Source organism: Nyctereutes procyonoides, unplaced genomic scaffold (assembly GCF_905146905.1).
Source record: "Nyctereutes procyonoides isolate TBG_1078 unplaced genomic scaffold, NYPRO_anot_genome, whole genome shotgun sequence".
Taxonomy (NCBI): Eukaryota; Metazoa; Chordata; class Mammalia; order Carnivora; family Canidae; genus Nyctereutes; species Nyctereutes procyonoides.
The window spans coordinates 47,393,199-47,459,564 of NW_026575120.1; the positions used below are offsets into that span (position 1 = coordinate 47,393,199).

At 40.0% G+C, this 66,366-nt stretch overlaps 1 protein-coding gene and 1 pseudogene across 1 annotated transcript; one reads left to right on the forward strand and one right to left on the reverse strand.

Annotated features, from left to right (window-relative positions):
• Positions 1-28,864: 28,864 nt before the first annotated feature.
• On the forward strand, positions 28,865-40,011 carry LOC129515790 (DNA (cytosine-5)-methyltransferase 1-like; annotated as a pseudogene).
• Positions 40,012-62,831: 22,820 nt separating this feature from the next.
• On the reverse strand, positions 62,832-64,366 carry LOC129515791 (DNA (cytosine-5)-methyltransferase 1-like; the record flags this gene model as incomplete). Its single annotated transcript, XM_055334802.1, is given in 1 exon segment — positions 62,832-64,366. A coding segment is annotated over 1 exon segment (1,512 nt), but the record flags the coding sequence as incomplete, so codon positions are not given.
• Between the last annotated feature and the right edge of the window lie 2,000 nt (positions 64,367-66,366).

The following is a 66,366-nucleotide window of genomic DNA, read 5'->3' on the forward strand; positions in this document are numbered from 1 at the left end:
TGAAAAATCGATGCAAGAAATGTTTATTAAAAGACATTTTGCTCTGTGTTTAAATATGCTTGTTAGTTGATGAAATTGAGAGTAATTTTTACAGAATAAATAAAATGGCCTAGAGAGTTTTTCAATTTTTTCAGTCTCCCCGAGGCATTTTTCTCCCAGGGTAATCATAGACTAAATTCTTATATAGTAGTTATATGTCATAGCTCAAAAGAAGACTCCAGTATCTTCAAATTTGATAATTCAGGGCAATATAACAAATTAAAGAGAATTGTGAAATTTTATCAAGAACAAGTAAAGAGCACAGAACTTTCCTTTGCCAGCCAAACTAGCTTCCACATGAATAATTAATTGTATGTTTTGAAAATATTATCAGAGAAAGACTATATTTTAACATATTTGGAGTTACTGGGTAAGGCTAATAACTACCGTGGTAGTAAAACTCTTTGGGTTGATCCTTGGATAGTCGTTTCCCAGCTAAAACAACATTGTCGTTTCTCCAACAAGAAGAGTTAAAACAAAACAAAGCAAGCACAAATGAAAAAAAACAACAACAACAACAACAAAAAACTACAAAACTGAGGACCTCTAGTGAATCTTCAGAAGTAGATGATCCCCAGGAAGAGACATCTTGGCAAAGATCTGGGATAAGCCAATGACCAAACAGGCACACTGCTCCTGCCTGAGACCACCAAAATAAGACCACCTGGATGCCAGAAGCCATTAACTGCAGTATGTTTATTTGAAAATTTTGCTCTTTACCCTCTACACTATTTCCTTTCCTCCTATTGGTATAAAGTTCTAATTTGTTAGTAGACACCTTTCTCCCTAAATCATGGTCTTCCCGGGACTCTTACCATTGATAATCACCAGATTATATAATGTCATTGTCATGCCAGATGGTTAAAAAAAGATTATTCTAAAAAGTATGTGAAAGTATTTTTAAAAAGGTCAAAATACATAAGATCACTATCCATTGAATGGACAGGGTTCAGTTTGTGTTGATAGTTTATCCTTTAGCTTAAGCTAAAAATCCACCAGAAGTGGGGACTATTAAAATAAAAATATGTGATTTTTATTATATATCGTATTATATATCATATAGCAATCCAGTGATTGCTAAACTGTGTGTGTTTGTGTGTTTGGAGTGGGTGGTAGTTGTGGTGAGAGGTGAGAACTTATATAGGAACTGTAACTTGCAGAACAGACTGACATAATAGATAAATCTACCAAGCAAAAACAAGATATACATCACACACTCTGCAATTAGACCCCTTTACTATCAGCTTGATCAGACCCATATGTTCCAGGAAATAAAAGAATAATACAGGAAAATGTTCCTCTATCTCTACATGGACTCATGGGTTCTAATGAGATCAATAACCATTCCTGTACTACCTATTTGATATATCCCAATCAATCCTTATCCCTGCAAAGACAAGCTTATGGCTAACCTCAGGTTAACAAATACTAAAATTATCTTTCCTTAACTTCTGTGAAAAGCTCCAATCACTGTTGTGGATATTATTCCTTGCTACAAATTAAATAAGCCTACATTTTTTAAAAGCCATGACTATATTCTTGGTAATCTTTACTTGGTGGCTTTTAACATTTGTTAACAAAGGTAAAATTCTATACAATCATAGAATAGTTGTGAAACAGACATTGGATAGTCTCCAACATTGCAGTTTCAGAGTTTGGCCACTTAATGGCCACAAAATTCTGTACTACCTTATTTAAATATTTTCCTCTTTATTGCTTTTAATTAAGTCCTGAACCTGGTGAGTGGTGAAAAAATTAGATGATTTTAAAGAATGACTAAAAGGAAAATATTTGCGAGAAAATATTTTCTTCATTCCCACACCTGTTAAAAAGTTTCAGCAACCACACACATAAATGAAAATTTGTTTATAAAACAAGTCTTACTTTATTTTTCTCAACCTGTATGACTGTCTTTATAGCATCTATTTTTTTAAGAAGCAAATCCAATATCCACATGATCAATTATTCTATCCCCTACAATAAAGCAAGGGTTAAAAGGTGTAGTAAAGAGTGCTTTAAAGAAAAAAAAACAAACAACAAAAACCTCAATATATTCTTTTAAACTTCCAGAAAACTCTTATTTCTCTGACACTACTTAAATGCTGATTTCCTAATACTTCCTGATACCCCCAGGTATTTATTGTCTTTGAATCATGCTTAGGAAAAATCGGATAAATTACGAGCTTCAGACTAACCAAAGTAGAGCAATTATATGAATTATCTGATATTGAAAATGTGTGTAATTTAGGCTATTATGATCATACATAAAATGATAAAAAACTACCTTTTCCCTCTTAGGAAAGTGTGTAACAAGTTTAAAAGAAAGGTTAGGCAGCAATTATGAATTATAGTTAGGAACAGAATAAATTGCTGTCCTGGCTTCTTGCATTATTACTATGATTACTTTATTTTAAAAAAGTATTCTTACCAAAATTTCTAAGTGTATTTTATCAAATACAACTAATGAACTAGAGAGAGTTAATGGTCAAGCTCTATTTCAAAATATTTAAAATATAAGCTTTGACCTTAAACAACATATTTTAGGAAGTTTGGGAAGGCATAGGTGAAGTTATATGGATTAACATGTTTAACAAAAAGGATTAATGTTTTTCAACCTTTAGGTTCCATCTGATACAACACAAAATCTATTTAGTTCTATGAATAATCATGTTATCCACTTCATTTCCCCAAAATAAATAAGTTGAGAGTGGAAAAGTGTGAAAATGCCCCATTTGCAAGTAAATTCTTATTTCGATTTTGAGCTCATTGGTCCATTTGATGCAAGAAAATTAGATCAAAATAAAATTTCCATAAGCATTGCCCATTAGTATACATACCATCACATAGCACAATGAGAGCTCAGTGAATGTTTGCCCCTACTTGAAACTGTTACACTTGTTAATTTTTGGTGGATTTTTGTGTGTGATTGATATGGTAAGGGGAAAAATACCCTTGTTTTGAGAATTCATCGTGTCACATTAAATTTCCCAAGTTGCTTTCTTTCTTAGAGTGAAGCTAAATGTGGGTACCTCCACCTAAAACATGGGGTCCTAGGCTTCTGGTCTGTACCATGAATGATCTGACTTGCCCGCAGCACTGTGGTTTAGTACTTGCTAAAGTATAAGACTCTAAGACATGAGCAAAACCACACATCTGCCATGTTGGTGCCAACCTGCCGGCTCCCAGCTGCCAACAAACCAAGACTGCTTTTCTTTTGTTCTGCCTTCCAAATCTTGCATAGTGCCTCTCTGTGGAAGACTGTAACCAGAACCCAGCAGGGAAAAGAATCTGGAAAATGCAGGGACAGCTAAGTAGGATAAGAATGCTTCTGAAATTCAACAAATGTATGCAATAAGTCCACCCCCTTAGATAGTTAGTCCTCCATTCATACTCAATTCATATTTAAACTTCCAAGCTCCTCAGTGGCAACATTATAGTTTGCCTAATGTGGTGCTAGAAAGATGTGTTTATTATAAACTCAAAAATGAGAGACCAAAACTTCTTAAAAGTCTGTACTTTCCTGTGATGTAAGACGTCTACCAGCCCAACTGTCATTCCCATTTGATATCATGTAACACAAGGATCACAAACACCAATTTATCACGTCTAAAAAATTAGTAGAAAGGTGATGAGCTTCTGCAACTTGTCACATGGATGTAGTTGGTATTTCTAAGTTCTTTCTTTCAATACCAATTACTTGTTTCCTTTGCCCTCAGCTGGAGCTTCATCCAGGCATCGTTTTTAACTTCAGACATTGAATGAAACCTCATTGAAATTTTGGCTCTTTGATGATCTCACTGATTTTCCTGATTTGCTGAATTACTGCTATAGAGGTGTTATAGTCTTTCATTAATTTATAGTACTGGACAGGGGGCAGTACCAGAGAATCACCTGAATTCTAGATTTTCTTCTGTCAACCCCATTTTGGAGCAGCAATTCCATCCTTCCTTGATAAACAGGATCTGTCAACTGTGATCCCCATTTATTGCTGATTGCTAAGCCATATGTGAAAACGGGGCAGCCTCAACTTGCAATTCTCAACAACTTTTGTCGTGCTTCCTGGTAGAAACATACCTTCTTTGGTATCTATAAAGTGGCAGTGTCCAAGGTATGAGGGAGAGGAAGTGTGATATAATAGAGAGTTTGAGGGATCCCTGGGTGGCGCAGTGGTTTGGCGCCTGCCTTTGGCCCAGGGCGCGATCCTGGAGACCAAGGATCGAATCCCACGTCGGGCTCCCGGTGCATGGAGCCTGCTTCTCCCTCTGCCTGTGTCTCTGCCTCTCTCTCTCTCTATATATATATATGACTATCATAGATAAATAATATAAAAAAAAACAGAGAGTTTGAGGGTATATGCTGATGTTCCCACAGTTGTTCAGCATCATCCCTCCTTTCTGCCTTCTTCACCACACCTGGCCAAGCTGAAAACAAAGCCAAGGTGCTCCCTCCTTAGATGCACTGGTGGGACAAGCAAACCACATGAGCTCTTGCCAATGTGTGGGAATCGTCACCAGCAGCATTCATCCCATCCAGTCTCTTCCTTTGTCTTCCAGGCCATTTTTGGACCTCTTTTGAAGACCTAGAGCAAAGACAAGTAAGAGTAATGAAGTCAGGCATCTTTATTTTGGTTCTGAACTCAAGGGGGGGGGGATGAGCAATGGTCACTATTAAAATAATTGTTCTTTTTTTCTGCAGATTTTCTTTCTCAGAATATCAATTAGATTCATCTGTGTAACAAACCATCAAACCATATCATAAGCCACTAGTTTAAAGCATTTATTTAGATGATGATTCTGCAAGAGGAAACTTGAACTGGGACAGGCTAGCCAGTTCTTTGCTCATCGTGATAGCTCTTTCTGAGGAATTAAACTCTATCTCAGCATAAAGTGACCTATTTATTTCCAGTATTGCATTTTGCTTTAAAATTGATCTAATATTAATGTAGGTACATCAGTTTTCTTTGATCACTGTTTACATATTTTTCCATCCTTTCACTTTATAATTTCTGCATTTTCATCTTTCAGACGTATCTCTTATAAGCAGGTACAAATTGTACATTTTTCATTTAGGCCATCAGGTATTTTCCTTTCTTAAGAATATTTTTCAGTCTTATTGAAGTGTAACTGATAAAAACCATATATGTCTAAGTTGTACAATGTGATGGTTTGATGTGCATTTACATTGTGAAATGATTTCTATAATCAAGCTAATTAACATCTATTACCTCACAAGGTACCATTTTTTGTGTGTGGTAAGAATGCTTAAAAACTACTCTCTTAGCAAATTTAAGGTATGCAGTGCTGTAATATTAACTATAGACACCATGCTATATATTAGATACCCCAGAACTTATTCATCTTATGTCTGAGAGTCTGTATTAACAACCGACTTCTGTCCAATTCTAATAGGTCCCAACCCCTGGTAACCTCCATTCTCTCCTCAGATTTTCTGAGTTCTAATTTTTATGACTGAATAATGTCCGATTGTATAAATAGATAGGTATTTATCTAGAATGAAATATTAGTCAAGAATTTTCATTCACATTGCCCATTTATTTACTTATTGGGCTTTGATTATATGATACCATCATGTTATGCCTATTTGTCTTCAGTATTTTATTGTTCATTTTCCTTCTTGTTTGTTGGTTGAGATACATTCATCATTCCATTTTTTTCCTGTTGCTATGCTAGTTTTTTGATGTTTTACTCTTCTATTGGCGTTCGCCTAGACATTTTATTCTCTTTTCACTTATTTAATTATATATATAATATATATATATATTATATATATACACATACTTTTAAACACCACACTGTAATTTTCTGTTTATTTTTTTAATATTTTATTTTTAAATAATCTATATACCCAACATGGTTCTTGAATTTGCAATCCCAAAATCAACAGTCATATACTCAGAGTATCAACTGAGTCAGCCAAGTGCCCCTATAATTTTCTATTTAGACAGTGATGCCTGACCATATATTTTAGATTCTCTCTGCTTTTACAGCTAGATGTATTAAATCTTCCACCTGTATCCTCACTTTCCCATCCTCTCTTCTATAGCTTTTCTTCTTGTCTTTCTGTGCTTCATTGCTGAGAATTCTCTTCTCTATTTACCAGTTCACTAATGTTCTCTGCAGCCAAATCTCATTTCCTATTATGTTTCTCTCCTAAGTCTTTAATTTTAGAAACTAAATTTTCAGTGTAGAATTTTTAGTTGTTTCTTTTTCAAAACTGGGGTATCAAGTTTGTTATGTTTTGTTGGTTGTTTTTTGTTTTTATATTTTTGTTTTATTCTTTGAGTTCTTTGCTAAAATGCTTAAGCTTGTCTGTTATCTCCACAGTAAGCATAGTTATTTTACAACGTGTATCTGTTAATTCTATCTGGAATATCTGTGGACCTATTTGATTCTTCTGGGAACCTATTTTAATTACTGTAGTCAACATTTAATTTGTTTTGTATAAAGCTTGTGTTTTTTATGTTTTCAATTACCCTGTTCATAGTAGTATAATCGGGACTCTCCCATTCCACTGTCTTATGTAGGACATTTCTCTCTCTCTTTTTTCTTTGGCTGATAGGGAAAACTATCAGAACTGTGAATCTCATGGACTTAAGGCCACTTCCTTAATTATTTTATTATAAAAGTTCCTAAAACTTCTCATCACAAGAAAAAAATACTCAAAAATGAATTACCTTAAGAAACAAAATAAACAAACAGCAAGGAAAAAAGAGAGAAAAACCAAGAAACAGACTCCTAACTATAGAGAACAAACTGATGGTTACCAGTGAAGAGGCGGGTGGGGGGAAGGGTGAAAGAAGGGATGGGGATTAAGGAGGCACCTGTCATGAGGAGGACTGGAGTGATGTATGGAATTGCTGAATCACTATATTGCACTCTTAAAATTAATATAAAATTATGTTAATTGTTCTGGAATTTTTTAATGTATGCATGTATTTATTTATTTATTTAAGAGACATAGGCAGAGGGAAAAGCAGGGTCCTTGTGGGGAGCCTGATGTGGGACTCAATCCCAGGATCCCAGGATCATGACCTTGAGTCTGGGTGGCTCAACCACTGAGCCACCCAGGTGTCCCTATACTGGAATTAAAATAAAATATAAAAAATGGATTCTCTGATCATAGGCAGTGCTGAGTGAAACTTCATGATGATGAATAAGGTATTTAATAAATACATGGATGGTGGTATTGGCAGGATTAATAGAAGTAGAAAATACGTTACATATTAAGAAGAAGTGTCTGTTTTACTGTGGATAGATTACAGCTCCTGCCATGATGGGAGGATTCCAATGTACTCAATCTTAATTTGCCACCAGTTGGCTCTTCTTTCCCTCCAGAGAATTATGCCATATCAGGGAATCAACAGTAATTTCTGTTGTTGACACATTGGATATGTGGTACTAGTGTTAGCCAAATCAACCTTGGTAAGACAAACACTGTGTAATCGTTTTATCACTGCTACCCTGGCCCTTTTGTGAAAACCAGGCCAGTTGGGAAAGGAGATCAGCTAACCTCCATTGAATGGGTCATTTTTGTCTATCTGATTGCTGAGACCTTGAGATGTAGAAGATGCACTTTGATGATCAATCTCATGGCAATTAAACTTTTTAGCCTCAGTTCTTATCCTGGGCATCAGCCATACATCTTGTGCTCATTCCTCCACTGTTATTCCTGACAAGTCTGTGACCATCAGCTAAGCGGTTAGCCAATATATGAGTGGAGCTCCAAAATTTTAGTTCTCTTTTCTCATCAGCAGAGTAGACAAACAGATTTATTGTTCAATCCTTTTCAGTGAGAGTATTTCCTTACTCACTGGCATTCAGAGATATACTTTTGAGGGGCTGTGTGATCAATCAGTGTAGTTTCAGGTTGAGTCAGCATGTTACATAAAATGGTAATAAATAAAGCCCCAAGTATTCAATTTCTCGTTTAACTGGTCATAGACAATTCCACATAAATCCATCGATTTGGGTTCAGATAAGAGTGGTCATAGAAGAATAGTAGATAAGTGCTATGGGAGTCTGAACCATTGTTTATGAGGTTTTTATGCCTTTAGAAAGGATTTAGGCATGATATTTTATATTACCCTCATACATAACCTTATGCCTTCATAGATCAGATAATAACATGTCTTTTCTGATAGGCAGGTCAGACCACAAGGTTGCTTAGTGACTAAAGGTCAAACATTTTGCATCTACCAGTGCCCGCCATTAAGCCAGAGTCTCTTGTCAAAGGAGAATCGTTTTTTTTTTAATTTTTTAAATTTATTTATGATAGTCACACACACACACACACACACACACACACAGAGAGAGAGAGAGAGGCAGAGACACAGGCAGAGGGAGAAGCAGGCTCCATGCACCGGGAGCCCGACGTGGGATTCGATCCTGGGTCTCCAGGATTGCGCCCTGGGCCAAAGGCAGGCGCCAAACTGCTGCGCCACCCATGGATCCCCAGGAGAATCTTTATTGGTAGAAGAGAGCATGATTTCCCCCAAACTGCCGTGTTTGCGTTATCAGATTTTGCCAGAGGCTTCACATGACATCTGTATCTGCCATAGCAGACACTGGAAGCATCACTGATCTGGTTCACAGAGCTCAGGTGACTCACTAGTTTGCAATGTCCTCGACTTGCTCTTATTCTTAACCCATGGAAATTGGCAGCCTTCTGGGTTATTTGGTAAACGTGTCAAATTAGTAAACTATGTTGTCATGTAACTTTCACAATTCAGAGAGCTGCTAAATAGAATAAGACAGTCATTATTTCCTGATCATCAGATCTAATCAGGACCTGACCAATAGGACAAAATAGTTTCATGTCCAAATTGACATCAAGGTGCTCAAGGTTAATCTATGACATGATGAAGATGATATAACACTGAGGTGAGACTGAGAACTTTTATTCCTACCAAGTGAAAGAAAACTACATCTTTCCTGCTTCATATAAACAACAATGCATTTTTCAGTTAGATACTAGCTTTATCTCAGATACCAGAGGTTGTGTTAATTTGCACCTGCAAAGATAAGACATCAATGTAATTGGAGTCCTCACCTGGTTACGTGACCTTGCACTGTCATTCTTAAGATATATTTGCCTTATGCAAAGGCTAATGGGAAAGCTAAGTAAAGGTGTAATAGAAATCATATTGTTTTTTCAAGTCTTTGACTATCGTTTTAAAATTGAAATTTCCTGAGAAATGTGGCTTTCAACCCACCTGACTATTTTGATAGAAGGAGGAAGTTCCACTGGTTCTGTCTGAACCTTTAAATCATAACTGTATGTTCGGTGGGTTGTAGAGCTGATATTGTAATTCCTCAAGCCACTAAGTATTTCTATGATAAATATGTGTTCAGGACTCACTTGTGCCAAAACTCTATTTATTACTTTTCATAAGCTTCCATTTCAGTGTAGACCATAGGGGTACTTTGTCTTCCCAGAGATTAGGATAAAGTCAGGCATGTTTCTGTCGTACAATCTCCTGCCTCAAGAATTCTTATGCTCTTACTAATGCAAGTCTGCTGGCACTGAGTTCTTTCAGCTTTTGTTTGAAAAATCTTTATTTTGCCTTAATTTTAGGTTGACTGTTTCCTTCTCGCAGCAGTTGAAAGTCTTTCTCTTTTGTTCTGGCTTTCATAGATTGTGATGAGAAATCTGCTCTAATTTCTCACCTTGGTTCCTCTGCTTTTAGTGTTAATTTTTCTTTTGCTTCTTCAAGACTTTTTCTCTATCGTTTTCAGTAATTTGACCCATGTATCTTGGTGTATTTTTGAATTTTATTATTATTTTTTCTTAAATCCTGCTTGGAATTCTCTAAAAATTTGGAATATATACTTTGTTATCCTATTAATTTTGGTGAATTCTTGACCATCATCCTATCCTATTTTTTATGGATCATTCTTTTCCTTTTAAGATTACAATTCCATGTATGTTAGACCTCTTGATTAACTTGGGTTCTGTGTGTGTGTGTGTGTGTTAATTTTCTCTCTTTATGAACCTGAAAGCTCAGTTTTTTCCCCTTAGCTGTGATTATTTATTTGATAATCTCATTGAAGGCATTCATGATTTATATTGCAATATTTATTTCTAATATTTCCTGTTCCTTTTTGTTTTTTGTTTCCATTGCCCTATGGAATTTCCCATCTGTCCATTCATTTATGTGTGTTTCCCACTATGTTTAAAAATATTTAGCATAGTGACTTTACATTACCTATTGAAATCTACATTTGGGTCATTTCTACAGCTGGTTCTATTGACTACTTTGTCTCTTGCTAATGCTCCCAACCTCACTTCACCTAACTCTATTTTGTGACACATAATTTTTTATTGAATGCCAAATATCATATGTAAAAAATAGTAGGAAATAAGGTAATCAGCATTTATGTCTAGAAAATATGGATACAGGACACCTGGGTGGTGCAGCTGGTTAAGTGACACCTTTGGTTTCAGCTTAGGTCATCATCTCAGGGTTGTGGGATCAAGTCCCATTGTCTGGCTCTGCACTCAGCATGGAGTCTGCTTGAGATTCTCTCTCTTTCCCCTCTGCCCCTCAAGCTTGTGCTCTCGCTCTCTCTCTCTCTCTCTCTCTCTCAAAACAATAAATAAATCATAAAAAAGAAAATAGGCATCCACTTTTGTCAGACTAATGGTGTGATGAGACAATCTACTAAATAGGTGGGTTGGGTTTAGGTTTTGTTGTTTCTGTCCTATATATTCTTTCATTATTGGTTCATTGTTTTCTTGTCCTTAGTGAACTTAGGGTGTTAGAGTTTTTCCTACTATTCCTACTCAGCCTTCAAATTTTAGCAGTCCCGGTATGCTGGCCCCTTAGAGACAGTTTCTTGCAAGTACATGTCTCTCCTCCAGCAGTAGATGGCTATACTGTATTACTTAGTGCTAAGCTTATAGTAGAGGCAGGAGGGTTTCTTGTCCAAATTCCATCATAGGCAGGGCACTTCTTATCAGAGTCCAAGGATGAGATCTCAGCATTCATGCCTCTCCCTCATCTGTCCAATTGATCACAAATTCTGCTTTTTATCTGCTGCAGATTTTAGGCAAGAGTCTCCTCCTCTTCCCAGGATTTTAGCAGAGCTTTTCTTTATACTGTTGTAGGATCTTGGGTCGATAAGTTTCTGTTTGTTTGTTTGTTTTGGTTTTGGTTTTGGTTTTCTTTGCTTGTGTTGGTTTTGCTTCTACCTTTCCAAAATGGTCCCTGGGGGAAGGGAGAAGGCTTGTCTACCTGTCTGCAAATGACAAGTAGGTTTTGCTTTTAATACTCAACCAACAGTGTTCCTGGGGTTGAGAGAGTTTGCTGTGGGCCTCTGTTGTCCCAGTCTTTTAAGTCAGCAAATGATACAGAACCATGAAGAAGAAATTTCTGTGAGTGTGGAATCCTTCTTATTTATAGGTGAAATTCTAAACTAATATGCTCACCACACTCAGTCTAATCTTAGCTTATATCTTCTTATACATTTTCATAGCAACCACCTCTTCTTCTCCTTCTCCAAAGGTAGAAGTTTTTCCCCCTCTTCTTCAAGGGACTGGTCACTCTGGTTTTTATGGTTATATTATGAGCTCCAGCTATCTGAGGAGTTAAAGGAACACTAAACTTGTGCAGGTTGTGTGTTTTTTTTTTTTTCTCTAGATGTTAGGATGCCATGACTTTGCTTTCTACTACCATAGTACTTTCCACGCAGGAAAGGAGAGGCTAATAAAATCATTTGAAAAGTTTGAGAAGTGAAAAAATACGGAAGCTCAGAGATTGTAAGGAAGTCACTCTCCGTGATCTTAACTGTGATTGTACTAAAGCAGTGCAATCTCACGAGGGCATCCAAAATCCATACGCAGAATCCCAACTCAGCAAGTTGCTGACACCCATGCAGCTGCTTGCAGTTGTCACTTGAGGATAATCTCTTCTACTTTCCTAAAGCCAGAGTTTCTTGGCAGTATCCGTTCACAATCTTCCCAGCAAGACAGACTTGCAAGTGAAGTTTTCAGGATTGATGGATTGGTGCCTTGCACACAGCAGAGTTGAAATATGCTGAGTATCAACAAATAATATCAGACACATCTCAACCCATTAAATTGTCATTTCTAGAATAAGCAAATGATTAAATATCTGAATATGTATTTACACAATTGATCTTTGAGTAAATGTTACATGTTTTATAATCCCTAAATTATATTTAGAGTGTACTGCAATGGCCCTGCAAATATCACAGGATATATATACCATTTTTATTTTATTTTAAAAGTGCCAAAAGAAAACGCCAAATGAAACTCAAGCTAATCAATTGTTAAAACTACCCTTTGCTTGGCAGGAGTCATATTAGTATATAGAATTCCATAACTTATTAGCTGAGAAACCTATGCATTTTAAATAAAATAATTATATAGATTACAAAATGCTCTATGTAAACAAACATTTTTCACTAGATTCTGGGGGTAAAATATTTTAAGTTTATAGAAAGCTTTTTTTTTTTTTCTTCAGAGCCAATGCTATGAAGTCCAATATATCCTTCACATCAATGTTCCCTAAGTTTTAAAAATGCAATACAAAATGAATTAATTACTGAAGAATGCAACAACATAGATGTAAAAAACAAAACAAAACAAAACAAAAACATTAAACTGAGTAAAAGAAGCCAGACAGAAAGGAAGTACGCTATGATTCTATTCATGCTAAATGCAAGAAAAGCCTGACATCATCTACTTTGAGGAAACACAGGTGAGCGCTGCCTAGGCCCGGGGCTGTGGGAGGATCTTCCAGGAAGGGGCAGGAGGGAAGTTTGGAACTGATGGGAACATCCTGGATCTTGACTTGGGAGGTGCTCACGTGGCTGCGGACATTCATCAAGGCCCCCTGAAATGTGCTCTTCCAGACGGACGCCCTTTATCTCAGGTACCTGTCCAGGAAGGTGTTAGACGAAGAAGGACACGAGGGGAAGAACCGTGAGGCTCACCCAGGGGGGCAAAGGCGGTTGCCCGGAGGGGGACTTAGAGATGCTGGAAGGTCGAGTCCTCGGTGATGGGGGCCGCGGGTGGTTTCCAGGGATGCTGTGCTAGGAAACGCCCCGAGTGGGAAGCCCATCTGGGTGGCGTTGCCCCGGACCACCTGGAGGAAGCGAGCGCTCTTCCCGAGGCCCAGAGCGTGGGGAGCAGGCGGGGGGGGGGGCGGCCCTGCCCTTGCGCGACCCCGCGCTCCTCGCACCTGTCGCACAGGTGGCCGCGGAGGGCGCGCAGGTGGCCCGGGTGGAGCTGCGGCCCGGATCGAGCTGCGGCTCCGCCTCGGCGGCTGCTCGGGCTTCCGCGGCCTCGGGGTCAAGGCTTCCCAGCAACAGGAGCGCCGCGGCTCTGCCCCCCCTCCCGGGGTGAGTCCCAGCCGGTCACCCCGCCCCGTGTGCCTGTGGCCCCATCGCCTCCCCTGTGTGGTTCAGGCTCCCCTTTGCCGTCAATCTCTCCGCGAGTTAGACCCGGCGCCCCCGGGCCGCACACAGACGGCGTCGCCGGGATGCACGTGCTTCTGCAGGGTCCTCCGCCCCGTGGGTCCCCGTCGCCGCCCCAGGCGCTTGTGCTCGGTGAGAAGACGCGCAGGTGCCGTGGGCAGAGCCGGGGCTCCAGCTCCGCGGGGGCAGGAGTGGGAGGCGGGAGTCGGCGGGGGGGGGCGTCTTTCTGCGTGACCTCAGCCTTAACTTGGGGCAGCACCGCCCGAGCTTGGGTGCCCGCCGGGGGCCGAGGGGGGCTGGGCCATGGCCCCCCAGGAGCTCCGCCGCCCGCATCTGTGCACCCCGCGGTCCGAGGGGCTCAGGGCGTGGCCGGGAGGTTAGCGCGCTGTCCAGGTGGGCGCCGGGCGACCCGGGGCCGCGGGGGCGGGCGGCTCTGGAGGGGCTCCTGGGGGCGGCTCTGTAGCGGCGCGGGCGCCCTGGGGGCGGGGGTGGGGAGAGGGGCTCCTGGGGGCGGCTCTGCAGCGGCGGGCGCCCTGGGGGCCGGGGGTGGGGGGAGGGGCTCCTGGGGCGGCTCTGCAGCGGCGGGCGCCATGGCGGCGGGGATGGGGGAGGGGCTCCTGGGGGCGGCTCTGCAGCGCGGGCGCCCTGGGGGCGGGGTGGGGAGGGGCTCCTGGGGCGGCTCTGCAGCGGCGGCGCCATGGCGGCGGGGGTGGGGAGGGGCTCCTGGGGGCGGCTCTGCAGCGGCGGGCGCCTGGCGGGGATGGGGGGAGGGGCTCCTGGGGCGGCTGCTGCGGCGGGCGCGCCCAGGGGCGGCGGGTGGGGGAGGGGCTCCTGGGGCGGCTCTGCAGCGGCGGGGGCGCCATGGGGGCGGGGTGGGGGAGGGGCCCTGGGGGCGGCTCTGGCAGCGGGCGCCATGGGGGCGGGGTGGGGGAGGGGCTCCTGGGGGCGGCTCTGCAGCGGCGGGCGCCATGGCGGCGGGGTGGGGGGAGGCTCCCTGGGGGCGGCTCTGCTGCGGCGGGCGCCCATGGCGGCGGGGGATGGGGGGAGGAGCTCCTGGGCGGCTCTGCAGCGGCGGGCGCCCTGGGGCGGGGGTGGGGGGGGAGGGGCTCCCTGGGGGCGGCTCTGCAGCGGCGGGGCGCCAGGGCGGCGGGGTGGGGGAAAGGGGCTCCTGGGGGGCTCTGTCAGCGGGGGCGCTCTGCGGGCGGGGGATGGGGGGAGGGGCTCCTGGGGGGCGGCTCTGCAGCGGGGGCGGCGCCTGGGAGCGGCGGGTGGGGAGGGCCTCCTGGGGGCGGCTCTGCAGCGGCGGGCGCCTCTGGGGGCGGGCGTGGGGGGAGGGCTCCTGGGGGCGGCTCTGCAGCGGCGGGCGCCCTGGGGCGGGAGGTGGGGGAGGGGCTCCTGGGGGCGGCTCGGCGGGCGCCCTGGGGCGAGGGTGGGGGGCGAGGGGCTCCTGAGGGCGGCTCTGCAGCGGCGCCCTGGGGGCGGTGGGTGAGGGGAGAGCTCCTGGGGGCGGCGGCTGTGGCGGGCGCCCTGGGGCGGCGAGCGGTGGGGTGGGGGAGGGGCTCCCTGGGGCGGCTCTGCAGCGGCGGGCGCCCTGGGGGCGAGGTGGGGGGAGGGGCTCCTGGGGGCGGCTCTGCAGCGGCGGGCGCCCTGGGGGCGGGGTGGGGAGGGGCTCCTGGGGGCGGCTCTGCAGCCCGGGCGCCCTGGGGGTGGGGGGTGAGGGGCTCCTGGGGGCGGCTGGGGGCGGCTCTGTGGGTGGCGGGGAGGGGCTCCTGGGCGGCTCTGCAGCGAGCGCCCAGGGGGCGGCTAGGTGGAAGAGGAGCTCTCTGGGGGCGGGCTGCTCGAGGCGCCCTGGGGAGGCGAGGTGAGGGAGGGAGCTCCTGGGGGCGGCTCTGCAGCTGGCGGGGCCTGGGGTGGGGGGAGGGGCTCCTGGGGGCGGCTCTGCAGCGCGGCGGGCGTCCATGGCGGCGGGGTGGGGGAGGGGCTCCTGGGGGCGGCCTGCGCGGGCGGGGCGCCCTGGGGGCGGGTAGCCCTCAAGCCGCGGCCTCCGCTCGAGCGGCTCCCACGGACGCGCTGCGCGTAGACCTCGAGGCGCGCGGAGCACCGCCGCGTGCTCCCCGGCGGGCTGCGGTCCAGTGTCGCCGGCGGGGACAGAGCCTCCTGCTGCTGAGCGTCTGCCCCCGAGAGGTGAGCCTCCCACGCTGGCCCCGGAGTGCTGCACGGCCTCCCAGAGCGGGGGCGGGGGGAGGTGGCCCAGCGCAGATCCATGCGGGCGTGGGACCCTGGAGCACTGAGCAGCTCCAGAGTACCCCTCCAGGGGGGTCTGGGGATCCCGCGCAGGCGGCGAGGCGTCCGCCTTGGCTCGGGTCATAATCCCGGGGTCCTGGATTCAAGCCCCAGGGAGGCAAGTCGGCTTCTCCCTCGCCCTCTGCCCCACCCCCACTCCCCTGTTGCGCTCTCTCCCAAATGCACCAAAAAAAAAAAACAAAAAAAAAAACACTCCTCCAATTACATGAGTGTACCATGTGGTAGTGCCCGGGAGGCTGTGCCTCAGTTTCTCCAACCCTGTCCGGGCAGGAGAGAGGTGTGGAATTCTCTGTGGGAACCTAGTGAGGAATGAAATTACCGTGCCCCGTGTTCTCCACCCCAAGCAAAGTGCAGGGTCTGATCATACACCCCCAAGAAGGAGAGCCTTTCCTCCCCCAGGATCTGTAGGCTCTCCTCCCCGCCTGACCTACAAGCTCATGGCCTCTACTGGAGGATGTTGCCTTGGCCAATAGCCCTTGTCTGCTCCCCCGAGCTCCAGGAAACTGGATTCTTGAACTGACCGTAGACTAAAGGAAGGAGAATTCTTCCTGTGGCCAGAAAGAATTCACCCACACAAGAGGATCCACCCCCCCGCCCCCGCCCCCGCCCTTAGAGCTGTAGCTGCAGCCACCTGACCACTGTGGACAGAGCAGTGACCATCATGGACCTTCCATTAGAGTTTGACTCCAGCTCCTCCCCAAAACTGTAAAACCATATTCGTGTACTGTGGCCTCTTAATTTAAACCAGAAAGCTCTAGAACCTTGTTTTTAGACAGAATTGAAAGTATCACCTGGAGGAGAAGGGGTTTTCTGTTTCTGGTTTAAAAAGAAATAATTGGCTGTATTTTATTTTATTCATTCATTCATTCATTCATTTATGGCAAGTGTGGAAAATAGGATGATCATGCTAAGACGACTTTTCAGTTTAGTCTTTGCAACTTTAGTCTGCAGCTGAAACCTCAAGTTGAAAGACTGGTAAAATGAACACTTACATACCCATTGCTCTAGTTTCACAAGTTAACTTTTTTTTTTTTTTTTTTTTTTGTCCTCTCCGCAATCCTAAATTTCTCTGCCAAATTGTTCATTGTTTACCTTTGGAGTTATTAAGGGTGTCTATGCAGAAACGTGGAAGCCATTTAGAAAAATCTTTGGGTTTTCCTGTGGCTTATGACAATATTAATGGAGCTTATTACAGGGTGAGGGACAGCTCACTATGTCTGACCAGATGGTGAGGCTTAAAAATCATAAAGGATGATTTTTTCAGGGAGTATTGTTATCTAACAAATATTTCAGGATATATTTTCTTCTACAATGAAATAGTTTTTTTTTGTTTTTGTTTTTGTTTTTTTAAAAAAGGACTATATGTGGCAATTTGTTGCAGCAGCCATAAAAATCTGCTATGGGTGTGTTGGATGCCTTCGGTAAAGATCCACGCGTTCTCCGCGTTGAACCCAAGACTACATTCCTGATTCAGTTTCCCTGAGCCTGCTCAGTATTATGGCCCCTTATTTGGAGGTTTTTTTTTTTTTTTTTTGAGTTTCAGTGACCAAACCCTTCCTCCCTGTAGTTTGAGAGGCAAGGGCCTCTATCTTCCTTGCTATCGGCAGTAAAACAACTATATTGCTTTTAACTAATAATTTTTTAAAATATATATGTTGGTTACAAGGGTCTTGCTGGGCTAGCCATGGAATGACCCAGGGCAAACTCATCATTTCTAATGGGATAAAGTTCTGTGTTTTAACCGCAGCTCAAAATAGAGCAGAAGGGAACAGATTTTTTTTTTTTTCTACAATCTCATAAGCACATTTATACTTAGAGGCCACTTGAGACTTAGGAAGGAGAAGGTGGGATAGTTTATGTTTAGAAAAGTGAAATTCAAATTAACACATGCCACATCATTCTAGACAGTGAACGTTATTTACAGTAACAACCACCTTTTAGGAGGAACTGTTCAAAGGATTGTATAATCTTTGCTGCCTTGCAAGTTATTTCAAAGAGCTGAATGTGTTCAGACTAATGATTTTGAGATGAACACTGCAGGTTGAATCACTTTAGTGATAATGAAACATTTACTTACAAAACAAGACTTTGCCGTAGTTATAATTGCAAAGGCATGGTTTGCAGAGAAAAATGTTATATTTAAGACCATTTTGAATATTTTTGTTGTAAAGGTAAGAGGAAGGATAGAGGAAACAGTCCTTTTAAACATTTGTTTTTCAATGAAGGTAGATGGAAGTTCTTGAAAGTACTTATGTCAGGGTGCTTTCTTGAAAGATGAGACCACAAGGCTGCAAAACCTTCAATATCTTGATCTAGGACAGTTTCTCAACTTTGACTGCAGATTGAGAGAAATCAACCAGAGAGCTTTTTAAAATCGATGGCACCTTATTCTTAGCACCTGAGATTGATTGGTTTAATTGGTTTGGGGGATGACCCGAGTAGGTGTTAAAGCTTATTTCTCCCCTAGTGGTTGTATATTCGGGCTGGCTTGCCTACCACCCTGCTTTTCTTACCCACATCTATAAACCAGTTAGACTCCATTCTTACCCTAGTCTATGCCCTCTCTCGGTTAAAACAAATTTTGACTGGCTGAGCCTTAGGGAGCTTGAGTTTCAACACGACATTCCTCCCTCCATGAAATACAAGCCCTGGCTCAAGCAAGCCTGATACACAGAATGGTTGCTTCAGTTATTTTATAAATTAAGTATTATCTAAATACCTACGATCTCTGCCATCAATTTTATCTCCCCAAAAAACTAAGGACCCCTCAAGGGTGAATAAAAGATCTATTAGGAATTCACTGTGAGGAAAATGAAATGGCAATGCATATGGAACAATCCTCAAATTAATCACATATTTAGAAACTGAAATTTGGAAAAAAAAAAAAGTTCGTTGGCAAAAATACAAGTCTGACAATAACAATGATAGCTAAGGCAAATAGGAAAATGTACTGTCCTGTATTACTGGTAGAGGTGAAAAGTATTGTAGACATTTTATTAAAAAATCAGCAATACCTAATAAATTTAAAAGTATAACCTGATTCAGCTACTTCAAATCTATACGTAAAATCTTTAACTTGCTGATAAAATGACATGTAGAAAGATGTTCATTAGTATCTGTAAGTGAAGAAAAATTAAATTATGAAAATCAATACATATGCCACACAATTAAAAAAATAGAATACTATTCAGTTAAAAGAATTGATTAAATACATTTTTGTCTATATAACTAGCACAAAATGCAAGCTCTTGAATGAACAAAGCTAGAAGAAGTTGAACATATTTCTGTTGTAAATAGAACAGCAGAACATATGATTTAAGTTACATGGACAAACATTACTTGCCTACATTTCCCATAAATATTGTCCAACGCTCTACTTAGTAACAAAACATCTTAAATGAATTATTGGTTTACTGTTGTTACTTTTTCTCCTTTTTTCCTTAATCTATCCCAAATGGCCTTGTTCTCACCTCTGCTGAAATCACTGTCCATGTCAATGACCTTCATCTTGTCAAAGGCACTGATCTTGTCCTAGTTCTTGACTGACTTTTCACTAACACAGTAGATGACCGCCTTCTTTTTGAAACAATTACATAACGTGTTTTTCAGGATACCATTTTCTCTCCAAAAGGTCGATTTTTCTTTCTAATTTTACCTCTTCTTGAATTGGAAATTGTAGATTTCTCTCAGAAGGTTTTTCCACATGGTCATCTGTGCTTTTATCTATATTTATTCCAGGTGATTTTTTTCCAATCCTATTACATAAGACATACAGCCTAAATCGACCCTAAGTATTTAACTACAAGACAAAATTCTCCTCCTAAAATCCCCTTAGGTTAAGTCATTTTTTATTACATCTGCTTCTGCCTATTGCAGGGTACTATAATTTCTCTCTGGGAAATTGGAACCGTCTTCTAAAATGTTTGAAATTAGTTTCTCAGCAGAGAGGGGGATAAAATATTGACTTAATGGCTGAAAATTGTTTAAAAATGAGGATTATTACAAATCCACAGAAAGAAAAATTGAAAGAAATACTAAACAGAACCTCTCCGTGATATAGATTAAGTGATAAATTCTTTAAAACAGGTAGAAAATTACAAATGGAGGGGCAAAAGTAAGAATGACAGCAGACTTTTCAGAAAATATTTAAGGAAAAGGACAATTATTAATTTTTTTGAATGACTGAAAAAGTGCAATCTATAATTTTATACTAAGCAAGCCTAGAACTCAAATGAAGTGATTGTTTTAGAGAAATGCTGAGTCAATAGATCTGAACTATATGAAATGTTAATCTCTTCCAGGAGAAAGAAAAAATACCAAATATAATAGGATCTTCAGAATCCACGAAAGAGAACACCAGGAAGCATAAATATGTAAGTAAACAATGATGATATTTTTATTTTAAAATCTTATTATGGTGAAATATACATAACACAAAATGGCCCACTGTCAGTGTTTTAAACTATTTTGTGTCATTAAGTACATCCACATAGTTGTGCATTCATCAAACCGTCACTACCACTCATCCATAAAACTTGATCTCGCAATCTGAAATTCTACCCATTGAAAAATGAACTCAAATCTTTACAAATATTGTGTTTTCACTTTCATTTGTCTCCATGTTGTTGTTGTTGTTGTTGTTTAATTTGCTTCAGTGATCCATGCCTTGGTTTAATAGCATGTTGCTTAGCATCCACATGTTTTGTTTTCTTTTCCAGTTTTTCTTATGATACATTCCTTGTTTGATATCATTGTAATTGGAAAAGATCCATGATAAGGTTTCAGTCCTCTTAATTTCCTTGAGACTTGTTTTGGGGCCTAATGCATGATCTATTTAGGGGAATGTTGCATCCTTTTTCCCTTCCCCCTGGGTACTGCAGAACTTTCAGTAGACTTCCATCAAAGCCCCTACAACCAAGACCCCTGACCTAACTCCATCATGGCTTTTGGCTGCATAATACTGTATCTATAGTATGGTCCCAGCCCTCCTCCCTCTCCCCTACCCTGCACCCCCAACAAAAGCTGTCCCCCCGTGAAAGCTCAACATTGCCAGGAAACTTTGCTATTTGTTCTAGTCAACACCTCATGATTTTCCTTGACTTTATTTTCTTTGAGCTATCAGTGAAAAAGGCTTACAATTTTCAATAGGTAGGCATCCTTTGCCACTCAGAGGCTCGGTCTTGAAGCCCTGAGAGCCATTCCTTTGAAATGAAATCTTTGGGAGACCAAAACATTATCCTTCTTGTCCAGGTAGCAGAGCTGGCCTGATCATATTGATATTGACTGACTCTTTGCACTTGTTCACTTCTATGTCACTATTGAACCCCCTGTACTATCACCTCCCTCTTCCTCTATAACTTCCACATCACCTCTGCACAAACTCGAGTGGAACTCCGCTCTTTTCCTTAATTTCAGTAGTTGTTGAGCAAAATCTCTTTATACCACATTAACAATGGCTGGCTGTGCTTATCCTTGGCACCCCAACTGTTGGAAGCCACTGTTGGGTTTTCTATCTCTTTGAGTTTATACTGGGTACTTCCATAAGTATGATTATTCAACATTTGTACTTTTGTTCCTGGCTTATAACCATTAGCATAAGGTCTTCAAGTTTCAGCTATGTCCTAGCATGCAGAATTTCCCTTTTTAAGTCACAGTAATACTAATTATGTGTATATATCATATTCTTTATCCATTTCTTATCCCCTACCTGTCATTGGATATCTGTTTTGCTTCCACTTTTTTGCTGTTGTGAATAATACTATTACAAAAAAGGATGTATGAACAAAAATGAAAATGTCTGCTTTCTGGTTTTCTGAGAGCATATACTCAGAAGTTGAATTTCTCGGTCATATGGTATCTCTGTTAGTTTTGTGATCAATTACCATATTTTTCTCAATGGCTTCATCATTGTACATTCCCAACAGTAGTACACAAGGGTTATAATTTGTCCATGTTCTTGACAGTATTTGTGGACTCTCTCTTTTTTGTAGTATCATAGTAGATGTGAGTTGATATCTCAGTGTGGATTTGACTTTGCATTACCTAGTTAATGATATTGAACATCTTTTCATGTATTGGCCATTTGTATATCAACTTAGGAGAAATGCTTAACTGATTGGTTTGCCCATTTTTTAATCAGATCGTTTCATTTTTGTTTGAGTTACAGGGAATTAATATCAAGAATATATAAACTAAGACAAGTGATTTGTAAATATTCTCTTCCATTACATAGGTTACCTTTTCAATATGTTACTAGTGTGCTTTGCACAAAAAATCTGTAATGTTCAATTTATATATTTTTGTTGACTATGCTTTTGGTTCTACCTAAGAAATTAGTAAAAAAAAAATCTACTGTCTTGAAGCTTTTCTCCCATGTTTTCTTCTAAAGAGTTCTATGGTGTTAGCTTTTAAATCAAGTTCTTCACTCCATTTTGAGGTAATGTCTGTATATGCTAAAAGGTAAGAGTCCAACTTAATTATTAGTATTTTTTTCATGTGGATATCCAGTTTTCTCATCATTTGTTGAACGATGAACCTTGTCAAATCAGTTGACTATATATGTGAGGTTTTATTTTGGGGCTCTCTATTCTACTTCTCTACGTGTCTTTTTATGGCATACCACACTGCTTCAATTACCATAGCTGTTTGCTTTTTTTTTTGTTTTTGTCATTGTTTTTTAACTGTACCTTTAATTTTTAAAAAGCAAGTTTTGCCATCAGGAAATGTGAAACCATCAATTTTGGTTAATTTACAAGATTGTCACTACTCAGGGTCCCTTAAGATTCCATGTGGATTTTTGAATAGATGATTCTGTTTGTCAAAAGCCCTTAGGATTTTGATAGAGTTTGCACTGAATCCATGGACCACTTTGGGTAGTATTAACATCTCAGCAATATTCCTGCAATCCATTAATATAAGACACTTTTCTATTTGTGTAATGCTTGATTTCTTTCGACAAGGTTTTGGTATCTCAGCATGCAAGTCTTTCCTGTCTCCTGGCTTGAGTTATGCCTAAGTATTCTTTTTGATACTGTAAATGGAATGATGTATTCTATTTCCTTTTCTGATTATTAATATATAGAAATAGCACTTTTTAATTAATTATTTATTTATTTCTTTATCCAGCACTTGACTGAATTCTAAAGGGGACTTTTCTTCCATGAGTAATATTTACAGATGACATGAACTTAGATGTAAAAAGCTGTGAACAGGTAGTTTTATTTGAATGCCATTGTTTTTCATTCTCTCGTTCGTTTGTTCGTTCTTTTTTTTTTTTTTTTTTTTTTGCTTAAGTGCTTTGACTAGGACATCTAGTGCTATGGTGATAGAAGTAGCAGAAAAGGTGCTCATCTTCTATATTAAAATGGTTTAGCATGTGAACATTATAATTAGCAATTACAGGTTTTACAGCTTATGTAAATACAAAACATAACAGGAATGTAATGACAAGGAGGGGTAGAACTACGTAGGAGTAGAACTACATAGTTGTAAGGCTGTTGCAGTGTATACGAAAGGTATATAATTAAAGACACACTTTACCTACTTTAAAATGTTTATTGTAAACCTATAGCAAACAAAATGAAGAAGAAGAATAAATTTTAAATTTTTATCTACAAGAAGGTTAAAAAGTAGAAAGAACAGTGGTAACAAATTAAGAAACGGGTGACATTTTTAATGATAGCTATATCAATTATATTAAACTTTGAAGGGCCTAATACTCCAACTAAAAGATTGTCAAATTAGATAAAAGAGAATCAATATATCCTCTCTCCCACATACTCATTGTATAAGCAAAAACATTTGACAGGTTAAATATGAAAACTAAAATACTATAATAAGTTACTATATTAAGTAAAAATTAACTAGATTAAGATTACATAGACTTCAAGAGAAATACTACAAAGGATAAGCAGGATCATTTCATAAAATTGTCAATTACAAAGAAGACACAAAAAAAACCTTAACTGTATATGCAGTTAAGTCTGAGGAGAAAATCTAATAGAATTATGAAGAACCAGGTATGCCTGGGTGGCTCAGTGGTTTAGCGTCTGCCTTTGGCTCAGGTCATGATCCTGGGATCCTGGGATCAAGTCCCACATCAGGCTCCCCACAGGGAGTCTTGTTTCTCCCTCTATGTTTCTGCCTCTCTCTCTCTGTCCCTCATAAATAAATAAATCTTAAAAAAAAATACTGCATTTGCTGAATCTCTGAATTGGCTATATTATAGTTTTGTTTATTTTTATATATTTTCTGATCGTGTCATTTCTTCTTTGACAATTGGTTGTTTAAGCATTTGGTGTTTAATTTCAACAAATTTGCAGATTTTCCAGTTTTTAATTTTGCTACATTGCTTTTTTCTTTCATTATACCTGTAAAGGATACTCTGTAAGATTTCAATTCTTCTCAAATGTTTTAAGAATATTTTTTATGATCTATCACAAAATCTGTCCTGGAGAATGTTCCACTTCCACTTCAGAAAACCATACATTCTCTATTTTTTGAATGAAGTATTCTGTATATGTCTATTAGGTCAACTGGTCTCTAGTGTGTTCAAGTCATCTGTTTCTTTATTGCTTTTCTATCTTGTTTTTCAACCATTATTGAAATTGTGGTATTGAAGTTTTATAGTATTATTGTGTTGCCCTCTGCTACTACTCCTATCTCAGCCCTGTTAATGTTTGCTTCATATATTTGGGAGTTCCAATGTTAGGTGTATTTATATTTATAATTGTTGTATGTCCCTGATAAGCAGACCTTTTTATCATGAATATCTTTCTTTACCTCATATGACAGTTTTTGATGTAAAGTCTATTTTATCCAAGTATGGATAAAAGAGAACAGCTTCCTCTGTTCTCTTTTGGTTACAATTTGCAGGTAACTTCCGTCTCTGTTCTTTTGCTTTCAAACTATGCATGTTCTTACATTGAAAATGAGTTTCCAGTGCAGCATATAGTTGGGTCTTTTTTTTCTTTTTAACCATTCAGTCAATATTTGACTTTTTTAAAGATTTTATTTATTTATTCATGAGAAACACAGAGAAAGGGCAGCCTGGGTGGCTCAGTGGTTTAGCGCTGCCTTTAGCCCAGGGCCTGATCCTGGAGACCCAGGATCCAGTCCCACATCAGGCTCCCTCATGGAGCCTGCTTCTCCCTCTGCCTCTTTCTCTCTCTCTCTAATAAATAAATAAAATCTTAAAAAAAAAAAGAAAGACACAGAAAAGCAGAGACCTAGGCAGAGGGAGAAGCAGGCTCCCTGTGGGAACCTGATGTGGGACTTAATCCCAGAATCCTGGGATCATGCCCTGAGCCAAAGGCAGATGCTCAACCACTGAGGCACCCAGGTGCCCCAATATTTGACTTTTAATTGGGGTAGATACACTTACATTTAAAGAAGTGGTAGAGGGCCACCTGAGTGGCCCAACTGGTTAAATATCTGACTTTGGTTCAGGTCAGGATCTCAGGGTCCTGAGATTGAGTCCTGCATTGGGCTCTCGGCTCAGCCGGGAGTCTGCTTATCCCTCTTTCTCTTTCCCTCCCTCCCACTTGTATACTCTCTCTCCCCCCCCCAAATAAAATCTTAAAAAAAAAAAAAAAAAAAAATAATAGTGGTAGGAAAGACCGTATTGCCATTTTGTTAATTCTTTTCTGCATATCTTGCAGATATTTTGTTTTCCTCTTTTAATGCCTTCCTCCTCTATGTGTGTATGTTTAGTGACTGCTTTTTTATTTATTTCCTTTTGTATATTTTCAACAGATATTTTCTTTGTGTTTGCCATAGGGTTTAGATGAAGCATTAACGATTGCAAATTGAAAATTATTTAACTTAAATTACATACAAAAACTACTGCTTTACATCTTTACTCCCCAACTTTGTTATTGATGCCATATATTACGTCTTTTATCCTGTATACCATTAACATACATTTATAGTTATTTTTATGCTTTTGTCTTTTAAATCTATGCCAGAATTAAGAGTGTTTTCTTTATTATTACAATTACAGAAGTGTAACATTACAATACCATAAAATTCTTTTTTTTTTTTTTTTTTTTAATTTTTATTTATTTATGATAGTCACAGAGAGAGAGAGAGAGAGGCAGAGACACAGGCAGAGGGAGAAGCAAGCTCCATGCACCGGGAGCCCGATATGGGATTCGATCCCGGGTCTCAGGATCGCGCCCTGGGCCAAAGGCAGGCGCCAAACCGCTGCGCCACCCAGGGATCCCTACCATAAAATTCTAATTCATCTTTATATTTACTTATACTACAAAGCTTTATATTTTCATATGATTTTCTGTTATTGTCCACCATCCTTTCATTTCAGCTGAAGAAATTCCTTTAGCATTTGTTATAGGGCAGGTTTGGGGATACAGTACCTCAGATTTCATTTTCTGGGAAAGTCTTAATTTTCCCTTCAATTTTGAAAGATTGTTTTGCCAGATATAGTATTACTGGTTGGCAGTTTTCTTTTCGGTACTTTGAATATATTATCTCACTCCCTTCTGGCCTGCAAGATTTCAGTCGAGAAATCTGTTGATAATCTTAACTGGTTTTGGGAGTTCTCACAAAGGCGATGTTGTCTGTATATTGTTGTTAAATTGATGTTTCCATGGAGAAATGAGGATCCAGAGCTTCTTTTTCTGCCATTTTGCTGACATCACTCAAATATGTTTTTTAAATGATTCCTGCATTGTACTGTTTTTAAAACATGCCGAGCTTTTGTCAGTATGCTATAAAGAAATCAGAATTCATTCTGCGTATCCCAGAAGAAGAAAATTTAATCCAGGAATTAAGTGGCCACAAATTATTGGATTTTTAAATCACCTTTCTGAATGATCTGGAGTCAAGTGCCCACAGCTAGATTTCTGAGATCTAAAAGACCTCTTTACAGCAGAGATGACAAATATTTTCCACCTTCACTATCACTAGAAGTGCTTCTTTGAATTTAAAAAGTAAGTGATTCTGCCATGCAATACAGAAATGGGGCAAATATTGTCTCCCAGGTCTCCAAAATTAAGAAAGTATTCCCACTCTCTTGCATTTCCTAAGTGTCATTAAATGTTTCCAATTAAAGTAATTCACTCACAGAATCTTAATTGTAAGAAACTCTTGCTATTTTCATTTGTTTTGTTCCACTGCCACCATTCACAAATGGTACCAAATCAAGTGAGAATAAAGACTGAATGCCAGCTGGCTACAGACAACACAGACTGCCCTTTGGGTTAGTCAGTATTCACGGACATCCTACTACCTAAAAAGGAAAAAAAAAATAACATGCTAGAAGAAAATAATGAAAAAATCATCTTAAAAACATAATTTCACTCATTTTCTTCTCAAAAGGTAATATTCAATAACCAATAGTCTATTTCTTATCTGGGAGATGTTTTCTCCTCTAGTTTAGTCATAATCCTAATCTTGAATTAAATTTCACATAATTACATATAAGTTCACTAGCAAAAAGGTCAGCTTAAAATTACAGAGTGTTGCATGTTCTGTTTATACACAAGATGTAGAAACTGTAAAGAACACCACTCCAACCTAAGAATAAGAATGTGGTGCATAAACAAAGCAAAAGAAAACAAAACCAACTTATTTTAGAAAATCTTTCAGAAATTTGAAGTCACGGGACAACCAGATAGCATAAAGTTGTTGGAGCAAGTCAAATCAAATGATGGGGGAGAGCACTGGCACACCTGTTGGAGGTGAGTGTGGGGAACATAGAAAGTGATACTGAGTATATATCAGTTGCTAAAAACAATTTACTGAATCTTTTTACATATTGCTAAAAACTGAGTGTGGACTAGGAGGGTAGTTCTGAATCCCTGGCAGCCAGACAGTGGAGTTTATACCCACTCGCAAGCTGTTCTTCACAGATCTCTCCTGGAATTCATGACAATAAGATATGTATGAAAATCTGTAAAAGTTATATCGATTACATTTTATTATCAAAGAGCTTTAGCATTAACAACATTCATATCATTTTATAGACATTTTATAGACATGGCTTCCTGAGATGCAGACTTAATAATTTATAAACCATTTCATTTTCTAAGAGCAATTTATTTGTTCTCTGGTTTATTTCACTTAGCATGGGGAGGGGCTCCTGGGGGCGGCTCTGCAGCGGCGGGCGCCCTGGTGGCGGGGGGGGGGGGAGGGGCTCCTGGGGCGGCTCTGCAGCGGCGGGGGTGGGGGGAGGGGCTCCTGGGGGCGGCTCTGCAGCGGCGGGCGCCCTGGTGGCGGGGGGGGGAGGGGCTCCTGGGGGCGGCTCTGCAGGGGCTGGGGGGGGGAGGGGCTCCTGGGGCGGCTCTGCAGCGGCGGGCGCCCTGGTGGCGGGGTGGGGGGAGGGGCTCCTGGGGGCGGCTCTGCAGCGGCGGGCGCCCTGGTGGCGGGGGTGGGGGAGGGGCTCCTGGGGGCGGCTCTGCAGCGGCGGGCGCCCTGGTGGCGGGGTGGGGGAGGGGCTCCTGGGGGCGGCTCTGCAGCGGCGGGCGCCTGGGGGGCGGGGGTGGGGAGGGGCTCCTGGGGGCGGCTCTGCAGCGGCGGGCGCAGGTGGCGGGCGCCCTGGGGCGGCTCTGGCGGGCGCCCTGGTGGCGGGGGGGGGAGGGGCTCCTGGGGGCGGCTCTGCAGCGGCGGGCGCCCTGGGGGCGGGGTGGGGGAGGGGCTCCTGGGGGCGGCTCTGCAGCGGCGAGCGCCCAGGGCGGTGGGGTGGGGGGAGGGCTCCTGGGGGCGGCTCTGCAGCGGCGGGCGCCCTGGGGGCGGGGTGGGGGAGGGGCTCCTGGGGGCGGCTCTGCAGCGGCGGGCGCCCTGGGGGTGGGGTGGGGGGGGCTCCTGGGGGGGCTGCCGGCGGGCGGGGCGGCGGTGGGGGAGGGGCTCCTGGGGGCGGCTCTGCAGCGGCGGGCGCCCTGGCGGCGGGGGGGCTCCTGGGGGGCTCTGCAGAGGGGCGCCTGGGGGCGGCTCTGGAGCGGCGGGCGCCCTGGGCGGCGGGGGTGGGGGGGGAGGGGCTCCTGGGGGCGGCTCTGCAGCGGCGGGCGCCCTGGGGCGCGGGGTGGCGGCCTCCGCCGGGGGCGGCCCCACGGGCGCGCTGCGCGTAGACTCGGGCGCGAGGTTACCGCCGCGTGCTCCCCCGGCGGGCTGCGGTCCAGTGTCGCCGGCGGGGACAGAGCCTCCTGCTGCTGACGTCTGCCCCCGAGAGGTGAGCCTCCCACGCTGGCCAGGTGCCCGCGGCCTCCCAGGCGGGGCGGGGGGTGGCCCAGCGCGGGGATCCGCTGGGGGCGTCGGGGACCCTGGAGCACTGAGCAGCTCAGAGTACCCCTCCAGGGGGTCTGGGGATCCCGCGCAGGCGGCGAGGCGTCCGCCTTGGCTCGGGTCATAATCCCGGGGTCCTGGATTCAAGCCCCAGGGAGGCAAGTCGGCTTCTCCCTCGCCCTCTGGGGGAGGGGCCCCCTGTTGCGCTCTCTCCCAAATGCACCAAAAAAAAAAAAAAAAAAAAAAAAAAACACTCCTCCAATTACATGAGTGTACCATGTGGTAGTGCCCGGGAGGCTGTGCCTCAGTTTCTCCAACCCTGTCCGGGCAGGAGAGAGGTGTGGAATTCTCTGTGGGAACCTAGTGAGGAATGAAATTACCGTGCCCCGTGTTCTCCACCCCAAGCAAAGTGCAGGGTCTGATCATACACCCCCAAGAAGGAGAGCCTTTCCTCCCCCAGGATCTGTAGGCTCTCCTCCCCGCCTGACCTACAAGCTCATGGCCTCTACTGGAGGATGTTGCCTTGGCCAATAGCCCTTGTCTGCTCCCCCGAGCTCCAGGAAACTGGATTCTTGAACTGACCGTAGACTAAAGGAAGGAGAATTCTTCCTGTGGCCAGAAAGAATTCACCCACACAAGAGGATCCACCCCAGCGGCGGGCGCCCTTAGAGCTGTAGCTGCAGCCACCTGACCACTGTGGACAGAGCAGTGACCATCATGGACCTTCCATTAGAGTTTGACTCCAGCTCCTCCCCAAAACTGTAAAACCATATTCGTGTACTGTGGCCTCTTAATTTAAACCAGAAAGCTCTAGAACCTTGTTTTTAGACAGAATTGAAAGTATCACCTGGAGGAGAAGGGGTTTTCTGTTTCTGGTTTAAAAAGAAATAATTGGCTGTATTTTATTTTATTCATTCATTCATTCATTCATTTATGGCAAGTGTGGAAAATAGGATGATCATGCTAAGACGACTTTTCAGTTTAGTCTTTGCAACTTTAGTCTGCAGCTGAAACCTCAAGTTGAAAGACTGGTAAAATGAACACTTACATACCCATTGCTCTAGTTTCACAAGTTTTTTTTTTTTTTTTTTTTTGTCCTCTCCGCAATCCTAAATTTCTCTGCCAAATTGTTCATTGTTTACCTTTGGAGTTATTAAGGGTGTCTATGCAGAAACGTGGAAGCCATTTAGAAAAATCTTTGGGTTTTCCTGTGGCTTATGACAATATTAATGGAGCTTATTACAGGGTGAGGGACAGCTCACTATGTCTGACCAGATGGTGAGGCTTAAAAATCATAAAGGATGATTTTTTCAGGGAGTATTGTTATCTAACAAATATTTCAGGATATATTTTCTTCTACAATGAAATAGTTTTTTTTTGTTTTTGTTTTTGTTTTTTTAAAAAAGGACTATATGTGGCAATTTGTTGCAGCAGCCATAAAAATCTGCTATGGGGTGTGTTGGATGCCTTCGGTAAAGATCCACGCGTTCTCCGCGTTGAACCCAAGACTACATTCCTGATTCAGTTTCCTGAGCCTGCTCAGTATTATGGCCCCTTATTTGGAGGTTTTTTTTTTTTTTTTTGAGTTTCAGTGACCAAACCCTTCCTCCCTGTAGTTTGAGAGGCAAGGGCCTCTATCTTCCTTGCTATCGGCAGTAAAACAACTATATTGCTTTTAACTAATAATTTTTTAAAATATATATGTTGGTTACAAGGGTCTTGCTGGGCTAGCCATGGAATGACCCAGGGCAAACTCATCATTTCTAATGGGATAAAGTTCTGTGTTTTAACCGCAGCTCAAAATAGAGCAGAAGGGAACAGATTTTTTTTTTTTTCTACAATCTCATAAGCACATTTATACTTAGAGGCCACTTGAGACTTAGGAAGGAGAAGGTGGGATAGTTTATGTTTAGAAAAGTGAAATTCAAATTAACACATGCCACATCATTCTAGACAGTAGACAGTTAACGTTATTTACAGTAACAACCACCTTTTAGGAGGAACTGTTCAAAGGATTGTATAATCTTTGCTGCCTTGCAAGTTATTTCAAAGAGCTGAATGTGTTCAGACTAATGATTTTGAGATGAACACTGCAGGTTGAATCACTTTAGTGATAATGAAACATTTACTTACAAAACAAGACTTTGCCGTAGTTATAATTGCAAAGGCATGGTTTGCAGAGAAAAATGTTATATTTAAGACCATTTTGAATATTTTTGTTGTAAAGGTAAGAGGAAGGATAGAGGAAACAGTCCTTTTAAACATTTGTTTTTCAATGAAGGTAGATGGAAGTTCTTGAAAGTACTTATGTCAGGGTGCTTTCTTGAAAGATGAGACCACAAGGCTGCAAAACCTTCAATATCTTGATCTAGGACAGTTTCTCAACTTTGACTGCAGATTGAGAGAAATCAACCAGAGAGCTTTTTAAAATCGATGGCACCTTATTCTTAGCACCTGAGATTGATTGGTTTAATTGGTTTGGGGGATGACCCGAGTAGGTGTTAAAGCTTATTTCTCCCCTAGTGGTTGTATATTCGGGCTGGCTTGCCTACCACCCTGCTTTTCTTACCCACATCTATAAACCAGTTAGACTCCATTCTTACCCTAGTCTATGCCCTCTCTCGGTTAAAACAAATTTTGACTGGCTGAGCCTTAGGGAGCTTGAGTTTCAACACGACATTCCTCCCTCCATGAAATACAAGCCCTGGCTCAAGCAAGCCTGATACACAGAATGGTTGCTTCAGTTATTTTATAAATTAAGTATTATCTAAATACCTACGATCTCTGCCATCAATTTTATCTCCCCAAAAAATTAAGGACCCCTCAAGGGTGAATAAAAGATCTATTAGGAATTCACTGTGAGGAAAATGAAATGGCAATGCATATGGAACAATCCTCAAATTAATCACATATTTAGAAACTGAAATTTGAAAAAAAAAAAGTTCGTTGGCAAAAATACAAGTCTGACAATAACAATGATAGCTAAGGCAAATAGGAAAATGTACTGTCCTGTATTACTGGTAGAGGTGAAAAGTATTGTAGACATTTTATTAAAAAATCAGCAATACCTAATAAATTTAAAAGTATAACCTGATTCAGCTACTTCAAATCTATACGTAAAATCTTTAACTTGCTGATAAAATGACATGTAGAAAGATGTTCATTAGTATCTGTAAGTGAAGAAAAATTAAATTATGAAAATCAATACATATGCCACACAATTAAAAAAATAGAATACTATTCAGTTAAAAGAATTGATTAAATACATTTTTGTCTATATAACTAGCACAAAATGCAAGCTCTTGAATGAACAAAGCTAGAAGAAGTTGAACATATTTCTGTTGTAAATAGAACAGCAGAACATATGATTTAAGTTACATGGACAAACATTACTTGCCTACATTTCCCATAAATATTGTCCAACGCTCTACTTAGTAACAAAACATCTTAAATGAATTATTGGTTTACTGTTGTTACTTTTTCTCCTTTTTCCTTAATCTATCCCAAATGGCCTTGTTCTCACCTCTGCTGAAATCACTGTCCATGTCAATGACCTTCATCTTGTCAAAGGCACTGATCTTGTCCTAGTTCTTGACTGACTTTTCACTAACACAGTAGATGACCGCCTTCTTTTTGAAACAATTACATAACGTGTTTTTCAGGATACCATTTTCTCTCCAAAAGGTCGATTTTTCTTTCTAATTTTACCTCTTCTTGAATTGGAAATTGTAGATTTCTCTCAGAAGGTTTTTCCACATGGTCATCTGTGCTTTTATCTATATTTATTCCAGGTGATTTTTTTTCCAATCCTATTACATAAGACATACAGCCTAAATCGACCCTAAGTATTTAACTACAAGACAAAATTCTCCTCCTAAAATCCCCTTAGGTTAAGTCATTTTTTATTACATCTGCTTCTGCCTATTGCAGGGTACTATAATTTCTCTCTGGGAAATTGGAACAGTCTTCTAAAATGTTTGAAATTAGTTTCTCAGCAGAGAGGGGGATAAAATATTGACTTAATGGCTGAAAATTGTTTAAAAATGAGGATTATTACAAATCCACAGAAAGAAAAATTGAAAGAAATACTAAACAGAACCTCTCCGTGATATAGATTAAGTGATAAATTCTTTAAAACAGGTAGAAAATTACAAATGGAGGGGCAAAAGTAAGAATGACAGCAGACTTTTCAGAAAATATTTAAGGAAAAGGACAATTATTAATTTTTTTGAATGACTGAAAAAGTGCAATCTATAATTTTATACTAAGCAAGCCTAGAACTCAAATGAAGTGATTGTTTTAGAGAAATGCTGAGTCAATAGATCTGAACTATATGAAATGTTAATCTCTTCCAGGAGAAAGAAAAAATACCAAATATAATAGGATCTTCAGAATCCACAAAAGAGAACACCAGGAAGCATAAATATGTAAGTAAACAATGATGATATTTTTATTTTAAAATCTTATTATGGTGAAATATACATAACACAAAATGGCCCACTGTCAGTGTTTTAAACTATTTTGTGTCATTAAGTACATCCACATAGTTGTGCATTCATCAAACCGTCACTACCACTCATCCATAAAACTTGATCTCGCAATCTGAAATTCTACCCATTGAAAAATGAACTCAAATCTTTACAAATATTGTGTTTTCACTTTCATTTGTCTCCATGTTGTTGTTGTTGTTGTTGTTGTTTAATTTGCTTCAGTGATGATGCCTTGGTTTAATAGCATGTTGCTTAGCATCCACATGTTTTGTTTTCTTTTCCAGTTTTTCTTATGATACATTCCTTGTTTGATATCATTGTAATTGGAAAAGATCCATGATAAGGTTTCAGTCCTCTTAATTTCCTTGAGACTTGTTTTGGGGCCTAATGCATGATCTATTAGGAGAATGTTGCATCCTTTTTTCCCTTCCCCCTGGGTACTGCAGAACTTTCAGTAGACTTCCATCAAAGCCCCTACAACCAAGACCCCTGACCTAACTCCATCATGGCTTTTGGCTGCATAATACTGTATCTATAGTATGGTCCCAGCCCTCCTCCCTCTCCCCTACCCTGCACCCCCAACAAAAGCTGTCCCCCGTGAAAGCTCAACATTGCCAGGAAACTTTGCTATTTGTTCTAGTCAACACCTCATGATTTTCCTTGACTTTATTTTCTTTGAGCTATCAGTGAAAAAGGCTTACAATTTTCAATAGGTAGGCATCCTTTGCCACTCAGAGGCTCGGTCTTGAAGCCCTGAGAGCCATTCCTTTGAAATGAAATCTTTGGGAGACCAAAACATTATCCTTCTTGTCCAGGTAGCAGAGCTGGCCTGATCATATTGATATTGACTGACTCTTTGCACTTGTTCACTTCTATGTCACTATTGAACCCCCTGTACTATCACCTCCCTCTTCCTCTATAACTTCCACATCACCTCTGCACAAACTCGAGTGGAACTCCGCTCTTTTCCTTAATTTCAGTAGTTGTTGAGCAAAATCTCTTTATACCACATTAACAATGGCTGGCTGTGCTTATCCTTGGCACCCCAACTGTTGGAAGCCACTGTTGGGTTTTCTATCTCTTTGAGTTTATACTGGGTACTTCCATAAGTATGATTATTCAACATTTGTACTTTTGTGCCTGGCTTATAACCATTAGCATAAGGTCTTCAAGTTTCAGCTATGTCCTAGCATGCAGAATTTCCCTTTTTAAGTCACAGTAATACTAATTATGTGTATATATCATATTCTTTATCCATTTCTTATCCCCTACCTGTCATTGGATATCTGTTTTGCTTCCACTTTTTTGCTGTTGTGAATAATACTATTACAAAAAAGGATGTATGAACAAAAATGAAAATGTCTGCTTTCTGGTTTTCTGAGAGCATATACTCAGAAGTTGAATTTCTCGGTCATATGGTATCTCTGTTAGTTTTGTGAGCAATTACCATATTTTTCTCAATGGCTTCATCATTGTACATTCCCAACAGTAGTACACAAGGGTTATAATTTGTCATGTTCTTGACAGTATTTGTGTACTCTCTCTTTTTTTGTAGTATCATAGTAGGTGTGAGTTGATATCTCAGTGTGGATTTGACTTGCATTACCCTAGTTAATGATATTGAACATCTTTTCATGTATTGGCCATTTGTATATCAACTTAGGAGAAATGCTTAACTGATTGGTTTGCCCATTTTTTAATCAGATCGTTTCATTTTTGTTTGAGTTACAGGGAATTAATATCAAGAATATATAAACTACCAGACAAGTGATTTGTAAATATTCTCTTCCATTACATAGGTTACCTTTTCAATATGTTACTAGTGTGCTTTGCACAAAAAATCTGTAATGTTCAATTTATATATTTTTGTTGACTATGCTTTTGGTTCTACCTAAGAAATTAGTAAAAAAAAAAATCTACTGTCTTGAAGCTTTTCTCCCATGTTTTCTTCTAAAGAGTTCTATGGTGTTAGCTTTTAAATCAAGTTCTTCACTCCATTTTGAGGTAATGTCTGTATATGCTAAAAGGTAAGAGTCCAACTTAATTATTAGTATTTTTTTTCATGTGGATATCCAGTTTTCTCATCATTTGTTGAACGATGAACCTTGTCAAATCAGTTGACTATATATGTGAGGTTTTATTTTGGGGCTCTCTATTCTACTTCTCTACGTGTCTTTTTATGGCATACCACACTGCTTCAATTACCATAGCTGTTTTTGCTTTTTTTTTTTGTCATTGTTTTTTAACTGTACCTTTAATTTTTAAAAAGCAAGTTTTGCCATCAGGAAATGTGAAACCATCAATTTTGGTTAATTTACAAGATTGTCACTACTCAGGGTCCCTTAAGATTCCATGTGGATTTTTGAATAGATGATTCTGTTTGTCAAAAGCCCTTAGGATTTTGATAGAGTTTGCACTGAATCCATGGACCACTTTGGGTAGTATTAACATCTCAGCAATATTCCTGCAATCCATTAATATAAGACACTTTTCTATTTGTGTAATGCTTGATTTCTTTCGACAAGGTTTTGGTATCTCAGCATGCAAGTCTTTCCTGTCTCCTGGCTTGAGTTATGCCTAAGTATTCTTTTTGATACTGTAAATGGAATGATGTATTCTATTTCCTTTTCTGATTATTAATATATAGAAATAGCACTTTTTAATTAATTATTTATTTATTTCTTTATCCAGCACTTGACTGAATTCTAAAGGGGACTTTTCTTCCATGAGTAATATTTACAGATGACATGAACTTAGATGTAAAAAGCTGTGAACAGGTAGTTTTATTTGAATGCCATTGTTTTTCATTCTCTCGTTCGTTTGCTCTTTTTTTTTTTTTTTTTTTTTGCTTAAGTGCTTTGACTAGGACATCTAGTGCTATGGTGATAGAAGTAGCAGAAAAGGTGCTCATCTTCTATATTAAAATGGTTTAGCATGTGAACATTATAATTAGCAATTACAGGTTTTACAGCTTATGTAAATACAAAACATAACAGGAATGTAATGACAAGGAGGGGTAGAACTACGTAGGAGTAGAACTACATAGTTGTAAGGCTGTTGTGTATACGAAAGGTATATAATTAAAGACACACTTTACCTACTTTAAAATGTTTATTGTAAACCTATAGCAAAGAAAAAGAAGAAGAAAATAAATTTTAAATTTTTATCTACAAGAAGGTTAAAAAGTAGAAAGAACAGTGGTAACAAATAAAGAAACGGGTGACATTTTTAATGATAGCTATATCAATTACTATTAAACTTGAAGGGCCTAATACTCCAACTAAAAGATTGTCAAATTAGATAAAAGAGAATCAATTATATCCTCTCTCCCACATACTCATTGTATAAGCAAAAACATTTGACAGGTTAAATATGAAAACTAAAATACTATAATAAGTTACTATATTAAGTAAAAATTAACTAGATTAAGATTACATAGACTTCAAGAGAAATACTACAAGGATAAGCAGGATCATTTCATAAAATTGTCAATTACAAAGAAGACACACAAAAAAACCTTAACTGTATATGCAGTTAAGTCTGAGGAGAAAATCTAATAGAATTATGAAGAACCAGGTATGCCTGGGTGGCTCAGTGGTTTAGCGTCTGCCTTTGGCTCAGGTCATGATCCTGGGATCCTGGGATCAAGTCCCACATCAGGCTCCCCACAGGGAGTCTGTTTCTCCCTCTATGTTTCTGCCTCTCTCTCTCTGTGTCCCTCATAAATAAATAAATCTTAAAAAAAAAAAAGAATTATAAAGAACCAGACAATTCAGTCACAAGTAAGGAATTCAGCACTTTGCAATTCATACAGAGACAGTAACTCCCAAAATATGGGGGGAGGAATCTTAAAGTAACTCCAGCTATATAAGGCTTATAGAATAATCTGCCAAATAGCAGAAAACACTTTTTTCAAAGTTGATAGAATGGACATTCAGCAAACTAGGTCATATTACTTGAAACTAATGTAACATTGTTGTCATCTACATTTGAATAAAATAGAAAGTAAGAATGTGTTCTGAGCTATACCGTAGGTCTAAATTGTAAAAGTAATAAAAAATGAGCATATTCCCTGAACATCTTCGAAATACACTAGAAATCAAGAATACAAAGATATTCATAAAAGCACCAAAGTGAGGGAAATAACATAGGATACTTTTAAAAGAGTCATTGGTCATAAAAACTTAAAAGGACTTTTAAAAATGTCTTTAAATAAGATATACATGGCAACTTCTGGGATGCAGGTAAAGTGGTGCTTACAGGGATATTTATAGCATTAGATTATATTAAAACAGAAGAAAGAGTGAACCAATGGTGTCAATTTGAACCATAAGAAATTAAAGCATGCAGAATGGACTAGACACTAGATGAACAGAAGGAAGGAAATAGTAAAGATCAAAATGCAAAACAAAAACTAAATGATTAATGAAACCCAAAACTGACCCTTTGAGGAGCTCAGTAGTCAAAATTACTAATAACATCAGAGTTGCTATTGATATTTGAAACAAAAGTCAGCAAACTAAGTAGCATTTGGCCTAATGCGGCCTGCAGCTCGTTCTCTAAAGTTTACTGGAGCACAGCCGCACCCATTTATTTTCGTGTTGCCTGTCCCTGCCTGGCCGCTGTACTGTGGGGCATGGGGAGGACCTGCCTGGGTGCCTCCAGGACTTCTCATCAGGGGGCCCAGACCGCTTCTACTGCCTTGAGGCCTATAATGCCAAGAACAGAAGTTTCAAAGATCCTCCAAACCATGCCTGTAGCCCTGGAAGTAAAGGGAAAGGCAAGGGTAAAGGGAAGGGCCAGGCAAAGTCTCAAACATGCGAACCAAGTGAACCAGAGACAGAAATCAAACCTCCGAAGCTTCGGACCTGGATGCGTGTTCTGGCTGTGGGGGTGGCCGGAAGGGTTCCACCAAGCAGGGCATCAGAAACGCTGTGGGCCATCGAGATGTGGGACCCTGCGGCCCAGGCGTTTCGGCCGAACAACCCTGGATCACGGTGTTCACGGAGGACGGCGTCGTGCTGCCGAAGCTTGCCCTGGCGGGGGCGGCAACCACCCCGTGCTCGGAAGCTGCCTCCGTCCGAGGGGAAGGGAGGTGTGGGGACACCGCGGTGGGCCGCCCTGCCAAGGCTTTAGTGGCATGAACCGCGTCACCTCTGTACCTGCTCCAAGTTCAAGAACTCCCTGGTGGTTTCCTTTCTCAGCTCCTGTGACTACTCCCGGCCCCGCTACTCCCTCTTGGAGGGTGTTTCCTTCCAGCGCTCCACGGTCCTGAGGCTCACTGTCCCCTGCCTCGTCCGCAGGGGCTGTCAGCGGACCTGTGGCGTGTCGCAGGCCGGTCAGGCCGGTCAGGGTGGCGCGGCCCAGACTCGGAGGCGGGCCGTCATCCTGGCTGCCGCACCCTCGAGAAGCTTCCCCGTCCCCAGAGCCGCTGCGCGCGTGGCTCCCGGGCCTGCCAGCTGAGCGTCGTGGCGGATGACAAGAGGTTTGTCAGTAACGTAACCAGGTGCAGCTCGGGCCGTTCCGAACCATCACAGTGCGGGACACGGTGTCTGACCTCCTGAGGTCCAGAATGGAGCTTCGGCACGACGGGGAGCCTCAGTCCCGGTTCCAGAGGCAGCTCCGGGGCTCCCAGTACCAGCCCGTCCTCAGGGATCCCATCCGTAAGGACGTGAGTGCCTTGGTGGCCGCCCGCATGCGGCGGCACACCCCTCTGGCCCCAGGCTCGGACTGGCCTGACCTGCCGAATCCGAGGTGCGGCTCCCCGAGGGCACCACGGCCCGGAGGCTGCGGTACACGTACCACGACCAGAGAAACGGCTGCAGCAGCACCGGGGCTGTCCGCGGGGTCTGCCCCTGCGTGGAAGCGGGCCAAGCCTGTGACTCGGCGGCTAGACGGTTCAACACCCTCACCCCCGATGCTTGCCCCACACCGGGAACAGGCACAGGAGTGGGATGGCTTCTTCGGCGCGACCGTCACCAACCCTGAGCGAGCGGGAGTGCGCCCGTTCCCAGGGCTTCCCGGACACCTCCCGGCTGCTGGGCAACATCCTAGGTAAGCACCGACAGGTGGGGAATGCTGTGCCCCCGCCCCTGGCCAGTCTCTGCATGGGAAAGAATATGCGGCGAAAGGGACCCTGTTGTCCCGTGCAGTCTAATGTGGTCTGGCGGGAGCAGCTGAAGGAGCCTGTGACCACCAACGAGGACGTGGACACGCTGGTTGGCAGCCGTGCGGATGCCGCAGAAGCGCTGTTTGTATTAGACAAGGGCCAACACCAGACCATCCTGTGCGTGCTGCACTGCGCAGTGAGCCTGCAGGCGGTGCCCGGGGGCGTGCGGGAGGCCATCCTCGCCCGTGCCATCAAAGCCTTCACCAAGGTTGGAGAGGGTTGGAGAACCTCTCAGTCTCTCAGGAGCACACAATTCCTACTATTTTCTTCAGATGTGGATGATGACCCAAAAGGCAGAGACATAACTTAAGAAATTAACAGATTTGGGAAATACATTCAGGGAGCAGAAAATTCTGCAGGCCAGAAAACACACACAAGTCTACCCCAGCAAGTTACCATGCAGACATGAACCTGCTTTACTGGAGTGACGAGGAGGTGGTGGTGGACTTCAAGGCCGTGCAGGGCCTTTGCCCCGCAATAGCAGAGTTGAGTAGTTGTAAAAGAATTAGGGTGCACAAAGCGTAAAATTATCTGGCACTCTATAGAAAGCTTGCTAATCCGTGTGCTTAAGTAACAAGAAACATTATATACAAATTTGTGGCAACTTTACTAAAAACTTAGGTGAACTAGCCAAATTTCCAGAAAGGCATTAAACTAGTTTATCTCACTATAAGATGAAGTTACCTGATCTTACTGCATTTTATGGAGATTTATTATTATTATTATTATTATTATTATTATTATTATTATTCATGAAAGACACAGAGAGAGGCAGAGACACAGGCAGAGGGAGAAGCAGGATCCTCACAGGGAGCCCGGTGTGCGACTCAATCCTAGGACCCCAGGATCACGTCCTGAGCCGAAGGCAGACATTCAACCACTGAGCCACCCAGGCATCTAGAAAATTTTGTGTGGATTTTTATTATTTATTTATCACAGACCTATTCACAAGAGAACTTCTGAGTAGTTCAGCTCCATAATAAAAGGAATATTATCAACTCCATAAACATACACAGGCACACACACAATGTAGTAGAACCCATTCTAATTTCTTTTTGGAGGTCAGCATTAGCCTGATACTGAAACAAGAGTTAAGACTGTACAACAAAGGAAGACTACAGACCAATGCCTCTCAATCACATAGACATAAAAAATCTTGAACGTTCTAGCAAATCTGATCCTGCAATGGAAACAAAAGACAAATTGGGATTTATCCCAGGAATGCGAATTTGGCGTATTTGAAAATCAGTGTTACTCACCTTAGTAAATGCAGAGGTAATAGGTATCAAAACTCCATCATCCTTGATAAATTCTCAATATAGCATTAGAAGGAAAAATCTTCAACATGATATAAAGGACTTACATGGAAAAACCTAAGTTTGCATTGTACTTCATAGTGAAAAACTAAATGCCCTCCCTGTAAGAACAAGGCAAAGATTTTCCTTTTGTTCCTTATATTTGCATTGTCCCAAAGGCCCCACTGTTGTAATAGAGGCAACACAAAGAAAAATGCATTGACATCAGAAAGAAATTAAAATGTATCCATTTGCAAGTGACATGATCTCCTGAGTACAAAATGGTGCCATTACACATATACACACACACACGAACAGAAATGTTGTTAGTGAAAGTAAAAAGTCTGTAGGATAAAAGGTCAGTATGGAAATCTCAATGGTATCAGCAAACCACAGGAAACTAAAATAAAAAAAAAAACACATTCATCACCAAATGACAAGGTGCTTAGGGGTACATGTAAGAGAATATGCTCAAGAGTTGTACAACAAAATATTGCTGAAAAAGTAAGGTATATATAGATGGAGAGATACCCATATTCATGGCTTGAAAGACAATATCCTGAACATTTTAATTCTCCCTGAATTGATCCCCAGTTTCAGTAAAATCTACATCCATAGCCCAGCAATATTTTTTGAAGACTGACAAACTGATTCTAAAATGAAGTAATAAAAATTATCAAAAATAACCAAAATAATTTAGAAATATGTTGGAAGATCTACAATACTCAATTTCAAGATTCACTATAAATACAGCAATTTCAGCAGTTGTGCATTTGTTGAAGGATAGGCACAAACAGGTCTATTTTTAGTTTGCTGTCTTCCTTGTGAAAGCTTAATCTGCTAAACACCTAAATCAGGTTAAAGATCTAATACTTCTGAACTGCCAGTACAGGGAATATAATTCTTCACTTGGAGGTGTCCTCGACAAGATATCTGCTCTAAAGCAGAGATAGCTTTGTGGAGATTGTTTTCCCGGATAGTCCCCCTCTCTCAGCGTTTTCACTTGCTCGCTTCACCAACTCCTACACTGTACCTATTCTAGAATCACACACACGCTGTATCACTGAGAACTTGCCAGACCTGCCCTTTTGATTTCAGTCATCATCCTGTAACTGCTCCTGGCCTAATTGAATTGTTTTTTGTACCACATTTTTTTCTGGAAAGATTTAGGTTTATGATCAGATTTTTCATAGTTTTCCTCTGTGGGGAATCTGGTTTGGTACCTCTGGCAGTGGGAGTTCATAAGTGGCGATCTTCTTGACATGGACACTGTGTAGTAAAAGTGGTAGAGATTAATCCTCATTAGAATTAATGAGTGGGAATCCGTCTCCTTTCATTTGTGGCGCTGAAGGTGTTTCAAAAGAGAATGGCTTCCACTTTCTCAGGAAAATGCTTTCAGATCAACAGATGATGAGAGATCAGTTTATCACCAATTGATAAGATGATTTATCTTGGCAATTGGAAAGAAAAGCCTAAGACATCTAGGGTCTCTTCTGGCGTATTCAGAGAACTTAATTTTTTTTTCTACTTTTACACAATTGCTTATACCCAGGTCTTACAACATACATATATATTATTGACCTTACAAATTAAATATTATTGAATTGAATAAAACAGGGACTGTAACACATTTATGATCAACAATAGCTATAATAATCACATTTTATTTATGTATTATACATTGCAAATTTAAAGAGGCAACAATAGTCACTTGAAATAGCCATATTCAACTTTAAGGAAATTTAATAGCTTAAAGTGTCTATGAATAATCATCAAAAGAAATATGAAAAATAGGGATCCCTGGGTGCTCAGCAGTTTGGCACCTGCCTTCGGCCCAGGGCACGATCCTGGAGTCCCAGGATCGAGTCTCCTGTCAGGCTCCCTGCATGGAGACTACTTCTCCCTCTGCCTGTGTCTCTCATGAATAAATAAATAAAATAAAAAAAGAAACATAAAAAATAAGTATCTCTTTCTAGCAACATGGTAGACAAGCTATCTACAAGCTCGGCTTCCACATCCTAATACAAACATCCAGAAATGTTCTGTAAAAGAGCTCCCAGTATGAAACTAGAAACCAGAGCTGTCAGCTGAAGCTATAGATGCAGGGGAGCCTCTGCCAATCTTAGTAATCAAAAGGCTTGCATTTTAATTCCACATCTTGGAATTCCATATTCCATTCGTATATGGAATGAAAGATGAGGCTTGAATTCTAAACAAAGCATTAAGTTGGGAATGAGCTTTTTGCACATCATTAGGGTCATTTAAAGCAATGATTTCTCACTCTCTTTCCATTCCACAGCATAATAAAAACATACAAAATCACACTGGTATCAACAGATGTGGATGTTGGTACTGGCCTGTAACCCATTCCACATGATGGCACACTGATTGGGAACCTTAGTCTTACTGTACCACTTACTGAAGGATGAACTAAGAAAAATTGACTAGTAGGAAAGTTATTGTGATTTACCTTTGCTGGAGGTTCGGGAAGAGAAACTCACTTGAGAGTTTATAACCAAAGACTATCTTCAGAGATTCAGGGCTCAAATTTATAAAAATGTATCCTTAGAAGTTAGCACAGTGGGGCATTTGGTAGATGGAAGCACTCATTCTCCAAAAGGACATGCTCTCAACCCAAAATCTTCAAGGATTTTCCAAGATTAATCACCTCCAAATATGTTGACTGTAAATGCTATTGTAGCATGCGATACCATTTACATAAAGTTGAGGGTTTTAGAAACAATGCTATTTAATGTTCAATAAATATCTTCTAAAAGTATAATAGTTGTGCATGGACATTGCATAAAACAAACAGGATAATGTTTTATTGTAGGCAGAAATTTAATGTGATCTGGAAATTAGAGGTACACAGGAGGTGTTTGAGCCATATTGGTAATATTTAATTTCTTGGTTGTGTTGATAGTTATCCTGTATTTTTTCACTTTTATGTGCATTAAGTAACATTACAAAAATATTAGGCAATTTCACAATGAGTGTTTCTTTCTCTTTCTATGGAAATCAAAGATAACCTATCATACTGAAACCTAAATATTGCTAAGAGCCTTCAGAATCCAAGACAGGATCTAGAAATTGAGTTCTCAAAAGCTTAAGAGGGCGGAATTTGTATAGTGAGGCATTAAATGGAATCACTGGTCATAAAACCAGGGCAAGAGACAGAATTTCTTTGAAAAACTGTAGTGAAAACTATGAATACTCCAAAGTTAGGTAGACAGCAACTGAGAGAAGCAAAAGAATGGGTAAAAGACACGTTTTGCTTGTATTTAAAAAAAAAAAAAAGTCGGGAGTTAGGAGGTTAGTAGCAAAATAAGAATAAGGGCAAAGCAAGGGGAAAAACACAATCAAAATTGCACCGTCAGTACGCAGCCCCCAAAATGATAGGGTTTGTCTTTTAGAAGGCTGTCTTGAACATCATGATGGAGAAACTAACTGGGTGTACTTGGCCAACGTGAAAAACCCTTCATTGTTACAAATTATTAGGTTCTGGAAGTTAAAACTGAGGGGACACTGGATGTCTAGTATGTAGTATGTATTCTTAGAAATCTGAAAGGAAACTTTCTCAATGTAGACAAAAGCCATAAAAGGTGGGAAAGATGCCACCAAAGAAATAGACACTTATCATGTCAAGTATAGCTTCAGACAACAAAATTCCTCTGCTGATTTAAGCAGAAAAGAAACTTGCTGCAAAACTGTTAGGTAGTTCACCGTTTCGCTAAAAAGCTGTAGAAATATAGGAGGCTTGACAGCAGCCAAAATTAACTATAACCAGGGAGCTTTGGGCCAATTCATTACTTCTCATGTAGTCCACTTGATGCCATAGCATCTTTGGAGCCAGTGCGCTCCTCAAACTTTGAAATTTCCCTTATTCTGCCATGAGCAGAAGATTTCTGAATAAATTATGTCAGACCAAGTTGATAATCATTCACCATTGAAAACAGAATTTGTTCCTTACTTGAAACTCATGGATCTTTACTGGAACAGTTAATGAGTATTGCTTTTCCAGTCTTGTTCTACATGACCTGAAAAATAAAGTCCGAGCTGAATCTGAATGCACCATTTGGAAACTTCATAAATTTTGTGTTAGTCAAGATTATTGTGTTAATGTCAGAAGCCCAGATCATATTGGCTTGGCTTTAGGCGTAGCTAAATCTAGAGGTCTCAAATCTCATCAAGGTTTTTTTTTTTTTTTTTTTTTTTTTTTTTTTTTTTTTCCCGTCATCTTGAGACAGTTTTATTTGTGTTTTAGACTTTTTCTCCTGCTGTAGATAGAGTACATCTTAAAAGATAGGCAGTTAAGGACTATGGTTTTTGCAGCTGGGATTTATATTAACTTCTTTACCCCAGTGGGGATAAAAATATAAACCCTCTTAACAAAAAATTGTAGCAAGGGTCAATGGTCCTGACACATCTTGGTGATGACTGAGCCAGAACAAAAACAAGGAAGCAAGGTAAGAGGATATAGTAATTCTATTAAGCTTGAACCACATTCAATGCCTGATGCCAAAGAGTTGAGTCAATTCAACCAAACTGTGTTAGATCATCAGAAGAGAAGCGAAAATAAACTACATGTTAAAGGAGACCAATGTGTTCCTATGAAAGCAGCAAATATAATGGATTCTTCTGGTCCACTAGGAACAGAAACTGTCTAATGGTAAACCATCATCTCTCATTTCATGCACTAATCTGGTGAGTAGTTTGTGTAGAGAGTTATTTTCTGAAGAGATCTTTAGGGTCATTGGATTCTTCCTTTCTCTGCCTTTGGTCTTTTACTAGATTCTTTAACTTTTTCCAAAACACGAATAAATTTCAAATGATAAACATAAGCAATATTGGGTTTGGATTAACGGATAGTGTTTTGATTTTGCTATAGCTATGATCAGTATAGTTCTGTACGGTAAGCTTGATTAATTTGAACTTCAAACATCTTATTTTAAAATTTGCATGTAAGATGCAATCTATCTTCTAGTTCTCTTGGACCAAAGTAGATAACTTTCCTTCTCTTGTTTTTCAAAACCCCTTAATTTGAAATCTCTATCTATACATTGACAGAGCTCATGAGTTCAGTGAAAGTTTTGTAATGTACTTATGTTTTATTTTCAAATGTTTAGAAAAATCATTATGAATATTCTCAGTAGCTTTTCCTTTGCTCCAGATTATATTACATTGCCATCGTATCTTCTTTGTGGTCATTTGATAAATATTTTTGAGTGTTTCCAAAGATAGTTTTACTTTGAATAATCCTCTTCAAATGTATAGACTTGTTTACATCTGGTTTTTCAGTATCTGATAAAAATGAGAAAATAGTATTCATATAACTAGAGAGAGGACTGACTATTATAACTTGGATTTCTTCCTACTGTTCATCTTTAATACAGCCATATTTGAATAAGTTTCCTAAACAATAGCCTATGAGTTTTATAGGTACTTACGAGGTATAATTGATATGTGATAAATTGCATATACTTAAAGCATATGTGGTAAGATTTGACATAGGTACACACTGATAAAATCAAAACAATTAAGAGAGGAAGTGAACCCACAGTCCTCCAAAATTTCTCATGCTGCTTCATAATACTTTTCTTCTCCCCATCTCTAGACAACCAATGAACTGTTTCTGTCCTTTGCTACATTTTATAAAAACCTATATAAATAGATTCATGCTGTGTGTCTTCTTTTACCATATTCATGCAGGTTCTTATGTATATCAACTGTTTATTTTCTATTGCTCAGTAGACGTTCATGTAAATATATGGAAAAATTTGTTGATCTAATCACAGAATGAAAATTTGTGTGGTTTTCAGCGTTTATTAGTAATAATTCTGTAGGAGTGCCTGGGTGGCCCTGTTAGTCATGTCTGACTGTTGATTTCACCTCAGGTCATGATCTCAGGGTCATGGGATTGAGCACCATGTCGAGTTCTGGGCTCAGCATGGTGTCTGTGCTTGTCCCTCTCTCTCTGCTTCCTCACTCGCTCTCTTTCAAATAAATAAATAAAATCTTAAAAAAAAAAAAGAAGAAACTTGTAATCACCACTTGGTCCTTGGTGTATTAATTTTTGTATGGTTATATGTTCTTTCCTCTTGAGTAAATACCTGGGAGTGGAACAGCTGGCTTATGTGGTAGGTGCATGTTGAATTTGTAAGAAGCTATTAAAGGGGCACCTCAGTGGCTCAGTCGGTTAAGCAGCTAAATCTTGATTTTTGGCTCCAGTACTGATCTTGGTCATGGGATCAAGCCATGCATTGAGCCCTGTGTCAGGCTCTGTGCTCAGCAGGGAGTCTGCTTAAGATTTTCTCTCTCCCTCTTCCTCTGCCCCTCCCCCTGCTCACTCTCTTTCTCTCTCAATAAATGAAATCTTCTTTTTTAAGTGCTCTTAAATTGTTACACCAAGTGGTTGTAACATTTTACAACGCCAACACCCGTGTATGAGGGTTCTAGTCTTTCCACATCCTTACCAATACTTGCTATTGTCAGTTGTTTGTTTTGTTTTGTTTTGTTTTAATTTTATGCAATCTAGAAGGTGTGGTGTAGTATATTATTGTGAATTTAACTTATATTTGCTTAACGACTACTAATGTTGAATATCTTTTCATGGACTTTTTGCCATCCGTGTATATTCTCTGGTGAAGTATCTGTTCAAATAATGTCCACTTTTACTTTAGGTTGTTGTGTTATTCTTGATGTGTTAGCATTCTTTATGTAGTTTGGATACAATTCTTTTATTAGACATGTAACTTGGAAATGTTTTTCTCCTAGATGGTGGTTTGCTTTTTCATTTTATTTAACTCTATGTAATAAAAGTTAAAAGAATAAAAAATTTTTATGAGACTTATATTACCAATGTATTCCTTTCATAGATTATTGTATTGTTGTATGTAAGAAATCTTTGCAAACTGAATTTCAAAGATTTTTTTTCCTTCTATGCATCCAGAGATCTTTTTGTTCTAGATCTTACACTTGAGTATAGGATCCATTTTAATTTTTATGTCTTGTACAAGATAGGGAGCAGAGTTTATTCTTCTGCATATGAATATACAAATTTTATAGCAATATTTGTGAAAAACATTGTATTTGAGTCTTTGTAAAAAATCACTCGTGTATATGCATGGTTCTGTTTTTGGAATTCCTATCTTATTTCACTGGATACACTTATCTATGTTGATGCCAGTAAGCTACTTCTACATTACTGTAACTTTTCAGATTTTGTAGTCTGAATAGTGTTTTACAGTTTTTTTTTTAGAATTGTTTTGGCTAATTCTAATTCTTTTAGCATTTTCATATGAATTATAGAATTACCTTGTCAATTTCTACAAAAATCCTGTTGGGATTTTTATTGAGATTGCATTGCATCTATAGATTAGTTTTGGGAGAGTGGACATCCTAACAACATTGAGTTATCAGACTAAAAAAAAAAATTGTATATCTCTGTTTTTATTTCTGTATTTTAAATTTATCTCAACAATGTTTTATAGTTTTTTGATGTAGAAGTCATATACCTTTTGTCAGATTAATCCCAAGAATCTCATAATTTGGATGCTACTGTTTTCTAAAATTTCAATTTTCAATTGTTCATTGCTAGTATATGGAAATAGTTTTTTTCTATCCTTCAAATTTATTAATCCACTTAATACTTGCAGTAGCTTTTTATAGATGGCACCAGATTTTCTACATAGTCACACATGTACATGAAACATATAAATAAAGATAGTTTTACTTCCTTTTCAATCTCTTTATGTTTCAGTGACTTAATGCACTACCTAAAATGCTCAGTTCAAAGTTAGGCATAGTACTAGAAATTCCTTCTCTTGATCTTAGGAAGTGAGCATAGCTTCTCACCATTAATTATAATGTTATAGATTTATTATAGCTTTCCTTTGTCATGTGGAATAAGTTCCCTTTTATTCCTACTTTGAAGTTTTTATCAGGAATGGATATTGGATCTTTTCAAAGTCTTTGCTGAGTTTAAGATTATCATGTTGGGTTTTTTTCAAGTTTGTAAATAGTATTGATTTAGCTTTAAACATAAAACCAAACTAGTGTTCCTGGTCATAATGTGTGTGTGTGTGTGTGTGTGTATGCACGTGTGTGTGTGTTTGGAAAGAGCGCATGAGAGTGCAGGGGAGTGACAAGGAGGAGTAGAGGGAGAGAGAGAATCTTAAGCAGGCTCCAAGTCCAGTGCAAAGCCTGATGTGGGGCTTGATCTCACGACCCTGAGATTATGACCTCAGCTGAAATCAAGATTGAAAAAAAAAAAAAAAAAAAAAAAATGAAATCAAGAGTTGGGTGCTTACCTGACTGAGTCACCACCCAGGTGTCCCCATGATGGATATTTTTAAAAACATTTAATTTTTTTAAATTTGCTATATATATATAAATTTTTACTTCTGTATTCAGGAGGAGTATTGGTGAATAGTTTCCTTTATAATATCTAGTTTTGGACCTATACAACATATTGGGAGGCATTCATTCCATATTTTTCCACTTAGGTTTTATAGAATCACCGGTTGAAATCTTATGGGCCTATCACTTTCCTTGAGGAGAAGGTTTTTTAAATTACAAACTCCTATTCTGTAACACAGCTCTTCAAGTTTTTTGTTTTTGAAGAAATTTGTCAGTGTCAAGTCATTGGAGTTGAATATATTGGCACACAATTATTCATCATAATCTCTTTGTTCTCAATTTTTGTAGAACATGATCTGTAGTTACATTTTCCTTTAATCTTGGTAGTTGAATCTAATCTTTCCTTTGTTCCTGGCCAGTTTGACTAGAGTTATAACAGATTATTTCTCTAAGAGCCAGTTTGGAACACATGGCTTTTGTTCTATATTTGTAAAAATGTATCTGCTCTGATCATTAATATTTCCTTTTCTCTATTTATTTTGAGTTTGATTTGCTATTTTTCTAGTTGCTTAAAATGAAACTTGAGGTCATGAATTTGGACTTTTTTCTAATATAATTTCATTTTTGGAGTTTCTTCCTATGTATAGCTTCAGTGGCACTCCATTTATTGTTACATTTTGTGCTTTCATTTACATTCAGTTCAAAATACTAACTTCGATTTTGCTTTGACCCAAGTATTAGTTAGTACTGTTATTTAATTTCTATTTACTTAAGCATTTTTCAGAGCTCCTTAATAATGTGTAATTATTTTGTGGTGAGAGAACATATTTTATATGAATTGAAAACTTTTAATTAATTTATTTTAAATATTTTATTTATTTATTTATTTGATACAAAGAGAGAGAGAGAAAACGTGCATAAGCAGGGAGCAGCAGGCAGAAGGAGAGGTAGAAGCAGCTTCTCCACTGAGCAGGGAGCTCCATGGGGGCCTCCATCCCAGGACCCTGAGATCATGACCTGAGCTGAAGGTAGATGCTTGACTGACTGATCCATGCAGGCACCCTGAATTAAAATCTTTTAAAATTTGAGACTTACATTAAAGTCCAGAATATGGTCTGTCTCGGTAGATGTTCCATGTGCTTGAAAAGAATGCAGATATTCTGCTGCTGAGTCGATTGCTCTAAAATCATCAATTTGGGCAGGTTAAGTTGATGTGTTATTGAGATGTTATTGAAGTCTACCGTACAGTCAAAGATTTTCTATCTGTCAGTTGTTCAGGGAGTGCTATTAATATTCAACTATAGTTGTGGAAGTATCTATTTCTCTTTGCAGTTCTATCAGTTTTTTTGTATTTTGTATTTTGAAGATCTGTTATGTACATAAAGTTTAGGATTTTTGCATTTTGATGAATTGACTAATTTATGAAAAGACCGACCTTTTGTGTTATATTCTTCTGGAATCTACTTTGCTGATTTATGTAGTTATAGCAGGTTGATTTTGATGAGTTTAGAATGGTTTATCATGTCTGTCCTTTGACTTTTTACCTACTTAAATACTGAGACTTTTTTTTTTTTTTCCCAAGCAGGAAAAAGTTATGACATGCCTTTTTATCTAATCTAACAAGCTCTGTCTTTTCATTGTAGTGCTCATCATTTACATGTATTATGATTGACAAGGTTGACCTGGTCTATCTGGCTCCATGTGGCTTTTGTAGTGTGTTGAAGTTGAAAATGGTGCCTGTGATCTTCATGTCACCACCCTACTTTCCTCCCAGCCCACACTTTCTGCTTCTGATCCTCTGCCTCCAACCCCAACCTTTCCGCCACATGCACCTTGATAAATAGCATTTGGGAAATGTGAGAAATAACTCCATGTTTTCTGAATGTTCAGTTGGGAGGGACTTGATACCATTAATTAATAGAGAGTATGAATGGGAATTGAGATGAGAAGATAAGGTCAGGTGCCTTTTGAGAAAGTCAAAAGCAAATACCATGCCGATAGCATAATAAACGGGCCTTTGCCCACCTCATGCCACCAGTCACAACCCCTAATTGTGACAGCTAAAATGTCTCCAGTCATTGCCAAATGTCCCTTGGAGCAAAAACACTCCTACTTGAGAACCATTGGATTAGAGTAATAAAGAGGAAAAAATCCCTTTTAATATTCTTAAAGTATATTGCTTCTATTGTTAAAATGAAGACCCTTCCTGAAGTTTCTCCAAGCAGACAAAACCATGAAGCCACTTAAGTCAAATTTTATCTAGCTGTTTTTCATGAATATAAACAAAACTTAGGTTATTTTCTGCAAGCGCCTCTGATAATCACAGAAGGAGTCATCTACCTAAAATGGTTTAATTACTTTTAACCAATCCCTCTGCCATCTGGGAAATCCACTGTTAAGAACCAACCACTGTGAAGGGGTAAACGACTTCCTCACTTTTCACATTATAAGTCCCTCTGTAACTTCATGCTTCTGAGTTTCATGCCAGTTTCAGGTTTGAAGTCTGTTTCAAGTTTGTTCACTAAGTAAAAAAACACTCCTTAAATAAATCTCTTTGCACCTTTATTTATAGTAAGATTTTAAAGTATATATGTTTCTGCAAAATCTTTTAAATTCTTTATTGTCCATAAAGTCTCTTTTCAGAGACTATTCTCTGAATTCTATTCTCCAGTGTATATTTTGTTTCTATTAATGATCTTTAATTTAGGTGAAATTCATACATAATTATCAATACTTGGGACAAAATGACTATACTATTCTTTCCTTATCTGAGCCTTAAGTCTGTTCATATTCTTTAAGGATAATGAAAGTGACAGTTATTCCTCAGAATAATTTGGATAGTCTTGGAAAATCCCATTTTACATGAGGTACATAAATCGGTTCAAAACATTTTTCTATGTTGCTTTAGTTGAAATGCTCTGATCATTATTAAACATAGAAAGCTCTTCAGAAATACCTGAACCACCTACTATAATTAAAAATGTATATTTCTAAATTTTTAAATGGTGCTAGACAGATTTATAAATGATGATTTCAAATAGGCAATTCCAAATTTATTATGTAATAGAAAACCCTCAATTATAATGTTAATGGCCTAGAAATATATTTATCAATTCACTATAAAATTAGTATTGTAGAAGAGAAAGGTAAAATACATTGTCTTGATTTATAAAACTTAGTAGTAAACTGTTCTTTGGCAGCATAGAGTTTTCTGTTCAAAAATAGCCTAATACCTTGAGATTATTTCAGTGATGTTTTCATATCAGTTTAAATTGTATGTGACATATCATTAATGTAAATATTCCTAACCACTGAAGAAATCTCTCTAGTACTTACGTTATTCACCTTTTTCTTTTCCTATGAGGGGTGTGACCAAATATTATAAAATATCTTTGGTTCTAGGAATGTTTTCTATTAACTAAGTTGTCCCGTGAATTGGTATAAAGTTGTTTGTAATAATCTTTTCTTCTTTAAATAATTGCCTGTATCTGTTATCTACTTTGTAGCAAGTCACCCTAAAACTTAGCATCTTAAAATGACCCCCTTATATTCTTATATTCTTATATTTCAGTTTCTGGAAGTTGGGAATCAGGGCCTGGCTTAGCTTCATCCTCTTAGCATCCATCCTCTTCATCTTCATCCTCATCAGTCATCCTCTTCATCCTCTTTGCCCCTCACATTTAAGGTATCAACCAGAGCAAAGTCCTCTCAAATTTCCACTGTGGCAGAAACAACTCACAACGTGTCTCAGGAGTTGTAGGGAGGAGTCAGATCTAGCATCTTTGTTTGCACTGCAGGGCTTTTCTCCAACATGGCAGCTGGTTTCACCCACTTGAGCCAGACATGAAATCAAAAGAGAATCAGCAAGAGAGTGTTACAGAGATGTAAATGACACCCATTGTAACTTAATTACATTTGTGACTTTTCAGGAGTGTCATTGTGTTTCGTATGTTACAAACTGGTCACTAGATCCGGCCACACTCAAGAAGGAGTTCTATAAAAGTGTGAATACCAGGGGCACAGATCACTAGGGGCCATCTTAGAAGTTCGCCTACTTCTTTGCCAATGTAATTTTTATGTTTCTCTTGGTTTGGGAGAGACCATGAAGAGCTGAATTTCTCACTGAAACCTTCCATGAGTCTGCCCCCTACTAGTCCTTCATGATTTTCCCCCAATAGCCAAACTACCTAACCAATGGCTGCTAACTCCCAAGAACAATTCTTTCCACTTCTGAGTTTTTTTTGAACAACTATGCCCCAAACAGTTGATATCTCTTGCTAAAAACCAAAAAATTCTGTCCTCCTTCCCCATAGTTGGGAACTCCTAGAGAGGAATATAGGTCTATGTTTAATGCTATGGTTGATTTTTTTAAGATGTTTTATTTATTTATTAGACAAGAGTGTGTGTGTGCATGAGCAGGGGGAGGGGGGGGGAGAGAGGGAGAAGCAGACTCCCCACTGAGCAGGAACTGTCATGTGAGACTCCATCCCAGGACCCTGGGATCATGACCTGAGCCAAAGGCAGCCACTTAGCAGACTAAGCCACTCAGGTACCCTTGTGGTTGGTTTTCTCTCATAGTCTATTTATACATGATCTGTCCTTGGTCAGTATTAATCCGTGATTGTCAGTTTTGGTAATCACTGTACTTTTTAGTTTTGGTGGTCACTTGTACTTTGTTTCTATTTTATTTTTATTCTTTGTATTTCATGGGAACTTTTTTTTTTTTTTAACTTTTTGAGCTGGAGGTTGTCAGATCAAGTCCTATGAGGAGCAGATATCAAGATAGAATTACGTGTGTATAATATATCCTGAAGAAATGCTTCAGAAGGTTAAGTGAAAAGAATCAGGATCAAGTGAATTCTTTTCAATTCTTTTCACTTGATCAATTCACTTGATCAGTTTGTTTCACTTGAAAGAATCCGAGCCTTCAGACCACAATGTGGATGTGGCACCTGTGAAATGAGAGTGGGCAAGAAGGAGGATTTGAGAGGAAGAGCTTCCATCCGAAGTACAGCTGTAACAAAATCTCAGGCAGGACAGTAGGTTGCCCAATAAAGAAGTCTCCTACTGAGACAGGATGGTCCAAGTCCTTGTACCACTGCCACAATCAGTTATTGGTTTAATAAAGATCAGGAAAAGTGTGGAGTTGAAGTGAACACCGCAGCAGAGACGATCATGGCAAACGAAGCTTTCCATGAGGCACCGTCTCCTTGGCAGGAACCCTCTTCACAGTAGTTATATGTGAAGAGCAGCATGAGTGGTACACCTCCAATGATGCCACAATCCATCCCACACATTTTCAATATGCATTGCCCCCATATTTCCCAGAGGCCCTTTTTCCTGAGGAAAGTACTAGAGTTTGGATGGAGGACCTAAGCCCCATCACTGCAGCTGGTCATGAAGAAGTGTCTCTTTCTTCTATCCTGCATTTTACATGGCTTCACCCTCCTTTATCACTTCTGGAGTTATTGATGGCTTACTTGATGATCTGACCTAAATTCTCATTCATAAAGAAAATGAGAAGGGCTTAGAAATGATACCGTTCTCAGACCCGGACTGTTGCATGGTCCATTCCCTGTAGAATCGAACTAGTGAGCACCAAGCAGCGATAAAATGGATTTCTTGAGATACACAGGCATCTCTCCTTGCCTCCACGGTGTCAAAGCTGCACTACCTTCTGCTGATGAGACTAAAATTACCCCGCCAGTCGCTGTAGGGCTAAGCTGCCTGTGCAGGATTGGGAGCACTGAAGTAAGTGGGTAGAGCTTCAGGATTGACATCTGTGAGATGAGAGGGGAAGGAAGCAGGACTGGGCAGGATTTGTCTCAGGCCCGTAAATGGAGAGAGTTCCAAAGTCAAGATTGCCTGTTAGAGTTGCTTCTTGCTGTGAAGGAATGAGCTGGGAAGGGATGGCCAGCGCTCGTGCCCCTGCTGTGTTCAGTCATTGTCTGTGAGATCCTGGGGATAATATACCCTTGGCATAACACAATGGATGTGAGAGATCCAACATTACAGTATCTGCAGTCTGTCCAGCAACTCCCCCTCCCTGCAGATTCGTGTGAAGAAGATCAGAACTGCACAATCCAACGCCACCTGAGGTTCACATCCATCAGGTGTCAAGTGTTTGTTCTTCTTAAGCAGGGGCCTTTATGGTGTTCACCTACCCCTATGTACTTGGTTGGTTGCATCTCATCCATTTTGAAAGATAGTTTTTTTTTAAATTATCCTTCATGTGTATTTTCTATTAAGACATCTCTAAATATTTAGAAGAAATATATATATACATATATAATTTTTAAAAATTTAATTTATTTCTTCATGAGACACACACACACAGAGGCAGAGACATAGGCAGAGGGAGAAGCAGGCTCCATGCAGGGAGCCCAATGTGGGACTCGATCCTGGGACTCCAGGATCATGCCCTGGGCCAAAGGCAGATGCTCAATCACTGAGCTGCCCAGACATCACTAAATTACATTATATATATATATATATTTTAGAGAATACATTCAATATGATTCTGATTGTTGAATATGTATAGGGACTTGAGTGTTAAATATATGCGAGAAAATTACTTTTACTTGTGTTTTTTTTTTTAATGAATTGTTGGCTTTACATTCTGTACATAGGATACACAAGCTGTTAATTTTATTCTTGAAACTCATATACTTAATTTTTTTTTTTTTTGATCTCTCAATTGTTGAAGGACTTGCCCTTAATTCTTCCTTAGGAAGAGGATTTAAAGGTCTTCTGTTAAATTTATTAACTTCACATTACGTAAACCTGAACCATCATGTTACATATTTATAGGATGAACTAAACATTTTAATACTATGTAAAGATAGTAATGTCTCCTAGTAATAGTTCTTTATTTGAATGCATTTTGTCTGACATTGCCATATTTAGATTGCTATTTTTTAAACCAGCTTTTGTAGTTCTTATACTTAGGATATATTGGTGGTAAGTTTGCTCATGTTAAATTTTCAGTATGAAAAATTATTTTCTCTCAATGCTTTAAAGATATTTTTTCACTCTGTCTGCTACCTTCAACTTCTGCTGTTTGGAAATTAGTTCTCTTTGTTTGTTGTAGTTTGCTTCCTGTTGGTTTTATCTTCTCTTTGTCTTAATTGTAGAACAATTTCATGATAAGATAGCTAGTTGTAGGTTTATTTCTATCGTGTATGGCACCTGTGTAGCTTTTGAAACTAATGGATTCTAGGAAATACTTTGAGATTTAATCAAATATACTGTCTTTTGTTATCTAATCTACTACCATCTTCTGGAACTCTGATGTCACACTTTTAGTTGTAGTTTAATCTTACTGAATTCTCCTATTTTAGGTATCTATTAGATGCATTCTGAGTAACATCCTCAATTGTATTTTTGACTTAACTACTGCTCTCTATGATAGTACCTAACTAATCTAATGTTTAAACCATTACATACTAACTTCAACTTGACACTCACAAAAACCACACATACCCCTACTACTTCTAGAAAATTTCCTGAAATTATATTTGCTTGATTTTAAAATGCTTTGTCTTTTGATAGCTTATTTTTCCTTAGTCATTGTTTTTTATCTTTTATATTAAAAATGAATTAAGACTTATTTTACATTATATTTTATATACATCCAAAATCTTTGGTCTTTGTTTAAGTCTAATAATGGGACTTATTTCTGATGACAGATTTTGAAGACTTATTTCCTACTCACTGATTTACTGCTTGCTTTTATATTTCTCAGCTCATCTTCATATTTTTAATTTTGTCTTTGGAAACTATTTGAGTCCTGACTTGAGGGCGCTTTTATTCCAGAAATGTGTTTACTGTGTGTTCTATTAACTGTTGACAGTATTACCAACACAAGAAACTTAAAATTTTCTTGGTGTTTATAAGCCTAACAGTATTTTAAATTCAAATACAAAATTCACATGAGAGATGGTTTAAAATTTTCAGGTGAGCATTATTTTTTTTTAAACTTTAATCCATAGCCAGTCCTGGTGGCTGTTTGTTGTTTGTTCATTTGGGACATATTCCTGTTTCCTCACTTTCTCTAAATCTGCTTCCATGGTTAGTTAGGAAAGGCACTACATCTCCTGCCCTTGGAAGTAGTGGCCTTGTGAAGAAGAGGTTCTGCAGTGCCTTGTAGTGCAATGTCCCCTGTTCACCAGAACCTGGGGCATCAGGGGTGTCTCCTATGTGTTGCACACACCCTACTGTTGAGGCTGAACTATGTTTGCCTTTAATGCAGTCATTGGCGGTGGCTGTCTGTATAATTGGGTAGGGTTTGGTCACTGTGCTGTTAGTGGGCCAGTTTTGGGTGACTTGAGTTTGGACTGAGTCAGACCAGGCATAGCTGGGGTCACACCAATCACTGGTTACTCTCTATTGTTCCCTGAGAGACTTTCATTGGTGGGTGGAGCCTGTAGTCAGACCAGATGTCTACTTCCAGCTGACTACTGGGACCATAGTGGGTCTGGTCTGTCTGATTATCTTCCCCTCTTCCCAGGGCAGCAGTCACTTGGGAGTGATGCTGGCCACTGTAGGGGATGCTTGCATGATGCCATACTTATGGAGCTGCTTTGGATGAACTTCTGCCAAGAGTGTGTTTGCAGGAGAATGCAAAATGGATATGTGCCGTTAGCAAGTTTTGCACTGCTGTGGAGGAGACCTGAAGTACCTCGGAAACTTTTATGCGTGGGAGGTCTGTAGGAGAAAGCAGGGGTGGGTTTTAAGGTGTTAATTTTTTTGTGTGTGTGGATCTGCTGGATAGGGGAGAACCTGTAGCCATTTTGGAGAACTGCCAAGGGTGGCTTTGACAGGAGACCTCAGGAGTAAGCTAGGGCAGGTGATGGGGCACTGTCAGCAAGCTGGGTGGAGAATGTTCATGCTAGTTCTTGCAGGTGTTTATACATCTAGGCTGGAAAGTTGGGGAGGGAAATAGGCCATGTCAGCCTTCTTATTCTTGGAGAGTTTTCTAAAGATCCCTCCAGCACATGTTGGGATGTTAATAAATAAATCTTCCTGTATACCTCATATATTTTATAATCTGCGGCTTCTATGTTGTATCTCAGTGGGGTGGTTTGTTATGCTGTCTCTCTAAGGGTGGAGGCTCTGTTTCCTATTGCCCTCTGACTTTCCCAGAGCCTAGCTGCTAATTTTTAAAGTTCCAGGTGTTAAATACCACTGATTATAAAAACAAAACAAAACAAAACAAAACAAAAAAACCCCAACCTGGCAACGTTAAGCCCCTTTGGTTTTCAAAGCCAAATATTGCAGGGATTTGTCTTCCGGTGCCTTGGAAACTTTGGGGTGCCTGCGATGGAGTCTGCTCCTCTCTGTCCCTATGGTCTCTCCTCCCAAGACAGTCTGGTCAGTTTGTTCCCTACCTGCCTCTTTGCCCTTCCTACCATTTTCTATGTGGCCTCTTCTCTGTGATGAACTAGGGAGTCTGTTCTACCAATCTTCAGGTAATTTTCTAGGTTATTTACACTGATGTGAGTGCTAACTAGATGTATTTGTGGGAGGAGGTGAGTTTAGGATTCTCCTACTCCACTATCTTCCTCAGAAGTCCCCTAGGATTTTAGAACAAAAATTTATCAACTCTACATAACCTTTTAGCTACTGTCCCAATTTTCTGCTTCTTTTCACAGTAAAACTTATTTTTTAAATTGTCTTGATAAGGATCTATTTTGGCATCTCTCCCCCCCCCCTTTCAGGTCCATCCAACATACCAGGTAAGTTGCCATGAACTTCACTCCCTGGGCACTGTTTTGCCCAAACGACAGCAAGTATATTGTGATATATAACAAAAATATCCTTGTCTTAGTTTGCTTAAACCCTTGTTTGATAGCTCCTTCCTAATTGGGATTACCGTTTTGGTTTCTGTAACACCAGCCAGCTCAAGTTTTTATTTATACATGCAATTTATAAGACTAATTAAGCGTTAGGTACTGTTCTAAGTGCTGAAGAGATGCCAAGGAACAAAATACGTGCACAAATACATATACACATGTGTATGTGCACTTAAATAAGTAAAATTTTAGCATGTTAACCATTTTAAATGTACAGTCCAATGGAATTAAATAGATTCATAATGTGCTACCATCAGCACTATCTCTAGAATTATTTTTTCAACTTGAAAACTCAAATTCTATACCCATTAGACAATAACTTCCCGGTCTCTTCTCCAGCCCCAGGCAACCACCATTCTCCTTTCTGTCTCTGTGGTTTAGCCTATTTTAAGTACCTCATAGAATTGGAACCATGCAGTATTTATCTTTCTCTGACAGGCTTCTATTACTTAGCATAATGTCTTCAGGTTCATCCATGTTATAGCATATGTCAGAATGTCCTTTCTGTTTAAGGCTAATATTCCTTGCTGGTGCTACCTTATTGTAGTTTTGGTTTGCATTTTCACAATGATGAATGAATGAGCACCTTTTCATGTATTTATTGGCCAGATTATATTTGTTCTTTGGAGAAATGTCTATTCGAGTCCTTTACCAATTTTTAAATTGGGTTGTCTATCACTGTTGAGTTTTAGGAATTCTCTATATTTGGGTGTTCATCCTTTATCAGACATGTGATTTACAAACACTTTCTCCCATTCTGTGTATTGTCCTTTCATTCCATTGATAGAAAAAAATGCACGATTAAAAAACAAAATTCACAAAGTCCAATTCCTTCTGTTAATTGCACCGTTAATGTCCAATTCATGAAATCTATGCTAGATCCAGTGTTGTAAAGATTTTTGCCTCTTGTTCTCTCAGAATTTCATAATTATAGGTCTTAAATTTAGGTCTTTGACTCATTTTGAGTTAATTTTTTATATAGTGTTAGGTAAGGGTTCAACTTGATTCTTTTGAATGTGGGTATCCAATTTCCCAGCACTATGTATTAAAAAGTATCCTCTCACCATTGAAAGGTCTTGGCATCTTTGTCAAAAACCATTTGACAGTATATGCAAAGATTTATTGCTGTGTTTTCTATTCCATTGTTCTCTAGGTCTTTCTTCCTATACCGCATTGTTTTGAGAACAGTATCTTTGTGCTGTGCATGGCCCCCTAGGCCAGGTCTGAGAGGTGGAGAATGGGGAGATGCTACCTTATTAAGACCAAAAATTGACCAAAATTAGCTGCAATTTGGTGCAAACTTCCTCTAGGAGTTGCAAGCCTTGAGTAGCCTGCAGAGTTCCAAAATAGTTGCAGGTGTGAGATTTTGCCAGTGTAATTGTTTTCTGACAGAGGAGACAGATTCCTGGTGCTTCCTACTGACCAGTTTCTCAGAATCTGTGTTTGTGAATTAGAGAGTATGGAGATGGCATGACTGTTTCCTTCCACCAGCATTTAGTTTTGTGTGAAAGTAATGCTAGGGTATTGAATTTAATCAAGACTTTACTCCATGCAGATAAAATGTATCACGTGAGGGCTACAGCACGAGGGCGGTTTTTGTTGTTGTTGTTGTTGTTTTAAATCTGTTTATTTGAGTGGAAGAGGGGAGGATATGGAGGAAAGAGAGGCAGAGAGACTGGGGTTGAGGGGAGAGGGAAACTCAAAGAGACTTCACACTGAGCTTGAAGCCTGAGCAGGGCTTGATCTCACTGCCCTGAAATCACGACCTGAGCCAAAACTAAGAGTCCAGTGCCAACCAGGTGCCCCATTGAGGGCATATTCTAATCAATTTTTTATTACTTCAGTATCCATTCTTCTGAGGTTCTTTCTACTTTTCTTCTTCACCTCTAATTATTAATTAGCACAGCTTGAAGCTTGGTCCTGGAACTCTTCTATTCCCTGTTTTAATTCTGTCAATAAACAATGTCTTCCAATCGCATGTTTGAAATACCATCACTGATGCATCTAAAGAAATTTAGTTGTCCCCATTCATTTCTTGAAAAAAAAAAAAGTTTCTATTTAATTGTTACTCAAATTAATTGGCCTCTGAGCTCCTTGACAACTTAAACACTGAATTCTCTTCCATTCCATTTTAGCCACTCACTCTTACACTCTCACCCAGACCATGTCATTATTACCAATAACTGAAAAGTCAATATCCTAGTTTCAAGTATCCTACGATTTTAGTAAACACTTAAAAAATTTTATAATTATTTTAGATTTATAGAAGAATTTAAAAGATAGTACAGAGTTTTCAGATTATCTCAAACTCTGTTCCAACATGATTAACATCTTCTATTAGGATGGCATATTTGTTACAATTAATAAGACAATATTTGCACATTATTAAATAAAGGCCATACATAATCTATATGTCTTAGGTCTTTTTGAAGATTGTATTTTTATTTTTGAGAAGGAGAAAGAGAGCACAAGTAGGGGGAGGGGCAAATGGAGAGGGAGAGAGAGTCTCAAGCAGAGAGATCATGGCCTGAGCTAAAATGAGGAGTCTGATGCTTAACTGACTAAGCCATCCTGGCATCCCGTATATATTTAGTTTTTATCTAATACTTATTTTTTTTTTCTTCATGGACCCCATTCCGCCTACATTTAGTAGTCATAGCTCGTTAGTTCTCTTATTTCTTGATTACTGCCTTTTCTCATTATCTCATCATATCTGCAGAAACAACTTCAACCTTAACAAGACCAAAACTCCATTGATTATACCAGCCTTTCTCTGTGCCAACCCCTCTTTTATCTTTATTTCTGATCTGGATTAAACTTCATGGTAAATCATGAGAATAACATCTTTTTTTATACCTTCAGTTCTCCTGCCGCCTTTATCCTTTGTTGACCAAACCACCACCCAATTATGTTTTCTTCCCTTAGCCTCCACTGAAACTGATTTTTGTTGAAATTGATCAATATGACAACTGACAGTGACTTTCATGTTGCTAAGTATAATGGTGTGAGTTTCTCGTCACTCACCTTAGTTGGCATACCAAATTGATTCAGTTAACTACCTTCTTCCCTTTACAGCATCTTCTTCAATTACTGTCTATTATCCTTAATGTTTTTAATTTCCTCCTATATCAGTAAACCTGATCTCAAACTACTGGGCATTTTTCTTCTTATCTCTTACTTGGCCTGAAATGCCCCAGGGTTCAGCCTTTGGACCATATCAATTCCTTATCCACTGCTGATTTTTTGCTGTCTTGTGGTTTCAAATAGCATCTACAAACTGCTCCCAAGCCTATATGTTATCATAACAAGCTTGGAAACCTGTTCTCACAGGCATTTTTATAACATGTCCCCACTACAATAATGGCTTAAAATGACTGTGTTTTGCTGCCTCAAAATCAATTTCAGTATCCTCATTAACTTCCTAGTGATTTTTATTAGAGTATGAAGTGAATCTTCTTAACCCAGAAATCTATGAAATCAAACCCTAGTTATGTTTTCTGCTAAAATGCATAATGTATACAATAGTGGAACAGGGAAGCATAACTGCATTGAATCCTCCCATTAAAAATTGCCAAGGAAGGAATCCCACTGGGCCAATTTTGTGATGTCATCTTATACCGGGCCCCAAATTTTTGAGATTTCTCTATTATTGATTGATTCTGATCTTGATGTTGGTTTCATTAGGCCTCCTATTTCTCTTCTTGGTACAGAAGATTTCTTTTATTCGGCCAATTCGATATGGCTCAGGGGCATCCAGGTTACTGCCTTTGACGTAATCAGAGTATTTCCGGTAGTGTTCTGGATATAGATCTTCATCCACAGGCTCCTTTCGTGGGCGTTTCACGGGACTGGACAGCTTGATGTTGAACGTGAAGGCCTCGGGGAGGAGGTACACGCCATCACCCACTCGATACTGGATGCCGTTCTTGGTGGCTGAGCTGTATAGAACCTGGTTGTCCAGGTCTTCAAGCTGTTCCAGGACCCTTGGAATTTCTTTTTGCCTCAATTCAGCCAGACAGGCACAGCTTACACAGAACTTGTACTTGTTATCCTCCGTTGGCTGGGTTTTCGGAGGGGACTCAAATCTCGCATAGTCTTGATCATACCACAGCTGGTAGAAGTAGGTCTTTCCGTCGTCCTCTGTTATCAGAGCCTCGGGATCCATGCCTCCCTCCAAGGCCCAGTTTTCTGATGGAGCTTTATAGATGACCTTCACCTTGCTATGGATGTATGACAGCTGCATGTCCTCACATTCATCTACCAGGAAAAGCTCCAAGGGGTCTGATGTGGCTCCAAGGACTGTGTCTGTCCCAGCACAGAACCAGTGGGCATGAAACATCTGCCCGTTGCTACTGTCTTCCCACAGCACAGTGACCCTTGCTAGATACAGCAGTTTTGAAGAGTCATCTGGAATAACAGAGACACAGTCTCCCACTTCCAGGGTTTCTGAATCGATGCAAACCTTCTTATAGTAATCCTTCTTCCCATCAGTCTTGACAGCATCTCCAACCCAAGAGATCTGATTCTTGTTCTGTTTCTTTTTCTAACCCTGGTGCATTTTTTTGGGTGATGGCATCTCTGGAATATTGTCATCGACTTCTTCATCATCATCTGCCTCCTTCGTGGCCATATTGAGGCACCTCCTCTCCTGGCAAGCCTGTTTGCTCCATCCGCTACCACCAAACTTAACCATATCTTTCCAGGCTTTACACTGCCCACATTCGGGCTGTTGACAAACCTCACAGACGCCACACTGCCGCCATTTGAAGGCATTCTCCTTGTCTTCTTTGTCATCCTTTTCAATTTGCTCTGCGAAGAAAGTGTCAAAGATCTGGTACACCAGCTTGGTAGTGGTGGCTTTAGTGGGGCCTTTGTCCTTCTCTTTGGCAGAATGCCTGATGGTCTGACATCTTTCAGCTCGCCTTTTTCCTAGGGTGACCCCAGCCAACTTGATCAGGTCTCTCATGCAGGGTGTCAGAAAAATGGGCTGCTCATCACTGTCCCCAGCCTCATCATAACTCTCTACTTGTTCTACCACAAACTGGGCATGTCGAAGGAGAGAATCCTCTGTAAATCGATTCCGGTTGAGCACAGAAGGAGGAACGGTGGTCTCAATTTTATTGATCAAGTCTTCATAGGTTGAGTCTGGGTTGCGGACACATTAGTCCAATGAAAGAGTATCTATTAGTCTTAATGACCAGGGCCTTGCTGTGATTTCTGTCCTAAGACTCTGGGGGAATCCCTGGGTGGCTCAGCGGTTTAGTGCCTGCCTTTGGCCCAGGGCATGATCCTGAAGTCTTGGGATCAAGTCCCACCTCGGGCTCCCTTCATGGAGCCTGCTTCTCCCTCTGCCTGTGTCTCTGCCTCTCTCTCTCTCTCTCTCTCTCTCTCTCTTGCTCTCACTGTCTCGCTCTCGCTCTTTGGGTCTCTCATGTATAAATAAAATCTTAAAAAAAAAAAAAGACTATGAAGTAAGGGCAGACACTAAATTCAGATTTTTTCCTGAGTTGGTGATGTAATGGGCAGAGCTTTACTTGGTGAGAGCTAGTTCATTTTCTAACTCAGAAAATCCTAGGATTTCTGGTATCTATTGACTTCATATTATTCTTAGAGTGCCAGTCAGTTCTCTGCTAGTACATTTCTCTTTCTATTCCTTTAAAAAATACAGATACCATACACACAAGTACCAGTATTAATATTTTGCCTCAACTCTCTTGTGTACAAGTACAGGTTATCACTACTAGATTACCATAGGTATAAATTGGACTAAATATTCATACTCTATGTTGCTCTGTTTACATCCTCTTATAAAGGTTGTATTACTTCCCTCTGCTTGGTCCCAAAGCCAATGCACATCGTTTGTGGTAAAAGAGTAACATCCCAACTCTTATAACAAATATCTCTAATTTTTTTTTGGCTAAAAACCAAATTCATCACATTATAAAGGCCTTTATTTTTTTGTTTATGACTAAGTAGGTCTCAGTGTTCATCTAAGGTCTGGAGGATACTGATGGAATTCAGTATCCTTATATCCAGACTGCAGGTCTGGTCAAGTCCATTGCACTTGTATCTGTTTTTCTGAAACAGCTACTCAAGGTATGTTCTCCTGTGGTAGATATCAAGAAGACAAACTAAACTATATAACCACATTTACATCTTAGCAGAATTACATAAATTATGTGAGACATTAACCACTGTAAATCACACCAAGGCACTAACATCATTGCGGCAGGAAAATATGTTCTCTTCACACTTGAGGGTACTTCAAAATTACAAGTCAAAAATATAAATATAGGGGTGCCTGGGTGATGCAGTTGGCTGGGTGTCTGACTCTTGGTTTCAGCTCAGTGTGTGATCTCAGGGTTGTAAGATTGAGCCCCAAGTTGGCTCCATGGAGTCTGCTTGGGATTTCCTCTCCCTCTCCCTCTGGCAATCATCTCCTAACTTCCTGGTCCTTCTTTTTTCTTTCCCCTTGGGCCTCTATCTACATGTGTGTAAGTCGGTTTCACTTTGTTCCACATGGTTCTATTATTTTTTCCTTCCTTATCCTTTTATAAGCTTGGTGATTCAGTTCAGATTTTTTACTAATGATTTGCTTTCTAGTCCACTAATCCTGTCTTCTGCATTTCTTACACACTACTAAACTCAAAGTGTGCATAAATTTAAGTAGTATATTTTGCCATTCTAGAATCCCAATGTTAATCTGTATTCCAGATGGCCATTCTCAGGAGAATATATGGTACGTATGATAAATGGACATGTTTTAAGCAGTGATTTAGTAAATTTAAACCAACGGTTTTATTTACACAGACTATAATTATATATACTATGGCAATAGCTTAAATAAGACCATCATAAATCAAATCACATAAATTCAATACATAACATATATGTTAGGGTAAAAGAATAAACTTACATCCTAGAATTTACAAGACAGAATATAATCATATTCATGACAAATTGAGGGGACAGTATTCAAAAAGCATAAAATAAAGTAGAAAAGCATTTGATAATATTTTGAAAACTAGAGGAATTCCAATAATAGAATGTGAGCTAATGGGAGGCTAAGATTCATGCAGGAGGCCCGAAAGATTTCATAAAACAAAAGGATTTTTCCTGTCATGGTGATATGGCCACTCTTCATTAACTGAGTAAATG